Source organism: Papio anubis, chromosome 11 (assembly GCF_008728515.1).
Source record: "Papio anubis isolate 15944 chromosome 11, Panubis1.0, whole genome shotgun sequence".
Taxonomy (NCBI): domain Eukaryota; kingdom Metazoa; phylum Chordata; class Mammalia; order Primates; family Cercopithecidae; genus Papio; species Papio anubis.
In genome coordinates this window covers 14,884,739-14,956,827 of record NC_044986.1, presented here as the reverse complement: position 1 = coordinate 14,956,827, position 72,089 = coordinate 14,884,739, and the positions used below count along the sequence as shown (strand labels likewise).

The following is a 72,089-nucleotide window of genomic DNA, read 5'->3' as shown; positions in this document are numbered from 1 at the left end:
CCCTCACTTACAGAAAAATGACCCAAAAAAGTTACCCAAGATCAGACTAGTGAGCAGAACCAGTATAGAAACCTAGCTATCTGCGTATTCCATCCTCCGGGTGGCACAACACTGCCATCTCCTTTATCTTAAATGTGTGTGGGAGTGAGAAAGCTAACGTTATGTGTGGCTTTAAATTTTTGAGCCCCAGTCCATGGAACTAACCCATCTACTTTCCCTCAATCTCTTCCTAAACAGGTCCCCTGAGCCACTGGTGGCTGGGTGAGGCCTCCATAATCCTATACCTCACTGGCCTCTTAGTGATCTGGACTTGAACTTCCGTGCAGACGTGTGGTTTGCCCAGGCCTTCTTTTCTCTCATTACCCTAGGAAATCCACTGGTATTTAAAAAGATAGGCTGTGTGCATGGTGCAGGACAGGCTAGCAGTAACTCTCTTCATCCTGATTTCCCACCCTCTTGCTGGGTACCTCAGTGTCCTCTTGTTCTAAAAGTCATTAGGTATGTTTAAAATCCGAATGCAATGTATATCTGAACAAAGATGCTTATTCGCTCCTACCAGTTACTTTTCATTTTTATGTGTCAGAAAGCGTTTCTTGCATAAACAGGTGTTATTTCCATGTATTTAAGCTCAGGTTCTTTGGATATCATGATTTTAGCTACCTGCAAAGCTTACCAGGGTTAGAACTCCATTCTACCACCTCTGACAACCACTCTTTGCCGATAGAGAAACTTGCTTCAGGACAAGATCTAGCTTGGAGCAGGTGGTAGCAGAGGACAGAGATTACTCAAACTAGATCACTGTAAAGATCCCAGGCCCTACGTTTTACAATGTTCAGAGATTATTATGTCCACAGTGTTATTATTTTTGGCACTAGGAAACATGAGGACCAGTGATGAAATATTTGGGGAAGAGATTTCAGTCAACTGACACTATCTTCGGCATCCACCCAAGAGTGATCTAACCTTTGCAAAGCCTTCACTGATTTGGGAACCTCAAATGCTTTTTCATTGTTAGGTTGCACCGTTAATTCTCTGTTGCATTACCTTTCCTGTTTAAAAAAATAAATTAAAACAATCTAAAAAGCCAGATAATGTTTAATGGAAAAGGGCAGCGATGGGCTAATGGTTGCCTAGCAACCAGTAGACATTGTTTTGCTGCTTCACTCTAGAGAAGCCAAAATGGCGGCTGTAATCCTTCTCCGGCCCCCTGGACAGTGTACGTGTGAGTGACAGTTCCCTCTGGGCCCATATCATTTTCTTGTCTTGGGCAGCAGATCATTCCTTTTTCAGCTTCCAAATGGGGAAAACTCTCTGCCTGATTCTTGAGTATGCTAATGCCTACACTTTCATCTTCTCAGAAAATCTATGGCTGAACTTTTCAGGTTCTTCCTTTGGGCAGTAGTGCTTAAGTGTTTTCATACCATTCTCCATTTCCTGCTTTGAGCTGCCCTTCCTGTCAATCAATTACCAACTCTGCTTCTGTGTTTTTTTGAGGTCAAGCTAGGTACTTGATATGGTTTTGGAAAACCTCCTCCTTTCTGCTTCCAGAAGGGTTTTTTTGTTTGTATTTTTGTTTTTTGTTTTTTTTGAGACAGGGTCAGGCTGGACTGCAGCAGTGCAATCATGGCTCACTGCAGCCTCGACCTCTTGGGGTTAGGTAATCCTCCCACCTTAGCCTCCCGAGTAGCTGGGGACTACAGGGGTGTACCACCACATATGGCTAATTTTTTATTTTTTGTAGCAATGGAGTCCTGCTATGTTGCTTAGGCTAGTCTTGAACTCCTAGGCTCAAGCAACTCTCCCTCCTCGGCCTCCCAAAGTGCTAGGATTGATTACAGGAGTCGGTGACCACACTTGGCCCAAAAAGGTCTTGAGTGCTCATTCCCTAAGGCCAAGGGAAGGTTGACAATTATTGGACAACTGGGTTTTCTCACAACTAGAGAATGGAAGAGAAGAGAAATATGGTTACAAAAAGTACATGTGGAATCTTCAGAATTACAAGCATGATCGATAAGACCAAAAGAACCTATTTTTACTAACAATTTTTCCATTAGCTTGTTTTGAAAACCACAATTCTGCTATAAATAGGAATCTAAAATACTAGAATTGCTTTAATCCTTTGCTACCCCTAAATCACAAGTAGATTGGAAGTGGGTCTTGTGTGGCCTTGATTAGAGGAACAAAGTAGCAACTGTGTTTGAGGACGGTCCATGACAGCTTGCTGATTTTGGGGAGATGAGTGGGATGTGATTTCTTGGCCATCTCAATGGGCTGGACACCCTGGAATGGAAGTGTGTAAGCAGGGTCCTCTAGAGGGAGAAGTTCAGGTGGTCTCTGAACCATGGAAATTGGGTGCAAAATGCAGTGCTTATGTTCACATGTCCATCTTTCTAGAGAGAGGGTCTGTAGCCCCCAGCAGCTGAAAAACCAGTGGCAGAGAGGGAGGTGAGGAAATGAAGAGCTTTGGGAAAAACTTGGCTTTCAAAAAAATATACTGAGGATGATTTAATGCAGAAATATCTTGAAAGAAAAGATGAAAGGACTTATTACTTCTTTCATTCACTCAAGCCAATTAAATCAACAAATATTTACTGAACACCTACCATGTATGAGTCATTGAGAAATACCCTAGGAATACAGTCATGAAAATTGAATAGGCCATTAAATCATGGTGTTGTAGCCGTGAGCACTGATTAACGTTGGCTGAACACATATTGTGTGCTAGGACTATTATGCACATTAATAAAATCATCAAAAACAACCACATAAACTTCAAAGCATTATATATCATATTAAATCTCAAAGAATACATGCACTGAGAGCTGTCTGACTCCGAAGCCAGTCCTTTAGCCACCCACCTACAGGAGCTTAGCCCTGGGGAATTCTTTGGGCAGAATCCAGGGACATACTGAGTTGGGGTTTGGTGGTTCCAAGGAAAGCAGCTTCCACCTGAAAGGAAGTACAGTACTGGGGCCTTACTTCCCTAAAGACCCAGGGAGGGGAGAGAAAGTGCTCTCTGCTTGTATCCTAAGCACAAAAGCAATAGAGCAACACCAGTAATGGTAACTGAGTGCTTACTGCATGCCAGGTCTGTGCTAAGCTCTCTCCATGCACTATCTTAATGTTCACAACCTCACAAAGTAAGCATTATTAGCAATAGCACTTTACAAATAGAAATTTGAGGCACAGAGTTGCCATAGCTGGCGAGCATCCATAGCCTACATTCAAACCCAAGTTTTATTCCAAAGTCTGTGCTTTCCTGCTACTGTATGCCTTTTGTGTCATCTTTGCATATTTAACCCCCTTGACTCAAATGGGAACTCTTTGAAGGCTAGGGTCATGAGTTACATTTTTGTTTCTTCCAGAAAATTGGCACGTAATGTGGAATAATAATGACAGTAGTACTAACAAACACACACTTTCACAGAATTGTCAAGAACTATGAAGGGTCTGAGATTTCACCCTACTTGCAAGTTAGCAAGTCAGTTGGCCAGTTTTACAAATGCTGGTAGAAGACACTAGACTTTTGGTTGAGACATTTACTCACAACAGAAATAGCTATCAGCATTTCTGCATTGATTCCTAAAGCATGACAGTAAGAGGGCCAAAAGACACCTGTACACTGCAGGGCTTTCATTCAAGAACAGGAACTCTGAGTTAGGAAACCGAATCTTTTGTAATGGGAGTAAGCATGTCTGTTCTTTGCTCTTGAGTGAGACACTATCTCAATCTTCCAAGGATGTTATATACAAACATCCTTGCAAAGATAGTTTGGAACAAAAGCGTACTTAGTGCCTTGCTTCCAAGACACGTAGAAATATAAGAATCGTCCAGAGAATTGTCTCCCAACAAGTATATTGTTTGCTATGTGTGAGAATCTATTCTAAGCACTTTCATATTCATTAGTCCCTTTAATCCTCACATCTCTATCAGCTAGCTACTATTATTATCTCCATTTCTCAGAAGGAGAACCCAAGGTACAGAGAGATTAAGTAGCTTGCCGGAGGTTACACAGCCTTTAAGTAGCAGAGCTGGGATTCAAATCTGGCTTGCTTCATAGTCCAGGGGTGTAGCAGTTTCACTATTCTAACATTTGCTGGTGTCAGCAACACACCTGCCTCCGCCCTGTCTTTTTCTCCATAGTTTATCACCATATGGGAGTCCAGTGGTTCTCACACTTCAATGTCCCATCAGAAGACACAAGGTCTTGCTACCACAGTTAATTCACGTTTGGCCTGGTGCCCGAGCACTTGCATCTCTACATTCCTAGGTGATGTTGTGTGACATTGCAGAGTCTGCTTATTACGTCTTTCCCTCTAGAATACGAGCTCCATGAAGATCCAGCTGCTTTGTTCAGCGTGGCATCCTCAGTGCCTGCTGTAGTGCCAGACACATCACAAGCCTTCGATGCACATTTATTGAAAGAATGAGAAAAGGAAATGCAGGAAGAGGGATCCATTTCTTCCAGATTCTGTTATCTGACCTTAACCTTGGAAAATCCTCTAGTGCCATCCTGGCAGTTGAAGGCCCTTGAGCAGCCCTCACTGCCACAGGCTACAGAGGTAAAGGAAGCGGGACACCAAATCTTGAAAAAGGCAGTTTGCTCCTGACGGAGCTGCATGAGTTACAAGGTTTTTAACTGCAAGAATTGTTGGAGCCACTTCTGGTAATATATAATTTCATAAAAATGCTTTCCAAGGTGCACAGAAACATCTGAGGACTTTAATTAAGCCTCCACCATCGGGAATGGAACTTTTATGTACATGGACTTTGGATTTTCTTTTTCTCTTTTTGAGCACTGCTGGCAAGGAAGCAAGTACCAAGCGAGGATTCCAATTGAGTTCTTTGACACGGAACCTTTCCTTTCGTTTTTTGGAAAATGGAAGTAATGTACTAGTATAGGCATTGTTTGGGAATATGAGCATTTATGTTAATGGCATTAGACTCAGTGTTTATACCACATGGCACCTCCCTCCCTATGGTTTGTGATAAGACATGTGCAAGTTGCACTGGCTTGCTTTCCTCTTTCCCATCCCAGACTCCCCATGTTAGAAGCAAGCGTTGTTCCAAGACAATGAGTCTTCTTTGTATGCACTAATTACAGAGGAGCTTTTTAAAATGTGGAATCCCCGGCCCTGCCCCCAGAGAGGGACCCTGGAGTTTACATTTTTAACAAGTGATTCTGCTTGCAGGTGGGCATGGATCACACTTCAAGAACCACCGGAATGGGGTGGGGAAGAGGCAAAGGCCTGGCCTGGGTTCTAACATCAGCCCTTTTATGCTAGATGAATGGCTGTAGAGTTCGCTTAAACTTCCCAGCACCTTGATTTCCTCATCTATAAAACAAGTATAATGTGTCTTTGGCTTTCTTAGAGGAACAGTGCAAGAGCACTCTATGGAAAGAGTAATGAAAGAATTGTAGCTTTTCAATCTGCTAGACATTTATATGTATGTAGAACCAAGATGTCCCTCTAAGGCAAGGAGCATATATAACAATGAATCCTCAAAATGTTTTTTAAAAATTTACAGAACAATAACAGTAGTTATAAGGCTTATATTCTCAGTCATGACTATTTATTAGTTTAACTGGAAGGACCAGGTATGTATCCTCCACCCCTTCCATCCATCTCTCCTTTAATTCCATGTAAAATGCTGGCCTGCACTGCAGTGCAGGCACTGACTGACTGACAGACTGATAGAGGGTTTAAAAGCCAGCTCCAGCCGGGCGCGGTGGCTCACACCTGTAATCCCAGCACTTTGGGAGGCTGAGGTGGGCAGATCACAAGGTCAAGAGACCGAGACCATCCTGCCCAACATGGTGAAACCCTGTCTCTACTGAAAATACAAAAATTAGCTGGGCGTGGTGGCACACACCTGTAGTCCCAGCTATTTGGGAGGCTGAGGCAGGAGAATTGCTTGAACCTGGGAAGCAGGGGTTGCAGTGAGCTGATATCACGCCACTGCACTCCAGCCTGGCAACAGAGTGAGATTCCGTCTCAAAAAGAAAAAACCAACTCCTTTGCCACAAGCAGAGTTCACAGAGCCCTCTCCCCCCAGCACAAGGCCAAGGCTTTACCCCTTTCAGGTATTCCTGTTCCTCATCGGCTTTGCTCCCTCCCTTACAAATGTTTCCTGAAGTGCATACTTTTACAAATCACCTCCACATGAGATCTGAGGCACTGTTTCTAGGAATCCAACCTAAGATTGCAATTGCACCATCTATTGCAATTCTGGTCTGGATGTCTGATTTGGCCAAGATCACCGGTGCCACCTGACACAAACTCCAACAGCCACCTCTCCACCATTATCTTGCCTGACAGCTCAGCGGCATTTGTTCCTGTTGACATGCCACCTTTTAAGACCTCTTTCCTCAACCTGTCTCTGCAACCTTTCTCCCTTCTGACCTCCAGATTGCTACATACAAGTGTCCATTTGACATTTCCATGGCATTCCACAGGTACCATGACACAAGTATAAATATGACCTTACTAAATACTAAATGTCTAACTCAGTATTACTGAACTACTAATATAACATTACTCTCTAAAAGCCTGCTCTTTGACTTCCTTCTTCATCCCACATCACCATCCGTAGACACCCAACTCTTCCCTGCACAAGTCCAATCTCCCCAGCATCTCTCAAAGTTGCGTGTGAGTTGGTTCTGGCCAGCTCTTTTCAACGCCATCTCTTTCTGCTGCTCCACTTCCCTGCTCTCATTCTCTCCCCGGCCCCTGCTAAAGTCCTTGCTGTACTTCAAATGTGTTACGCCGTTCCTTCTACGTAGGACATACTCGCTTCTATTTGCCTACCTGGTAAAGTCCCAACAGCCCTTTATGATATACTCAGCACCACCTTTGCCTCACTGACTGAGCACGCAGTGCTCTTTCAGCAGGTATCACACTGTGACACCACACCCACTACATGGTAATGAGCGGCTACTTTGACTCAGCTGTCAACACACCCAAGTAATCACAAATAGTAGTTTGTGCTACTCAACATCAGCAAAATGTAAAGTTACTACTTCATCATATGTGATTGAGGCAATGTGGTAGATACTGCGAGCTATTTACTAAAATTTCTTTCCTCCTAGTCTACATTTTCCAGCCTCCCTTGTGGTTAGTGTAATGAAGGAAGGAAGTCTGAGCCAGTGTAAAGAGAGAACTAATGTGTTCCACTTCCAGGCCAACCCCGTAACTTCCCACCAGTGCTCTTCCATGCTCTTTTCCCTTCCAGCTGACTGGCATGGAGGGGACACCCAGGATTACTAGGAAAAGAAGGCAGTGAGTCGCTGTCAGCCTGGGTCTCTGAATGACAGCCCGGAGCAGAGCCCCTGTTGATAGCAAGCAACATCCTCCTTTGTCTCATATACAAGAAATAAACTTGCACTGTGCTTGAGTCATTATATTTTGGGGGGCATATTTGTAGTAGTAGCAAGCATTACCCTAACACGGGCAGGTACCGTGGCCCACCCAAGCTAAAATAAAGGACACATTAATGCAGTCTAAGAAAACTTTAAGCTTAAAATCACTGAGTAATGTGCAGAACAAATATTTGCACTAATTCCTGAGTCAAACCCCACCAATGCTCCTCATCTCCAGGGGAGACAGGGCATCAATCCCACCCACTCTGATGTCAGCATGTATGGATTAGTCACTAAGCTGGTGAGCCACTATAGCTGACTGCCTAGCTAGGAAATTCAGCAACCTGTAGAGTAAGTATATACTCAGGTAACTAAAATTTTTAAGTTTACATTACTTCTTATATGTAGATTAGGTCTTTGTATTCAGCAAAGAAAAACTCACGGATTTTCTAATAGTCCACCTGAAAATCGAGTTGTTCAAAACATGGCTTACATATATTTCCTATTAGATTGTGCTTATTCATCTTTTCACCTGCAAGCGTTAGTTTATCTGACATATAGTAGGCGTTCAGTAAACGTTCCTTGGGCATTATGTAGGGAGCAATTCAAAGAAACGCAAAGCTTCATTGTTTCACTATTCCTTGTGACATTCATAATTACTTCTGGTATCACCCATCTTACAAATGAAAACACTTTTTATTGTGGGCAGTCATAATTGTATGCTATCCATCAAACAATAAAACCTTTATAGCTGAGACACATTCGCCTGAAGATGAAGTGATATATTAACTTCTTGATCACATGCCAGAACTTACAGATGAATATGAAACAGACATCAATAATTACAGCTTGTACTGTAGCTGTTGGTTTCTAAGGCTTTAAGTTCAATGAACAAGTAAAAACTGGACAGACACACCCTTCAGAAATTAGAGGTGGAAAAAGATTACCTCATTTCATACCTGTCACATAGCAGGCCCCCTGCAGCTATTCAGCAAGAGGCAGCCCAGGGCCCAGGAGGGGGTGTGGGCTGGAGCTGCCAGGACGGTGCCAGTGGGCAGGCACGGGGGAAACCTGGCAAGGGAGCACTTAGGAGCTGAGGTTTCTCTTGGGCATTACTCTCCCTTCCCCTTTCATTCCCTTGTATTCTGTTTCCTTGAGAAACCTGGTCCGGATAAAAAAGCACATACTTAAATTCAATTTCTTAAAAATGTCATCTCACCTGGAAAACAAACTTTACTTGACTCTAAAAATGAGTTACTACTACTACTAATAAAAAGATAATTATTCATCAGCTAATTCTTGATTTTACATGCACATCTAAAAACATAGCATTCTGCATGGCATTTAATAAACTGTCTCCCAGAAGCCTATAGCTGTGTTCCAGGGATTGAGATCGTGAAAGCCAGTGTGGCAGGAAGCTACTCTGAAGCATCGCTGTATTTGAAGAAATTCCGGAAAGGGAACAGACACCTCCAGAATACTCACAGTGGAGTAGGAGGAGATACCAAAGACACAACACACCTCACTTTTACATTAGAGCAAAATGGTTCGATGCCTTTCCAAGTTTCCTCGTGGCAATCTCCACTGGCCACATGCTGTCATGTCCTTTACTGAAGGCAGGAATCCCTTTCCAGGAAGTCTGTGCTGATTACGGCAGTAACACCAGAAAATGTGTGTAGGTATTTTTTTCTTTTAAGGCAAGCAGTGTGGAGGGAGGATGAAATAATAAAGATTAAAGAATGCAGTTCTGCACATTTTATCAAAATCTATAGAGCACCCCAACCTCAAAAATGAAAAATGGACCTTATTGTCTCAGTATCCTACAAAGGCCAAGAATATATATTGATAAACTTATTCTAACACATATTCTACTTTCTAGCATAAAGTCACCCACTAATTTAAATTTGAAAACCTAGATACTCTGATTACGTCATAATAAAAATCACTTGAGATGCACTGCCGTGGGTTTACATAGCCTTCGACTTTTCAAAGTATTTTTCGACCCGTCACCATGCTAGAAGGCACTGATGTCACAAATACCAATCAACATTTGGTTCTGGAAAAAGATTTTCATGTACATATTTTGTCCAAATATTACTATTTGTTTCATGAAAGACAGAGCTAAGACTTTAGTAGACTGTAAATTTTAAGCCAATGAATAAACAGTTGGCAGGAAAAAATATTAAACTGACATGCAAAGCATTTGTTGCTCTGCCAGATACTAAAAATAAAAGCAACTTCTGCCAAAATGGAAAACTTGGATTCAGTTGGTTCTGGATTAGACTAGGTTTCACTAACTTCAAAATGAGATCTGACATAACATCGGCTTGCCTCCTCAAACTTTATCATCTCTTAAAAAATAATGTACAGTTCTCATTTTGCTTAAACAACAACCTCATACAATGTTTTATATTTAGCAAGATCACATTTCTTAAAAAGCAATGTCTTACCAAAAATTTGGACGTTTTATAAATTATAACTTCATTTTTTGAGAATTAAATTCAAACTTGTCTTATTAAAGTTATTAATAAGCTAATAGTTAAAAGATAATATTTTAGACAAAAGGTATAAAGAAAATCAGAAGATTTTAATGTGAGTTCTAAGTTGTGACTTAAAAGTTCAGATAACATTTTATTCCTATCCTTAGCCTGCTGCTCCCTTATCTGTCAGCCTAAAAAAATAAGTGTGTTTAAAATATGGAGTTTGAGATTTATGATCAGTTGCAGAAACCTGTTTACGTACTGATTTACAGGCTTGGCTGAGGTATTTAACTCTGTCATCAGAACTAATTATAGCAAACCTAAGATTATATATTCAATCTCTCCTTTTGGTGAAAGACATAGAATGTTCTGCTGAAAATCAGAAACATCCTGAGGGCTCCCAAACAAGAATGCACTGCCAACTTTACTGCCCAGAACCAGTGCTGTGAAGCTCCAAATTACTATTCTTTAGTAAGTTGTTTCAGCCTAAAGTACTTAAAGAGTAAATCATAGTTCCATTAATTCCATACCCAATGGCCTGAAACATATTCATCTCAGTGAACAATAACTGACGTTTACATTACTGATCTAACTCAGGCATTCTGGTAGTAGTAAATGCACATATTGAAGTTTTAGGAGCCAAAGTTATTACTGATCCAAAAAGAATCCTTATTTTGCTATGACTAGAATGGAATGGACAAATGACTACATCCTTTGAGCAGCATGTGTACTCAAGGAATAATGTTCCTATGAGCAAAATGCGTAATTGCTATTAGAAAGGATAAAACTGCTCTCAAATGACATGTCAGGAGGGCCAACCCAAGACAACCTCTCCCCAAAAATCTTCCCTCCAACCCCTTCTTCTGCTATACATAATATTTTAGAGCTTTCCACAACCCATGCCCCGAAAAGGGTGAGGACTTGGGAGACGTGGCTTCCTTTATTAAATGAGCCCCCACTACACTTAATTCTGCTGCAATGCCTGCCTTCCGCTTAGCTAAAATGTTCCCATCTACATGAGAACCCCAAGGGGGCGCTGAGGGGGCAACTGCAGTCATTGGAGCAGGCTGAAGAAGGGCTTCCTTGGCTAGACAGGATTCCAAGTCAGACCCTACAGGAGGCCACTCTGGCAAGGCCTCAATATGGGAAGTGCAACATGCCTGCAGGGGTCACTGGTCACTAAATGCTCTAAGGAGTAGAAACAGAAAAAAAAAAAAAATGAGACAGAAGTCAAAGGGCAATGCCCATATTGGGGCCCCAAGTGTGAGAATATCTATACCACTCACCTGCTCAAAAATAACATTTTTAGGATTTCAGACAAAACCACTGGACTGTATAGTGAATATTTCCCCCATAATGGATTTTTAGAGGAAAGGTTTCTATACTAAAAGTCTGTATTTACCTAATTTAGCAGTTTGAAATGAATATTGTAGGTAAGTTTTACATGATCGTATCTATAAAATGGAACAAGGGATACTAAATCATAAAATAAGACTTTCCTTAAATCATAAAATAAGACTTTCCAACATTTGGTCTGGATACTGAATTAGTATGACACATAATCTTCTAAAACTTTGCTTTCTCTATGCTGGCTTTTTTCAACTAAGTGAAAAAGCAAGATACGATTTTTGGATGCTTAAATAGTAGCTAGGTTCTCTTATTCCAGAACATAGAAAAAAAGCCATTAAATGTGCCACCATAAATAAAATTTTGTTACTATTTTAAGTCTAAAAATAACAATAATATAATTATAATCATGATTCATTTTATATGTTTCTGAATTTATATTATCAACCCAGAGAAGGTTTATATCAGACAGGTAGGAAACCTCTGACAATGACAAAAGAGGTGAACTGATGAAAACTATGCTGAGTGGTTCTTTACCTCTGCTGGGCACTGAGCAGGCAGGTGCCAACACACCTGGTCTTGTTCACCTGCTTGTTTTATGATTTCCCTGAGCCCCTTTTCTGTTAGAACCAGGAAATGTACCTCTAATGAAAATGATTTCCCATGTTATCAATCCTCTCTTTCGGCTCATTAATTCATTCAATCTTTTAAGGAAGAATGGGGAATGGGAGGAAAACCAAACAAATCAGTTCTTAGAAGGTTCAAAGTTATATTATCTTGAGTTATAATTGTCCGTTTAATACAATTACACCATTTTTCTCTTCTAAGAACCATCTCATAATTTGAAGAATGACATAGCTGAGAAAGATACTTAGTAAGACATTTTTAGGCATTGCTGAATTTGAATCATCTTCCAAATACTATATTCTGCCCCTTTCTTTATTGTAATAGTTTATCTGAAAGTACACAAAAATTAATAAATTGCTTTTACTATGCAATTCTGAAATATCAAGTCTGCCTCCAATAAAAAAAAAGTAACTACTTTTATAACATTAAGGCCAAGTCATTTGTAAAGATAATATCAACTGAGACTTTTTGGCACTTACGACTAATCCATTATAAACAACTGTCAATCTTAAAAACACAGTTCCAGTAAACATGTAGTTACACTGGGTACAGATAAGAAAATACAAGGCCTGCATGGTATCTCATGCCTGTAATTCCAGAACTTTGGGAGGCAGAGGCAGGTGAATCATATGAGGCCAGGAGTTCAAGACCAGCCTGACCAACACAGCAAAACTCCGTCTCTACTAAAAATACCAAAAAAAAAAAAAAATTAGTTGGGCGTGGTGGCGTTCGCCCGTAATCCCAGCTACTCAGGAGGCTGAGGCATAAGAATCACTTGAACCCAGGAGCAGTGGTTGCAGTGAGCCAAGATCGTGCTACTGCACTCTAGCCTGGGTGACAGAGCGAGTGAGGCTCTGTCTCAAAAAAAAAAAAAAAAAAATTAAGTACAAGACGCTCACTGGCCATGCTAAACCAAATGAATGAAAAGCGCCCAAAGTGATTTTATGCCGAGGGTCCATCCATACAAATAAATAAACAAAATCTTATCCTCTTCTTTCTATATTTTCTTACATTTCTTATACAAATAACAGAATGCTTCATTGTATTCACTTCAACAGGACAAAATCCTTAAAGAAAGACTGAAAAGAGCTGATAATCAAAATCTCAAAATTTATGTTTATTTTTGTTTTAGTGCTATCAATTTTCTGAGGTATTAACACAGGCAGGAAAACATTCTCAGTAAATTGAGCATCTGAGTCTACAAATGTCTTGAAGCACTCTGGCAAGTTACATGTATCCCATGTTGCTTTTGGTTTCCCATCTCTTCTTTGCTTCAAATCTAAAATGAAGAACATAAAAATCTCAATTTATTTCTTAAAATAAAAAAATACTTCGCTGAACACGTTTAGAGACCAAAGTAAAACAAACAAAAATTTTTCACATACTCCAATGATTACAAAATAAACATTAAACAGGATGAAGAAACACCTCCATATTTATAATCTGATAAGCATTCAACAAAGAAAAATAATGAGTAACAGTTACACATGAACTAGATCACAAAATATATTAGCAGAATTTCTACAATTTCTATGAAGTCAGAAGAATTACTACTAAAAATCTTAAGTAAACTCACCCCCATGCGAGTTTCTTCTTTTTTCGGGCAGCCTGTGAATTTTCAACCTCCTTTTTGGCTTTTACAAAGTTGTGGCAGGCAACTGCTTTGGCAATTTTTACACCAAGCTAAGAATTACAAAGGAGGAAAAAAAAAAGTGAAAATAAATATTCCAGCTAATACAGTAATCACATTTATATAAATAATTGAGAACTTATGGGTAAGAAAGCCATGTCTAGAAATTAGAAATTCTACGTTCAGTCCCTCTCAAAGTATAATGAATACAAAGATAGGACCCGTATCTCCTGTGACTCCCAATAGACCCTTTACCCTAGTTATACCAGTCTCCTGGATGGAAATCCTTCTCAAACTGAGGCCCCTCGAGGGTCCACAAAGGTAGTAATGAGGATCTTCAAGCTATTTCAGCATTGCAGTAGGCTGAACAGGAATTTACCCCTGATAAGGCTGCAGACACTGACAGAGACATCAAGTTTCTTTGCTCTGGGCTAGAATTACAGCAACTCAGTATGGTCACACCAGTTATCTCATGCTGATCAGAAGCTCTGATTGGCAGTCACAGATGTGATTAATAAAACATGGGAAAGCTAATTACTACTTCATAAATGCACTCTGTATGATGGGCAACAGCTTTTAATTCACTGAGAGAAAAAAGAATATCAGGGGTACTAAGGTGAAAAGGCTGGGCACCAGGACCACAGTATTAAAGTGTCCCCTGTGCAGGGCCCTCTATGTGTGCCCCCTTTACACCCATCTGCCAGTCCTACAAGGTCCATTCACAGTGAAATCCCCCATCCCAGAAGTCTTCTTTAACTCAACCTAAAACAGTCCTTGTTTCTCCAGCCCTTCAACTTTCAGTTACACACTCTGCTCTACACAGTGCTCTGGCTGCAGAGCTGTTCCCCAGCAAGTCTCTCCAGGATAAGCACTGTGATGATATCTTCTACTTTTAGTGTGCTCTTATTTTTAAAATGCCCACCAATGTGGACAGCTCAAGAGTACCCATTAAGAACCCAGGTTAAACAATAAAAATTAAGTACCTCTTTGGTGCTTCTTGCCTTTTCTATCCCTTGTACTCAACTGATGCACATTAGTAGACAGGCAGACTTGCAAAAAAGAAGAAATGACGTAGAAGCCACTCTAAAGTCAACAGGTTAAAGCCTAAGTTCTAGGGATCTGCTTGCCAATAGTAAGGCATGGCAGGAGGTTGAGCACATGTGTAAGCAAAGAAGCAAACTTAGGAGAGCAAGGTTTGGCATGCTTGACATGTCTTTCAGCTTCATCTTGGAGAACAGTTTCCTTTAGATGAAATCGACAAGTAGTAATCAAGCACTGTCTGTAGTTTATAAATGAGGGCAAAAACAGATTTGATTTTTCAGTACAGTTAAGAACATATATATAAAGAACTTAAACAAATGGAAGGAAGCTGACAATTGAACTACAGTGCCAAATTGGTCAACATCAACAGGAAAGGTGCCGAAGAAAGGATGATTCATTGTAAAGCAGACTGACCTCAGTGTCTTCCCAAAACTCAAATCCATATTTAGCAGTGCTACTGTTGTCTTCCTCTTTTTCAAAGGAATAACATTCATTCAACAAATTTTACGAAGGCATAAATGCATAATTTTGCCAGGCACTGTTCTAGGTGCTGGAGATACAGCATTGAGCAAAATGGGTTGTTTTCAAACTGTGGGGCTGGGGAGAAGGAGTTGGCAGTTACATTTGACCGCTTTAGTACTGGCTTTGTTCTTTTGGTTCTCTTTTCGTTTCCAGTTCTTTATTGTAGAAAAGTCCATGTAAGTCAACAAATAAAAAAAGGCTAAGAATCAAAAGCCTGTATCATCATCATCCCAGGAGAAAATGAAACTCTGGAAGGAGGCTGTGGCATAATTTATCATTAAGATGAAATTCCTATCCACTGAAAAACTATCCATTTGTCATACATGTAAAAAAAAAAAAAAATCAAGTTAATACCTGTCAACTAGTTAGGCTAGTCAACCTTGCAGTATCCAACAAATACCCAAATCTCACTAGCTAACTTTTATTTCTTGTCTCGCTTTAAGTCCCTGTGGATGGGCAGGACTCTCCTCTAACTTGTGATGCCAACATCTCAACATATGGCTTTCAGGATTATCATGGCGGAACAAGAGCTGGAGGGCCTCACAATGGCTCTTCGATGCTTTAGTTCAGTAGTGACACAAATCATTTCTGCTCAGAGCCCACTGGTCAGAACTACTCACATGGCTCCAACTAAATACAAGGGGGCTGGGAAATGTGGAGGTACAGCAGGCTCTGAAGGGAGCAGTAAATATACCTAATAAACTATCTTCTGCTGTAAATCATAGCTGGCTACTTGTGTTTAAGATGCATATAGGTCTCTCAACATTCAATGGACAATCAGTCTCTTTCCTGTTCCCCATCGCCAAAAGGTAAAACAGAAAAATCTATATTTTTTCCATTAACTCCATTCGTATCAAATGCAAATTCAGTTTTGCTAAAACCACCCACCAAAAATGGCCCACTCAGCTAGCTTCTCTTATATTTCAACTGAGACTATACTGTAAGAAACAAAAATTATCTGAGCCATATTTGCCATGTACCACATTAACAATGTGAGAAAATTATTTTTTAAAACTGTTGTCAATTAAGACATGGCTTACATTTTTCTCACTGGAATTTCCCAACATGGTTGTCCTGGTTAGGACAGCCAAACCAAGCCAAAGAGCAGATCCCTATGTCTGGGCGTGCAGTCATTTGACTTCAATAGACTCTTCCCCTCGACATGTCAGGTACTCTAAGACTGTAAAAGCTTTTAGTGCTCTAGCAAAGCTAAGGCCAAATCCAGCACAACCAGCATCACGGTAAATACTTACAGCATATGTTCCTTAATACAGTATATGCTTGTTAAAAATAATTCATTAGAATGTATTAAACAGCCATTCACATGAGAGGGCTCTATCATTTTGTAAACTTAATAAACGACTAGGTACATAGGCAACACTTTCAAACAGACCTGATCCTATAAAAGGTGTATTTTCTAACTGTATTTTACCTTGGCTTAGGTTAAACTATTCTTCAGCTGATAAAACACTAAACAAATCTGGTCTATGTATTCTCCACAGAAAGACATCTTATAGCTTATAATGATGATGAAAACTCATAGCCTTTTTGTGTCCTTCATATAATTAAAATGAATGTGTCTCACTTATTTCTCTGGAGAAAGAAAAAATATCTGAAAATATAAAAGGATAATAAGACCTTCTATGAAACAGGCAGTTGAGAAGAAATGGTTTCCCAGTCGAGATGACTAACCTGGGTTCCAGAATATAAAAGAATATCATGCTGTGTTGCAGTATTATAAACAAATAAAATAGGCTAAAAAGAATCCCTCTTTTGGTTCTATAAAAAGAAAAATGCATCTTCATGCTCAATGTAAACATCACAAAACCTTGGTCAATGGTTTTATATTTAAAAAATGGTTTTGGGTCATCAGATAACTATAGCAACACAATGTGGAAAGAAATTTCTTTAAATGAATAAAAATATATACAAAATTTCTTGTATGTGTAGCCAAAGTATCAGCATTTTCCATATAGAACATCCAATATTTTGCTGCATTTTAATTAAGGTGTCTAAACATTATCACAAAGAACTGCAAATTGGTCAGAGCATGCAGTAAGGAAAATTAAGCTCTAAAGGCTTTTTATCACCATATTTCAGGAACCAAGGGTGTAAAATGTTCTAATTTGGGATATATTAAAAGCCATAAAAGGTCTTTCAAAAAGATTAATGGTACTTTGCTTGGATTTAAGATAAGGGCTTTAGCTGGTTGGAAAAGCAGGGCCCTGGCTGGACCCTTGAGGCATTCATCTTTACAGCCACTTGGAAGATTTGTAAAAGCGTCTGCATAACCTCAAGCAAATGCACGGCGACATTTTTTTTAATTCCTTTCAATTTTACAGGTTTAGCGTGTGTAAATCATATTGGGTTGTAAAATAGATATAATGGCACATCCTTGTAACATAGTACAGATTTTTAAAAGACAAACTTCAAATTAAGTTAGTTTTTCTTGCAAAATCTTGTCATTATAAAGTTTGCTGATAATCATTTGAAGCATCTGATTCAAACCGCTTAATCTAGCATAACTGTAAATTTCTTATCTGTTTCAGAATATATTTTACTCATCTCAAAATTACTAGCTTGTAACAGATTTTTAAAGTTTTCCTCCCTTTTGAACACTTTCAAGGCACTTATTTAAAAATACCAATTATCATACTTTAACTTTTTATGGAATAATAGGTCTCTATGAAAAATATTTATGCCATTCGCTTTTGTTCTTTAATTAAATGAAAACAGATGTTTTCTGAAGTAAAGCGGAACCATTACTGGAGTACTTAAAGTGTTAAGGTCTTTAATTTTTATATCAGTTTGGTCGACAATTCTTGATTGTCTTTACTCAAGCTCAACATTAATGTCAAGCAAGTTACCTAGGAGACGAAAGAGATCAAAGAGACAAAAACCCCTCCAATGTCTGATTAATCAAGCCTGCAAACAGCTTATTTCTTTTAGCCTGCATGCAAGTATGAAAATGAGATTCTGGGAGCCGAACATTGTGCAGATTTGTTCATTCTTATCAGAACAAAGCCAGCGGCAGCTTATTTCATGGATCATTGGCACTGTCATCAGTGCTACACAGAACGGGTGACAGCTCCTCATTTTGAGGCTTGAACAAAATTAGCAAAAAGTCGGCACAAATTAGCCTCTCATCTTTTTAGTAATATGACATTATTCATTTACTTTTTATCCAATTTTTAATTTTTTCCTTGTCAGCTATCCCTTTCTAGTGTCTCTTGCATAGCATCATAAAATGCCTTCCAAAAAACAAGCAAAGAAATAGCCAAAGTTGAAATAACATACAAAGTTCAAGAAGCAAATAAGAAAAAGCACTTTCAATGACTGGTAATACTGTGTTTTTAAAAAATAACTTTCGAAACGCTGCACTAAGATTGATTTTTAAAAAACAGCTCAGAATGCCATGCAGTGAAGGAATTTTAAGAAACTGGTGGTATATTTCAACAAAGAATACAATGTGACCAATGTGTTTCACTCAAACCACAATTCAATATGGTATGTGCTCTAGTAAATTCAAGACATCTACATTTGAACTGGTACCTTTCCCTCCGTGGTCACACCTGAGATGCCAAAGCCCTGGTGAAGCAAATAAACTAGGCCATATCCAGTCACTTAACTCCTTCTTTAAATCAAATCATTTTCTGTTCTAAAAAATAACCTAATTTCACTGTCACCTTAAAATATGCATGGACAGGTTTGCATATGTTTGCATGTTTGTGTACTACATATATCTATATGTATGTACAATTGTATAAACAGCTATCATTTATTTTTATACCTACAACTCCTATCACTTTATTTCAAAGCATAACCCAACAAATCCTGTTTTTAAAACACATCAGATATATATACAAATATCTTTGATCATATATGTGTATATCCACATATCATTCATAGATGTGTGTATATGTGCATATGAGATTCATATACTCAACTCTGATTTCATAGTGAAATCATTTACATAACACCTGTTTTAATGATGACTATTAAGGCTTCAAATTATATGTGGATTACAGTATTCCAAAGGAGGGAGAAGAAGATGTTCTACTGTTGAAATTACTCCTGGATACAGACATTTATATTCAAGCAACTTATGCCATTCATAAGGGAAAAAAGCATTAAAAAATTAACCATAAGCTGTTAGATGCTTTACACAGCCCCCATAAGAAAGACAGTTTTTTTAAAGAACTGTAGTACTGTTTTCAGCAATTTCTTTATCTCTGTTCTTCTAAGTAAGAAAGCCTATTAACAAGCTTTGAACTTAAAATCACATTTACAATAATGTGCCATCAACAGTTTTATAAGCTAATTAGAAAAAGATTAATTAATGACTGGCTGCTAATAAAATGGCAATCATGAAGAAAGAAACCAAGGGTGCTAAGCTTCAACTACCACCAATTAAGAGCTAATTACAAACAAATTATATATGTGTTTTGCTGTGGGCTTTAATTTACTAAAATGGTTTTAATTAAAAGAGAAAACATGCTGATTAATTGAACTGCAGAAAAAATCTACAGTATAAACTGTGCTTTGTCTGTCTCTTTAATTAGACTTGTAACATCTGAAATCTTTTAAGGTTAGTTAAAAGCACAGATAAACATAATTAAAGGAGAGCATAAGGAACGCCATTCGAGGTGATCACCCAATCATACCCCAAAGGTTAAAAGAAAACATCCTCAATGTAATGAGATCTGAATGAGCACACCTAAAAACCTGAGAGAAAAAAACCGTCACTGAACACTAGCCTTATTTTTCTGATGTTAAAATGCTGCAATGTCACGGCTGTGCACAATTTTGTATGGGAACAAACATATCTTTAAACTAGATGTAAAGAAATTCATCCAGGCCCTCTCCTACTTGGGAAGACACAGCTTATTTTCCATAAACTTTGCTAATTGTTGATCTACATGTCATAGCTGAATTACTTGTAAGAACTAAGGAGAACAAGGCTTCAAATAATTAAAATAGCCCTTTAAACGCCCCCCTAGATAATGTGCGGAATACAAAATGATACACAGAGGAACTTTTAAATTAAAAAGCACTGAAAAATGACCAAAGTTAATGAATGAGAGCGAGTTCTAGATGATCCTCAACAGACACACATACCCTTCCCAAAGGCAGAGTTCCCACCTTCCCTAGGTGATGAATTAGCTGCTGACCAACACAAGCCTATTTGGTGAGAGGTTTTTTCCCTCCCCAGTCTCCTAGATTCTTTCTCATTGCTGATTAGTGAAATATACCAAAAAGAAAATGGTCTCCTAAACTCTACTGCTTTACTGGAAAGTGTAATAATAAACAAGCAAACAAAAGAAAAAGTAAGGGACAGAAGGCACAGTAGTAAAATTTGAAAGAGAGACATAAAATATATTTTGCCGGAGAGTGCAGATATTAGATGACTCTGTATGAAATAACCATTTAAACAAAAAACAACCATTTGCTTTTACAGTAAAACCTAGATTATATTCATCATACACATCCCTGACACTAGCAATGAAATAACTTCCTTTCCATAAAAATAAAATGTTGATTTGGAGATATTAAATTTAAACCCTTAAAATACATATAATACTTAATGCATTTTTACTATGTTTACTCAGTCTTCAGTGGCTAGAAATCACAATTAAGACAATAGAAAAGACCTGCAACCTTTCCGCAGGGTCACAGGTTCCAGTGGTCAATTGTTAGAACAGTTAATTGGAATATACACCGTTAAGCTTCGTATCTGAGCAAACCGTTTTACCTCAGAAATACGGTTGTCAAGACATTTCTACACAAAGTATTCACAAAAACAGAAAAAAGATCTGCTTCACTATAACATTGTCTTTCAATTCACTTTTTTTCAGTTATTTTTTTGATGCAAACATAGTGGCACTGACTAGAAGTAACTTTAAACTTAAGTTTGAGAACATCTCTAGTTCAAAATTTAAACAAATGTTTTAAACTCCAGATACAGTAACACTCTAGGTACTCTGATCAAAATTGTATTATTCGGGGAGAGGGTTTTTTTCCCCCAGGGGGAGGGGACTTCAAGCTCCTTTTCCACCAAGATAACAGCACTTGCATCTACATAAAACTAATAACTGAAACGAAAAGGAAGAATTGTAGTCGAACCCTCTCAAGGAAACCAAAAGCTAACAATAAACTGACTGGAAAAGTCCTCCTGAATATTAGAGCAAGTGCTACAGCATCCACAGCACTTTTGAGAAAGGATTACTTCTCAGATGTTAACATAAAATGAAAAATCTGTCTCCTCAAATGTACATATATAGTCCTCTTCTAGGAGAATGCCTTCAGGTGTTCTGCGCAATTGCTTTACAGAGTTTAGGCTACAAATTAACAGTCTGCCCAAATTTAGGAAGCATTTAATTCACTTAGTTATAAAATAAAACTTGAACAATTCAAACTTTATTTTGTTTTTAATGGCCATTCCTACCTTCTTGAAATATTGACAAACTATTACTACTTCAACATTATTAACTTTACCTGTATTTTGAAATCCAAAAATTTAAGCAGTCTACTTCATTTATAATAAAATTAAAATTCAATTCCTGGCACAATTCATTCTGCCAATACCACACTTACATCTATAAAGAGGGTACCATTAAAATGAGATATAGATATATTTATCATTTCTACCTGTGATACACCGTGGTTATATACTCAATAATATTAAGCTCAACAGCACTAAAGGCTAAAGTCATTGCCTTAGTTCCTCTTTTATAAGTTCAAAAAATGAGCTTTAAAATATGAAAAATTTTATCATATCATGACTCTAAATCAAAGGGTTTGGATTCAACAAAGATGGCAGTGCATTATAACCATAGGATCTCAGATGTAAATATTATATTAAATGCCTTGCAAATCATCAAAAACCAATATGATTACTCTTTGTAGCTTGTGCAAAACTATTATGTTACAACATAAAATTCTGGTGTTTTCAAGGAGTCAGGTTTACTCTGCCGTCAAAGACCATCCTGTTTCAGCTATTTACAAAAAAAGTATAATCTTTAAGGGCATAAAAAAGCTCAAATGAAATTCATAGGCAACCTCTTTTTCCCCATTCATTTCTGCCATCACACTATACAGGTATAACGGAAATCAACCTGAGCAATAGGTATGATGCTTTGGATGGCAAACACTCACTGTTCTGCAGCCAAACCAAGTTGGTTTTTATCTACAGCAGGCTAACATGAAGATGCCTAGAGAGAAATTCCCTTTTATGTGAGGTTCAATCTAAGTAATCAGTAGTAAGCAGCTACTTCTTTAACATTATTAACTTTACCTGTATTTTAAAATCCAAAATTTTAAGCACTCTACTTCATTTATAATAAAAAATTAATTTATTAAATAAAATAAACTTTATAAAATTAAATTAAAATAATTTATTTATTACAATTTTTAGTTAAATCTGTTTCCTTAGCTAAATCTAGGCTTTAGCACTTAAAGTATTTGTTTCTATTGTTTTCTATAAATTGGTATGATTTAGATTTTAATAAACATAATGTATAAGAAAAGAAAGTACCAAAGCGTGGCATTTTCAATTATCATTATCAATGAATGGAATGTACATCAAACCAAGTCTGAGTTTAACAAGCCACAAATATGCTCAAATACTTGAATGTGTATTTTATACACATACACACACACACATATTTCAAATTAAAACAGTTTCATCAGTATGACACAAACCCAACTATATGTTTCTACTTCATCTCTCCTCCAAGACTTTTAACAAAGTATTCAACAGGAGGGACAGTCTCAACCACATTACATGATAAAACCAAAGATGTTGGCAAAATCTAGGCTTCAAACATGTGAACGTGATTGAGTCATCCCCCCAAACCAGATTCTACACATCTTAATGTCATCATTAATTCAAGAGAACATGATTCTGGAAAACTATGTTCTTGCTGTATCACAATAGGAGCACACTAACAGTCTTATTTTGGAATACCGTTTGTGTGTGTGTGGTTTTTTTTTTCTTTTTAAGAACTATTTTCAAGGCCTATTCTCAGACATGGTTCCACTTTTGGCTTCATTTTTCTCAATACTGATGCTACCCCATTGGTTTCATAGGCTTATAAATGTTAAACATCAAAAATTAGTTTCACTTATTATGGTTGGAAAAGGCTTTAAGAACTCTGGGATCTGTGCCTCTGAGCAAAGGCTTTATCAGCAGGTCCCAGTCACTGCTGCTTGAAAAAAGAAAACGGTACTGATGAAAACCAATATACCTGATTTCCAAAAGGACACCTACCATGCACGTATACATTTAATTCATAAAGGGCTTCTGTCCCCAAACTCACACTTAGTTCTCAAAATCCCATCTCATATCCACAGTGATTGGTACCAAGGAGATAAATATGTAAAATTAAATCTCAAACCAAACTATTCATTCAAAAATTCCATCTTGATTATTCTTCACGGGTGCTTAATGAAAGTAACATCGGTATCTTTCCAATGCCTGTGTCTGAACTGCAAACATTTTCCAGATGTTTTTCCACTTATACAGGGCAAAGAACAGGGCCTAAATTATTTTTCTTTTAATCAGAATGCTATAATCTGATTAAAAGAATGCTATAATCCCACATCAAATAAATTTATTTGTATGAACATAAAAAGAACACTGCGGAAAACATTTACTATTCTTACATTTACAAGTGCTGAAAATCTCATGTATCTCTAAAGCAATCTCATTTGTCAAAAAGTATGACAGGAAATAGCCCTTAAAAAATGGAAAACATCTAGTCAGTATCATACAATTCCCATTTCTAAAACTGCAGTATGACAAAGCAAAAAAAAAAAAAAAAAGAATCCTAATATCCTCAAAGGAAACTCACATTTCTGAAACCTCTAAGGCACTAGTTCTGTATGCTTTGACAAACAGCTTCAAACTGCACATAGAAGGAAAGCTTGCAGTGAATGGTAACGCGGCAGACAAGGACAGAGTGCATATGCAACTGCTGGTGGGCAGAATGTCACATGGTGACCCTAAACCAACCCAGTGCATCATTTAGGAAAACTTTATCCAAATCCCAATTGTCCACATTTACTGAGAAATTTAACAAAGACACATAAAAGATTCTATAATCCAATAGCTCACTTAAGCCAAGTTTTAGATTTAGTTTGCCAGGTGACAATTAAAAGTACAATGAGGTCATATTTTAAAGATCAAAAGGAATTTGGCAGTCACCATAATAAAAACCTCACAAGCAAGAAAATCAGCAGTGGACACTAAAACAAACGGGGAAAACATGAGAAAGAGCACATTGACACAGTCTCAGATTATCTCCTAACTCCCCACAAGACACTTATTTATTCCAAAGGAAGAAACAATAACGTCACAGTGGAGAAATCTGGAGACACTACCTGAAGTAGTTAATCAAAGTAACACCATCAGGAAAGGGACAAAGAGACTGCATGAGTCTCTGGATCGCTGACACTGAGAAACACACATTACTCCTGGGATTTTCCTGCCAAAAATGCATAACCTAAAATTAATCATGAGGAAACAGTAGACAATCAAAATTGTAAGGGACATGCTACAATGTAACTGGCCTCTTCACATTAAGGTTCTGAGAAACAAAGACAGACTGAGGAAACATTCCAGATTAAAAAAACTAAAGAAACATGATGACAAAATGCAAAGTCATTGACCAGGAAAAAGAACTTTCTTTTGCTATAAATGGAATTAGTGGGACACCTGGCAAACTTAAATAAATTATGTCAAACTAGAAAACATGAAGGCAAATGTTGTAAAATGTATTTCCAGTATCTGAGGGAAAGGTAAATAGGAAATCTTTTTACAAATTTCTCAACTTTTTGAAAGTCTGAAATAATTGCAAAATATAAAGGGTGTTGTTTTTTTTTTTGTTTTAAGTAAAATGTGTTCAACTCAAAACTTCAGCATTACTAACTCTACTAAAAGGAGCATAGAACCTGCAGTAAAATAAATGCTTCTCTGTGAATTCCCCTTGTTTCAGATGGGGGTACTAATAAGCAGAAAAAGATAAAAAGATGGACAGTTGTGCATAGATCACACGGAGTCCACATTTTAACCCTAAAGACTAGGCTTTGCCTTACCTTTTCTTCCTTTAGCAAAGCAAACTCTGAGGAAACTGACTGACTTGGGGGATTCTGCTGGTCAGTCACTTGCTACTTGGAAGAAATCACACAATACGCAACTCTGGGATCTTCCAAAAGGAAGAATGGACAAGCAACGGCAATAGGACACCAGTTTGTTAAGTCCTGTGATCCTGAAGAGACCAGCGAAGAGAAAAAATCCATACCATTTCTAAGAACAATAGGGCAGCCATACTCTATGTCTCTTGTTAGTTTTTCTTTTTTTTTTTTTTTTTTTTGGAGATGGAGTCTCGCTCTGTCGCCCAGGCTGGAGTACAGTGGCTTATGCGCCTGTCTTACGCTTTACTCGGAACTATCTCACAGACTCCAGAGCAGGCAGCATCTGACAGCAACTGGTAACACATTTCCAGAATTGTTAAAGGGATTCAAGAGACACTTGTTCAACATACGGCAGGACATGGAATACTTCATCATCACTAGTAATGCATTTAAGTATCAGTTCTCTAGAAGGTTCTGTTTCTGATCCAAATGAGGTAGATATTCAGACCAGACTTCCATCAGCTTCTGCATCCCTAGGGACTGGTTACTGCTGCCTTGTGTGCTTTTCAGTCCCTGAAAGCTCCCTTAAATCTTCAGCCACTCCTCACTATACTCCCCCATCCTTAGAGCCAGAAAGGTATCTATGCATTGGAGTCTCTTCCAACCCCACAGGCACCGCCCCTCCCCACCATTTCCTGACATTTTCATGGTCAACTCTCCAAATTTGACCACTTCCAAGCTGGTCAAGAAACGAACCCACTATTTCTAAAAGCCTTTCTATGGAAATAAAAGTTTCAAGTGCCAAAAGAGTCTACTTACTAACAAACAAAACAGATTATGTTTGTTGAATATAATTTTAAAGATGATTTTCAGCACAGATCTCATCATAGGGAGAAGGACTCCTACTTTATTCATATTGAAGAAGCCACTATAATAACAACTAACACTGAAATCCTACTGAGTTTGTGGCACCATTCAACACACTTTCAAATTCACTTCATTAAAATGAGATACCTGTACCTTTCTATTCTAAAACAGATTAATAAAATGCTATTATACACAATGAAAGCTATATTCAATGAATCAAAATATGGCTACCTTAGAGATGAAATAGAGTAATAGTTAAACTGCACGCACAAGAACTTATAAGATGGGAAGGGGAGAATTGTATCTTATAAGAAAAAAAAAACAGTGAAAATACTTTGTGATCTAGCACTTTCACTTCTGGGTACATACCCAAAAGAACTGAAAGCAGGCATTCAAACAGATATTTGTACACCAATATTCATAGCAGCATTTTCATAATGGTCAAAAGGTAGAAGTAACCCAAGTGTCCACTGAAAGATGAATACATCAGCAAAATGCAATATAAACCCAGAATGTAAGAAGTACATACAACAGAGTATTATTCAGCCTTAAAAAGGAAAGGAATTCTGACACATGCTGCAACATGGAGTAAATCTGAGGATACTATGTTAAGTGAAATATGCCAGATGCAAATGGACAAATATTAAATAATTTCACTTATATGAGATACCCATAGCAGTCAAATTCATGGAGACAGAAGAGTGGCTGCCCAAGGCTGGGTGGAGGGGAGAATGGGTACAGAGTTTAATAGGTACAGAGTTTCAGTTCTGCAAGACAAAAAGCTTTGGAGGAAGATGATGATGGTTGGATAACAATGTGAATGTACTTAATGCTACCAAACCGCACAGTTAAAAATGATTAAGATGGTATATTTTATGTTACGCACATTTTACAAGTAAAAAATACCTTATATAAAATGTCAGCTTATTTTCTGAAAGGCCAAATAACTGCCATTTGTGTTATTTCTTGGCTATTTCCCTAAATTAAGTCCATGGCTTTATAATTTCCTTTACATTAGTCATTAATATATATTCTCTCTCTCACACACACAAACACATTCACACACATTATACACAGAAGTATTTAATGTGACAAATGATTTTAAAAGGTTTAAAGAAAAAAAGATAATTTCTGAATCCCCTTTCTGAACTTGTTTTTCCTTACACCAAAATAAAAAATTCACAAGATACTTAAAGCCTGCAGTCAAAAAGAAAAAGACAAAACAAAAAATGCAAAAATCACAACATCCATCCATCCACAGTAGATATTTTTACATCAGATCTAACGATGAAAGAGTGCAACAGTACTTCCATAGAAGAATTTGCTGAAATCACAAAGTTATCTCTGGTCTCAGTTTAGGATAAAAAGTCCGAATAGTGAGTGTGGCCAGTAATTTACCCAGATAACCCATGATGCTCTCTAGGTAACAAAACACTATGGAGTAGTTTAAGTCTGAGGTGAAGGAGGGAAGGATCAAGGCACTAAAAAAGACTATGGTGGAGATTTTTTCCTAGAAAGGAAAAAAAGGAATTACAAAACAACAAAAATAATAAAAACACATGCCAATATGAGCTCTTTAATCTATACTGACATTAATTCTCAACTGGGGGAATTTGCCCACACCCCACCTCCAGGAGTATAAGTCAGAATCTTCTTGTGGTCTTCTGTACTTGGAAAAAGAATATCCAATATATCTATTAGTTTTATACTATAGAAAAAAAGAAAAAAGACTCAAAATTCTTTAGGGCTGAGGGGGGATGTGTTGAGCAAACAGTAAGAAAGCACTTTACCAAGGGTTAAGAAAAGTTTGAGGGATGTGACCTTAGAATACACAGTTGCCCTCAGAGTTCAAATGAGTTAAAGATGCAAATGGAAAAGAAAGCTAGCATTTTAATCATACCTGAAACAAACTTCTCTGATCTAGGTAAAATCTAAGGTTCAGTATCAATCATGGATTATTTCTAGCAAGAGTTTTAGACCAGAATGATTTAAATGACAGAATGAGAGAGAAGAAAATGGACAAAAAGGAAAACCTTAGATGAAATATTTTAATACTGAACTTATTAATGATCATAAAAAGAATACACATTCATTTTAGAAAATTTGAAAACACAGAAAATGTGTAACCCATTTGACTCACCTCTCGAGTAGCTAGCTGGTTGCTAAGTTCCTCAGCCTTCTCAATATTCCACTCCTCCACAGCCTGGTCTATCCTCTTTTCAAGGCCTGACTAGAAAGAAAAGAAACCTAAAATTAAGAGCAGGAAGAAAAGCAAACATTTGCTAGCCAAGACCATGTCACAGGGTTATACTGGATGTGTTACACATGTAGACCATTTAATTCTCACAGTAACACCAGAAGGTAGCTGCTACCATTCCCATTGGTACTGGCTGAAACAGTAAATGGCTTACCTGAGGTCATATAACTTCTTGAACTAATAAAAATAAGATGCAGGCCGGGCGCGGTGGCTCACGCCTGTAGTCCCAGCACTCTGGGAGGCCAAGGCGGGCGGATCACGAGGTCAGGAGATCGAGACCATCCTGGCTAACACGGTGAAACCCCGTCTCTACTAAAAATGCAAAAAATTAGCCAGGCGAGGCGGCAGGCGCCTGTAGTCCCAGCTACTCGGGAGGCTGAGGCAGGAGAATGGCGTGAACCCGGGAGGCGGAGGTTGCAGTGAGCTGAGATCTGGCCACTGCACTCCAGCCTGGGCGACTAAGCGAGACTCTGTCTCAAAAAAAAATAAAATAAAATAAAATAAAATAAAATAAAATAAAATAAAATAAGATGCAAATCCAGACTTTTGTGAATCAAAGCCTATGCTTTCCCTTAATAACAACAATAATGTTGATGAAAACAATAGCTAAAAATTATGGAGTGTTTATTACGTGGCAGATTCTGGGCTTAGTACTGTAAGAAGGCTCATTTAATTCTTATAATAACACCATGAATAATAATACTATCCTGTTTTAAAGGTGAGGAAACAGAGCCTGAGACTCCTGAACTTGGCCAAAGCCACAGTCTGTACGCAGTAAAGCCATCACATGAATTCAGGTTTGCTCAGAGCCTGCATTCTCAACCACAAGTTTCTTCTGTCTCTTTTCTTACTGCCCATTCCTATAGCTCAAGACTTTCAATCAATAGCCTCCACAGTCTTTGACTATGACCGTTAGGCTGAATATTAAACAGCAGAGGAAAATTACACATAAGATTGATTTTATTTTCTTATGTATATGTTTCTATTTACTAAAGATACTTCAGGAAATTATAATTAATATTTTCATGGGATTACCAAACAGACTAGGGTAGAATGCATCACACATTTATAAAAAGATGCTTAGACTTAAATAACTGCAGTTCTAGCTTGTGAAAATAGCTACTACAGATAATAAAAAATTTAAAATATGGTCTAATATACGCTTCTTAGAAGCAAATTTTATCCCAACAATGTCTTATCTAGTCTCTTAACTTCCACATTCACTGTTAATACTCTACCTCTTACAGACTTTTCCTTATTTAATAACAGAAGTCCTAAGAATGTCTCTCCATCAGCATATTGCTTGATTATGCCAGTCAACTGAGAGAATTCTGTTCCTGTGTAGCCTTTGTTGAGATGAGATGTAAAAAATAACAACATAATTTGCCTAAACAGATTACAGAAACAAAAACCAGTAAGGTTGTCACTGATGTCTGTTGCTAAGAGAAGATGATTCCTTCTCACAGACCCCACCTAAGTATTTAACACCTGCAAGGGCAACAGACTTTTCTGCTTGCTTTGCTGTTTAGCTGGAGACCATTCAACAGTGCCTCATAGTCTGACCGGAGGCCATAAGGATCTAATGGTCACCTCCCATTCTTGTCCTATGATCATCTACCAGTCTCCAGAAACATCTCTTTCTTCCATTTCTACAGAACTCCTCTCCTAACGGTCCAAACACCACCCTGGGACCTCTAACTTCATGCACTTCAGAAATCTATACTCTAGGCCAGTGCCGCTTCAGTCATGGCCTGTGGGCCAGGTCTGGTCTGTACACAGTGCCTACCCATGAACCGTTTATTTTGGTCCATGTAAAGATGAGGAGCTTGTGCCAGAATACAAATCAGCTTCATGACTAAACACAGTTTTGTAGTGGCCGGGAGTGCTGATACACACCTTTAGTCCCAGAGCTACTAGGGATGCTGACAGAAGAGGATTGTTTGAGCCCAGGAGTTTGAGGCTGCAGTGGGCTACAATCACACCACTGCAGTTTAACCTGGGTGACAGAGCAAGACCCTGTCTCTTAAAAACAACAACAAAACAGTTTGTCTAGATGGCTTTTGCTGGGGGTGGTGGGGGACTAGAATTTCTCCATGAGGAAAGTAGTACACTGAGTTACATTCAGGCACACATTCCTTATCTCTTTGTATATCAGTGCACTTGGAGTAAGATTGCTATATGTCATGTTATAGACACTGCCCGAAAGTTCCACCTCCAAAACTTCATAATCTAGAATTCTACTCCCTGAATATAATTCTTCCACTCACCCTAAGTCTTTTTACCTAATGCATCTGCTTTGCCTTTACTGGAACCTCATTCCCTGGCACAGTCCTTCAGTCCCTTCTTAGATCCTCCTCTTCTTCCTCTCTAACTTGCAACCCACAATTACCATTATCAACTAAACTCTAAGCCAGTGGTTCTCAAAGTTTAAGTGCTGAACTAGCAGTATCAACATTACCTGGAAACTTCTTGGAAATGCAAATGCAAATTCTGTGAAAAACTCTGGACTAGGGGCCCAGCAATCCATATGATTCTGATGCATGCTAAAATATATGTCAACTGTGTCTTTTTTTTTGGGTGACAGAGTCTCATTCTGTCACTAGGCTGGAGCGCAGTGGCGCAATCTCAGCTCACTGCAACCTCCGCCTCCTGGGTTCAAGTGATTCCCCTACCTCAGCCTCCCAAGTAGTTGGGACTACAGGCGTATGCCAACACGCCCAGCTAATTTTTTGTATTTTAGTAGAGACGGGGTTTCACCATGCTAGCCAGGATGGTCTCAATCTCCTGACCTCATGATATGCCTGCCTCAGCCTCTCAAAGCGCTGGGATTACAGGCATGAGCCACCACAGTCGGCCATGTCCTCCTTCTCAAAACTACCCACTATCTCCTCTGGTTGTCCCTTAATCACAGTGTTCCTCAAGTTTCTGACTAGCATATTTTTCGTCTTACTTTTCACCCTCCCCAGTAATCTACTCTGTCCTGGAGCTTCAATTACTTTTTATGAGCTGGTTGCGCTCTCTAAATAATTAAAAACACCTGACTTCCCCCGTGCCAATATCTACATCTCCAGCTACTTGCTAATCATCTTCACACTGAAGGCCTGAAAAGGCAAGGTCTTCAATTTCATGATGTCTGTAACAAGCCCAATACTTGCTGTCCCACTTCTCCTCCTCCGTAGTCACCCTTGATAGAATCCTGAGTTATCTTCAATGCTTCCAACCCCTTGCTCCTATCTGAACTCTATTTTGGCAAAGGTCTCTCATTTCTTCATTCTGTGCTTCTTCAGGGGCATGCAATCCCTTATTTGGAATATTATAACAATCTCCAAACTAGTCTTCTCTTTCTGAAACAGATATCATTACCCAGCTTAAAGCATTACTTCATATTCCCTTTGAATAACACCCCACTCCCTTCACAAAGGGGTCCCCAAATGCTTTCTCAGCCCCATCTTCAGCAATGCTATGCTTTTTAATCTCTGGCCACATTTACCATTTTCTTAATGTTCCCTGTGCCTCTGATGTGCTTCTCTTGGAAAAATATTAATCATTCCTTTAGGCTCACGTTGAATGTTACCTTCCCTATCTATGTAGCGCTCCTCAGCCCTACATTCCTATGACCCCATCACCCTCCCCAAACCCCACACAAGGCTCTCCACACTGTACTGTTGCTGTACCTTGTGTCCTTTCAGCATTTAACTTGTCTGACACACTACAGCAAGTTGTGTATTCTCCCCTCTTGGGTCCTATACTCAGTGGGAGCTGGCTGCGTGTCACCGGCTTGGTGTGTCCCAGAATCCAGCCCAGTTCCTTCTACATAGAAGACATTAATTCAGTCTGTGCTACTGAGCTGATGTTCACACTGCAGTCATCCATATTTGCATTCATACTAAAAGGACCCCACTCAAACTGGGAACATTACAACCAACTACTCTGAGAAGCTTCCAAGAGAATTCACAACAGTAATATTGAAGTAATAATGCCCCTATGGTTAAAAAAAGGTACATGTACTGTACTCATTTATATATGCATCTATCCTGGTACTAGAATATATACATTCCTCAAGGGCACGGGGAGTATCTTCTCCATCCTGGGCTCACAGAGCTTAAAATAGTACCTGCACCTAGAACTTTACTATTTAATTTATATTGAAAATAGTTATTTTATTTAAAAAATGTAAATACAACAGTCTCACTTTCCTGTGCAGAATATTAGGCATCGCCTCAAATGTCACTGACACATATTTGTATGTGTCAAAATGTATTTGTACAAAACATTAATATCAAACTACAAGTTTCCTTGCACTACAAATTCTTGCATAGCCTGACCTCAACTCAGAACTTATCCAATCTCATGCAAGGAAGCAATCAACCTAGACCTGCTCTAACCTTTCATCTCAACAACCTGCTCAATAACAGCTTCCATTCTCAAGCCTTTCCATTCCCCCAGCCATTCAGAGCAGAATCTAAAGGTAATAGCATATTACAATGGAAAGAGCACAGGACTAGAAGACAGGAGATATGGTCAAAGCTCTGGGTAAATGACATACTTGACTCATAAGCCTCTGTTTCCTCAAAGGTAATGAAAAGACTGGCTTGAATGAGTAACCCTTCTATAAATAAAAATTCTAGATTTCCATCACATTTTCAACTTTGTTTTTAGCCCTTTTATCTCTCTTTCTGGCAATTTATTTAAATAAAATGTAATAGCTTCTTTTAGTTCTGAAAAACTCCTGGTTCCATGTACAAACTTTGTTTCCATAAGAACATATTAATATTCCAAATACACTCAAAACACTTAGTAAAACATTCCCATCTCCTTAAAGACTGTAAGTTCATAGCAGCTCACAAAGAGCACAGCTGGCAGGGTCAGACCTAGGTTCAGACTAGCTCCTATACTTATGAATTAAGCAACCCTGAGTGAGTTTCTAAACCTCTGTGGGTTGCAGTTATCTCACATGCAATAAAATGAGAATAAAACCACATTCTCTGCAAGATTATGATGAGTCAAAGAACATATATATAAAATACCTAGCCACATTTTTAGAATATAGCAGTCATTCAATAAATAATAAGCTGCTCCTATTATTAAACCTAAATATCAGGATACCATTATCGCAAAAGAGAAGGCTTATCTCTATAAGGCTACAGACTGTATCATACTTCAAGCTCAGACCCAAGTACAAGACTCAAGCATTCAACTTTGTCAGTAAATAGTCTCATGAACTAGAGTCTGAGTATTAAGGCTTTTTGAAAAGTTTTAAGCTAGACTCAAGAGTAGCCTTTATTTGACTTATCTAGGATGTCTTCCATTCTACAGGAGTGGCAGGAGGCACAGAGGAGCTATTGATAGCCTGCAGCGCCTTGGTGTGCTTCTAAGTTGCCTTTTGGTTAGAATCAAAACATAATTTACGATATATCTCAACACAAACCTAGGAATGGCAATTTGGCCACAGGTGAAAAATTCATCTAAACGAAGTATCTAACCCACAAGGCAACAATTGCCAATTAATAAAGTTTTACCATAAATGTCAAGAAGATAGGACTACAAATATCTAAGAAATGTGTGGGTACTTGGTTTAACGTTGTGGGCTAACATCTATATGTGCATATGTAGAATAACTTTTTATATATGGTTAAAGCTTTTAAAGTCAAACTATACCACAATATATTTATATGAAAATTCTGCTACTAAATATTTATTCGGTTAATATATTCAGTTTTTAAATCTTAACACAAATGAATTATCCATTGAAGTTTGCATTACTGAACCTAAATATCTAAGAAAAAATAAGGCAATCTCTTCATAAAGAAGGGCAGTGGGGGAGAGGGGAAGAGGTACTTTCATACGTAAATGTAAATCATGTATTTATTTATAATTTTGTTAACTTTACATATATATATATAATCATACCTACTTAAAATCACTTGAGTCAGCTGGGTGCGATGGCTCATGACTATAATCCCAGCACTTTGGGAGGCCAAGGCAGGAGGATCACGAGGTCACGAGGTCAAGACCAGCGTGGCCAATATGGCGAATCCCCATCTCTACTAAAAATACAAAAATTAGCTGGGTGTGGTGGCGTACACCTGTAGTCCCAGCTACAGGAGGCTGAGGTAGGAGAATCATTTAAACCCGCGAAGAGGAGGATGCAGTGAGCTGAGATCGCACCACTGCATTCCAGCCCAGGCAACAGAACAAGACTCTGTCTCAAAAAAAAAAAAAATCATATGAGTCAGGTAAATAAAAACCCCATTCAGAAAAAGCTACATTTGGGACCAAATGACTTGGGTTTAAAGTCTCATTTCACTTCTTACCTGGTTTGTTTTCTTAGGCAAATTATGCTGAGCTTCGGTTTCTTTATCCGTATGAGAATAACACTGGACCTATCAACCCACCCCACAGGAATCACATAGGAACCAAGAGGCAATGGTTTGTAACTGATACCAGGAGATCTTCATGGTATCACCTCAACACTCCCCATACCTCTCTCATCACACCCCTAAACCTCCCTCTCCTATACCTCCTCCCTCCATCCACCCAAGGAAGCCAGATTTTTAACTGATCTATGTATTGGAGAACCATGTTAAGAGTCTGTTTGGAAAAAGCACTCTGCTTAAAAAATAAAAAAAACAAGTTCGAAAAAGCTACACTATACAATAGCAGTTTCCTCTCATAAAAAACTTGAAAAATTCATCAAAGACATTGTATAATTACTCTAACATTTAATAAAGTACCTCTGGTTTTTCATGCCAAAAAGTATCCATTAGGTATACATAAAACTACTTCAATAATGACTGCTGACTAATCAAACTGATTCAACTAAAGAATACTTGAGACATTTATAGTGAAATTAATGAGTGAAATTTATTCTAAAGAAATTCCCACAGATTCAAAATAATTATGCTATGATTACAGAATTACTAGTAAGTCCCAGAACTGCTGCCAGAAACACAATTATAGCTGTATTTAATACAAAGAACACTTTAAAACAGCTTTGGATATTAGGGAGATTATGTTTAAAAAATACAAGCCTCTGCATTGTCTGAGAGGCAGGTGACAGCAGTGCTGTAAACAGACATTCTTGGTTGAGCAACAGTTTCAGCTTGGCAGTGTTCCAAAAAAGAAAAACGGGGAGAAAAAAAAGACTGCACGATAGACACAGATTAAGAAGTTTGTTTCGTTTTACCATTCTAGAGGGTTGAGTAAATACAAAATAAAAAGGTTCTCTCAGATATGGTAACAGATCAGCCCTCTGCTCCACAGAAATAAAATAGTGGATGCAAATTCATGCTAGTTTTGTTCTAACTGCATCACAGATTTTCATGATCATCTCTAGATTTCATGAGCAGTCGCTACTATGTGCTGGATTTACATTTATTTAATTTTTATCTCAGCATCTCCAATGTGGACATTCTTTAAAGTTTATTTACTCTGTTGTATTTGCAGTAGAAACTTTAGCAGAACAGCCAAAGGAGTGCCATTTAAACCAACGATCCCAAACCAAAGAATGAGTGGGAACCTGCTGGCATGCAATTATACTGAACCACCAAGAGAATATGAAAGAATCTGGCTTCACTAAGTCCTTCCTTTCCTCTTATGCTTGGGTTTATTTGTGGAATATTAAATGCGGGGAAAATCCTAGACAGATAGAAGCCTGGTTAGCTCAGGCTCCTCGTTTAGAAAACCACCATAACTTCCTTAGCTAGATGTAATTTATGTGGACGAGTATCTACTGTTAAGATGAATATCATCACAAGGATGAATATCTAAAGTTAAGAAAACCCAAACGTATAAAACAGATCAATGGGCAATTGCAAAAGGACTTATAGCAGTCTCCCTTACACAGAGACCTCATTTTCAAAATAGTGTTTGGGTTATAATTTCCTTCTAGAACACATTTAATGCATAATGTGAAATAGAACATTGGTTCCTAAAATTGAGTTGTTTAATTTTGTGCAAAGAATCCTAGTAACCTGTATTAAAGCAACTCCATACAAATTCCAAATCCTAGACAATGAATAAGAGTAAGCCTGGCATCTAGCCAGTATCAAGAAGGTACAATTTATATGTAGGATAATAAAATTTTAATAAAGATAGACTGTAAAAAAAAATCATGTCTAAGTTTCTACTTTTTAGAGTAGCTAGGAAGTTCATTTCATGGCTTTAACTTCACTAAGAAGCAATTTAGACATTCTAATGTCAATATAGTTATGAGAAAACCTAACAAACATGGTAAACAAGTGAAACTCAAAGACCATCTAATTCACAAGTAAAATTTAAAAAAATATTACCTAATAGAACCAATATTTGACCATTCCTTCCCTCAAAAGAACAATTCATCCAGCAGCTGGAACTCTATGGCAGGTCTGCCAGAGATAACACCCGGACCCGGGCTGCCAGCATGGTCCTCCTCCCTAATGCCTTAGAACACATTTGGTACAGTCAAGAGCATCTCCCGTCACACAGCCACTGTTGGGCCCACCAGCATCACAAGAGAATGGCAATTACACTTGCAAACAGTTATCACCCCTTCTGCATTGAGCCTAGGAAACTGAGACTGCTGTCATGAAACCTGGTTTTTAGTTTCAACTGTACCAGTGATTTTTCTTTGCAAGAAATTTAGCATTTCTGCACCTGCTTGAACATTTGTAAAAATGAGATTGCTCAGGAGCAATAATTAGTTGAGGCAGAAAGAGATTCTGGTTCCAATTCCCCAATGTTCCAGGGACTGTTTTTGGATGATAAGAAACTTTTGCAAAGTTGGAATCAAAAAATTCACAGCAAAATTCTGTTTTGACAGTTCCTTAATGTGTGCACCCTCAATGACACAGTACCATGCAATGATGGATTTAAAATCAGAGGTACTTTGGAAGAAATACAGATGGATCAGAAAGTGACAAAGGTCTCTAGGTACACACACTAGTCTACAGCAATGATCCATGAAAGAGGCATCTGTCTATTACACACAGGATACAATATACTTGGGCATCAACTAGCCCCCTGTGCCTCCAGCTCTAGCACTCAGCACTTGATTTTCATGCTCCAACATTTCTCTGTGTGAATAAGTGAGTTACTCATTCACACAAGCCTCTACTAAGTATTAGTATGTCTAGAGACTGACAACTACAAATGTGCATCTAAAGGTCAGGCTCTCCTCTGAGCCCCTACCTCACTATACTAACCATCTACTCTGCTCCTGCTTTCCAATAACACTCAAGTCCCAAGCTGAACTTTGGCTAAGTCCCACTCTCAATCCTTTCCCCTCCCCAAATTTCTCTTTGTAACATCACTATTCACACCACTGCTTAAGCTAAAGCTTTGAATGGTCCTCTTTCCTTCCACATGCCTCAAACCCTCCCTATCACCTCGCAAGCAATCCAGAGGCAAGTATCATCAATTTTACTTATACAATATGCCTCAAATCCATCCACTTTTTTCCTTCTTCAGCGGAACCATTCTGGCTCAATCCATCATCATTTTATGCCCAGAAGTCTCTTAACTGTTCTGTTCTCATCTGTTTTTGCTGCCTCACAATCAGTTCACCAGGTAACAGTCATACAAATCTTTTTAACATAGGTCATGTCATTCCCTTGACTTAAAAGCCTTTATGACTGTCAATTGCATTGTGAATAAAACCCATTTTTTTACTAAGCCCTTTGAGGTCTTTGGTCAGTGACTGCCTGCCTCTATAATCATATAGTGGGCTACCCTCCTCCTCACTGATCCTATTCCAGACAGGCTGGCCTTCCTACGATTACTGGAATGTCCCAGGACGACTCTTCTCTAGGATCTTTACCCATGCCTCTGTGCTAGCATTCTTTATATAAACAGTTTTTTCCATCCTTCAGGTCTCAGTGACATGGCACCTTCTATGAAAGGCTTTCCCTGATCATCCATGCTAAAGTACAGCCCCCATTTTAATGTTTTCACAACAGCCCGTTCTTTCTCTTAGCAGTTTTTTAATAATTTGTAACTATTTACTTATCCAGCACCTTTTCTGGTGCATAGTAGGCATCTTAACTTTTTAACTGAATGAATTAATGAGAACAAGTACTTTAGGCAAGGCTAATCACAAACGTATCCTCCTAGCTGGTATAAGATGCAATAACAAAGATATTACCTTCTCAACTTTTTTCCTTTTAACAGGTGGGTCAAATCTATCATTGACTCCAAAATACTGAGTAAGCTCCTTCCACTGGGTTTCATTTGAGGATGTTTCACTAAAAGAAGATAGTAAGTTTTGTTTTATACAATATATACTGTCTTTACTTTTACTGTTTTTAATTGGTTACTACAATTATACTACAATTACTAGTTCATATATGTTTGATTACGATCAGAAACAATTAGTTCAACAATTTCTACAATGGCCTAAAATATATAACTATTTTAAATTCCACCTACCTATGAGATTCTTTTTCATTCTTCAATTTATCTGAAAAGAATTCACAAAGTGTCAATACCTAACTTCACTAATTTCAAAACCATATTTTAAAAAAATGGTTAAATTCAGTCACAATTTAGCATTAGCACGACTAACAACCTGAATTAAAACAAAACACCTTTTCTGGAGCGTTTTCTTTTTTTCCCTCTGAATCTTGAGTTTGTGCTTTTCTGTTCAGTATGTTTTTTATGCAGTTCTTGAAATTTCTATGTAAAAGAAAAAAATATTGAGAAGCAAATACACTTTCCAGAAAAACATGCATTTAAAAAATAATGAAGTAATAAAACAATTATATTTCAGCATGTATAAAGATACCAATTTAATGATGGTAATCAGTTCTTGAGATGCTCTATTCTCTGAGACTCACAACCTGAGTTTTGATATTCACTTGTTTTGAAATAAGTCATTTCATAATTTGAGAGTGAAGCTCATGTAGATAACAAAAAAGATAAATAAAAGATAAAATAAAGACAGAAACTCCTCATGTACCACGCTAGGCAAACAGCTAATCCTGCATAGTGGTTTGGGTTTTTTTTTTTTTTTCCTTTGTCTTTCTATGAAAAACAAAACAAAATAAAAGCAAGTATCTAAGTGGCCAATGCCTCAGAGAATAGTAAAAGCATTCTGAGTCCATCTCCCTCCCTGTTAAGTCCCAAGAACACATGCACATTCTGACCAGGGCAGAGACACAATGAGGGGTGTGTACACGCACAGGCTGTAGCAAGAGCATTTCAGAGAAAACCTACATTCCACATATCTACGGGAATTCCAGAAGGACACTCTTCATAGGCATTTACATTTGACTCTGTTTCAGTTTGTGGTTCATCTGTTGAGAAATCTATGATTTCTGTTTTTCTGATGCTCTCATCCTCTTTATCTTCCTGTAAGTTAAGTCCAGAGTTCTCCAACGTAGCGTCATCTTCAGAGTTTGACTCAGCATCACTTTCATTTAGGCCAGGAGGTAGCAGCCCACTCCACATCTTTTCTTCTATGAGGAAAAGATTAATTTACACATGTAGAATAACCATAGAAATAATTTTAAGACCATTAGAAGACATTCCAGGTGCCTAATAATTGTAACAATGGTTTGGGAACAGTCCACCTAAACTTTTTTTTTCCCCCATCTAAAATGGTATAGAATGAACTCAAAATAATTAAAATCTTCACTTGTATAAGTAAAAAAAAAAAGTTTAGAAGTTTAAAAGCTGTTTAAACAAGTTTGTTACAACACACACCTACAGGCAAAGAAAACAGAGCCTTAATTCTCTAATATATGAGTAGCTTTGTCTAAAAAAACATGAAATTCAGTAATGCACTGCTCAAGAATGTTAAAAACCTAACAACATACTTTGCAAGCAATTTAGGATTAAAATACCATATTTGAAGCTATACCAATTAGAGAATAAAACTGCATGTTTCACCTATATTTAATGGACCAAGCTTCCAGAGGGCGTATTGTCTAAGGAGCAGGAAAGCAACTAAAGGAAAATTTTTAAGCTATGTAAGTAGCTGGAGGAAGGTATGGTAGTAAAATGGATATCCTACTTTTTAGTTTAATATTGTTTGCTAAAATAATATTAAATGAACTATAATCCTAACAATTTAACAAAAATGTACAGCTTTTTAAAGTAACAATACTATATTTGGGAAACTAATGGTAAAGTTCAAGATGATACTTAGCATTAGCTATACAGTCCATTGGTAGAGAGAACCATTAAGTTTAATAAAACGTCTTAAAATAGCAAATTTGTTATCATTTGCTAAAAGTATAATACTCAAGTACATATTCACTATTGATCTCCATGGCACAGTCTATTTTAGCACATATATTGAGTCAAAACCAGTTCCTTCAAAAGATGCTTAAAATAAAGAAGCCGGTTGTACTGCTCATGATTTACTATCAACCTGAAGGAATAAAATGGAAGGACGGAAATCTGTTTTGCAGTTTTCTGTCCCATATTGTGATTAACCTAGTTAAAAAACAAACAAACAAAAAAAACCACACCATTCTCTCTGAGACAAACACATCAGGGATTTTGCGATAACAGATTTAAGTTATCTTTTCAAGACTTCCTTCCAGGTCCGAAGAATCAGATCTTACTTTTTGTGGCTTTGGTCCAGTCTCATCAGTTGCTGGCTCTCTGAAATATCCTCACCAAATATTCTGCTGGCTTTTTATGAGGAAGGACTCTGGCATCTAACTGCTCCAACTAGAATCTTGACTCTGCCACTACTAGTAGTATGAGGAAATCATTTAACATCTCTGACCTTCGATTTCTTTATCTGTAATGCAGGGATAATTATACTGCTTATAGGGTTATTCTGAGGATTAAATGAGATAAGCCCCTCAACATAGTGTTTAGGAGGTCCTAGGGGCTCAATAAATGTTAAGTTCTCTTTGCTATTATTATTTCTATGGCCATGTATTACATTTTTATCATTTCTATTATGAGTGACTGGGTTCGTAAGATAGTTTTGAAGTTTCTGATAATTGTGGTGCACTCACTTAGCAATTGATGCCATCATTTCCTTCCTTGATAGTCACAATCTGAGGTGAAGTGTCTATAACAAATATTAATGTTTAGTTTTCTGAATGGAGCGATAAAATGAGGGCAAATTACCAGGAAAATAATGGTAACCTAAGCTCCAAGATTCCTCATTTGCACAGGTCCTTCCAAAGTACTGTACTTTCAGAATTTGCATTTCTTTTTTTAAAGGAAGAGACCCGAAGTTATATGAGCTCCAGGCCCCATAAAACCCAGATCTATCCCTAAACCTGTCTGTGGATTTTTAAAGTTGAGACAGAAGTACTCTTGAGATACTCTGAGAGCACAAAAGACATCATGTAAAATATGACAATATTGAAAAATAGGTATCATGCTATTAACGAAAAAGATTTCTCCTGTTCTGAGAGCAAGGGGAAGGAAGCAGTAATAAGTTCCAGTATGATTTGGCCACCGGCATATAATATACCTTTAGGCTCATTATCATTTAAGGACTTAAAACAGTAACAAATTCCAGGTTTGGATTTCTTCGCATCACTGGAATCTATGTTAGAAGTGTTTCCCTTCCTGTCCATAAAATATTTTACATGCCCATCTGTGTGCCAGACACTCTTCAAGACTCTGGGGACAGAAGTATATAAAACAGGCAAAAATCCCTAGCCTCATGAAATGACATCTACACACATGGCAAGTTTCTGTTCAATTTTTGAGCCAAGTATTCCTTGACCTGGACTTCAGATGTGACTGCTCATGAAATGCGTGTGCCTCTCCAGTGGGCAATGACACAGGTCTCCCACCAAACCACTGTTTTAGCATCTCTGCAGGGTGATAGTCTATGCTCTGGGCACCCAAACATACCTCCCTCTGGGGAACAGTCTCAGTTGCCCTGAAGAAGGCAAGATTTTTGCTGCTGTTGTTGCTAATCAGCCTTCAAGTAGGCATTTTTTATGGCTTTTTAAATTTTCTCAAAATTATATATTTTTAGCTCCCGCTGATGTGGCATCTGCCTGGTATGGTAATTTCTTGAGTGTACCCAAAGGAAAAAAAAATTAAAATAGCTTGAAAAAAGTGGAATCCACCTCTAAATCCAGGCAAAATCCAAATCAGGTAGGTTGTGAACTCCACTCTTGAAAACCTTTAAAATCATGTGCCATTTTCCCGTGACTCTCAAAAAACCAAACACAAGGGAGACTGAGCAGTCACTGATAAACATGGGTAACTGCTGCCACTCACTGTGCAGCCTGCAAAATGGAGTTGCCTGTGTAAGCAGCAGCCCAATTACAGATCAGCCAATATGGAGTGGCTGCTTAGTGACTTTTGCTTTGGACTCATGTTTGAAAATAGTCTTTCTATTCATAGCATATAGTTGTCATTCACAAAGTTTCCAACTGGCACCATGTTAGGCCTCCTGTTATTCCTCTTTTGGCTGCTGTGGAGGATGATTATCTGTGTCTCTTACTCATGTCTTTCAGAGTGTATTTCTTTATTTTAAAGCAGATAATCCCAAGTTACCCTTTAACTGTGAAAATTCACTCAGCCAGTCTCAAGAGACGTGGAATATCAGAGAAACAGAAACTTAAATCTTTTTACTATAGATTATAGCCAAGTCCATGTAGCAGCCAACGTATTAATTCATAAGCTTTCGTTTTTTTTTACCCTGAAACCCAAATAATTTTCAATTTAATCATTTTCGCCCCAAGGAAAATGTAAATGACTCAGAACTCTTTTTCTCTCTATGGTTTTGAATATCACCTTCTTCATTTTACACACCCTCCACCTCTAGAGTTAAGATTTATTCCATCCCACAATTATCCTCAAAGACCTTCTGTGTGTACTACGCAGAACACATCTTTAGTCCTGGGCTAACACAATTTGCCACGAACTGAAAATATTTATATACTGTCCTAGTCTGAATAACTAGGGTTTTTTTGTCTGTCTGTTTGCCCTTGAAAACCACCCATCGTCATTAGTTATCATATTTGGTCAGATAACAATGACTCAAAAACAGGGTACAGTTCAGTAGTTCCTAATCTAAGTATGAATATAGTAACAGGAGTCTCTAAGCTAATTTCAAAAAGCCCAAACTATTTTATTTTTCCCCTCAGTGAGACAGTACCATTCACCATTACAGGAAAAGACAAATTTAGCGAAGCACTATTCTTCACCACATGATAATCAGAGGTTCAATGGTAGTTATAGGCCTGATTTTATTCAGGAAAAAAATTCATAAATAAGGTTTAGTAGACACAGTCTTTCAAAATATAGCAGCCAGGGAGAAATCAAATTACAATAAAAACTGTTCTAGACTGTGCACTGATTCCAGGGGAAAAGAGTTTTTAAAGTTGGAAGATGGTTTCTAGTCCTGAGCAACATAATTAAAAGTCACTGCATTTGTCTGGGCCTCCATTCTTAAGCTATAAAATAAAGGTTTGATCAAATGATCTTTGAGATGTCTTACAGCTCTAAAGTGTCTCTTTAAGATTTTGATATTATAAGTGCCCCAAATGCCCAGAGTCATCTCACTCCTGGATGTATCACTCCATTCTCTCCAGGACTGCAATCCTGATTAGAGCCCAGTATCCCAGTAGATAAGGTTTCTCTCCTCTACCTAGCAACTCAGCCAAGAGAATGTTTTCGGAGAGATGCTGTACACTTCAGGACACTGAGAAGGGGAAGGAACCCTAGTTACAACAGGAAACACAAGAACCAGAAAGGGGAAACAAAGCAAGTCACTGCTACATATGGCATACAAACAGTGTGGCAGGCCTTGGTTTACCATTAATCTTCACAACAAACCTTCCACTAGGAATTACTATCTATATCTGCCCCTCCCCTGCCCGCTCCGCCCTCAATTTACAGATAGGATAACTGACTTGCCTAATGCATTCTGATCCACTTGTTTTACAAAAATAGCCCCATGGCTTTAGATTATGAACTTTTACAGGGCAGAGTTGTAAGCGGGGACAAGGATTTGAGACTGGGTCTGAGAACGATCTTAGCCTATAATTACAGACTTGTTAAATTTGGTTAAGAATTCTTTTTCTGTACTTTTTGAGTACAGAAAGCTATGTAAGATGCTATACTAAGTCACATACATCAAAGTCAAAGTCACAGTCAGAGGTTTGAGTAATAATGTCATATTTTCTGGACAACCAGGCAGCTGCTTATAACCAAAACTCAAAAGATATTATTTGAGCACCTCGATGGGTAAATGTTTTCTGTCTCTATTCCAGGATTTAAATTCCATTTTCATCGTATAAGGCTTATTTCCCATATTTTGTATTTGATTAGAAGTAATCCCAGAAGCCTGAACTTCATCTGATCTAAAATTAATTTCACTTATATACTAATTATAAGCCACCACATTTAACAATCTGAAGATTGTAATTTACATCATAATCAGTGTCGGTGACTTAAAAATGGTTACTATTTTCAAGCATGTTAACATCAACATTAACGTAAATATCCTATTTACTTTTATGAAATGAATGTGCTCCTTTTCTCAAAAAAGGTACAGAAAGGACAACTGAATTACAAGCCTGAGAGCGAATTTAAGTTGACAATCGGCCAATCCAGAAAACCTACTTATTTAGCAAGATTTTGCATGTATGCAACTGTTTTAATTAAAGACAGTGTTCGTTTACTTGGCCTGAAAAACATTTTCCCAGACCCAAGATCCTGCATGGAAAGACAATAAACCAAGTTAACAGTTCAAGGCTCATTTTAAGTCGATTCCGCTGTGAGAATACTTACAAGGTCCAAGATGGCAAGAGGATGGGTCTAGTAGGGTACACCTGTTCCTGCTTGGCTGCACAACCGGGAATTCTGCAGGCTTTCTGGCGGCAATGCCCCACTCCAATCCCAAAACAGGCAGAATCCCCTCTCGGGCACAGAACTAAGCGCTGCAGTTTCCGGCGAAGGATGCCTGCTGGCAGTCCCATTAACTGGAGCTGTTTTCCGGGATACAGCAACTGTAAACATGAGCCTGTTTCCCCTATCGAAAGCCTCCTCAATCCCCTCTCACTTTGACTGGAGTGGGACGGAGAAACCCTCCCTCATAACAGGCTGGGGAGGCCGCTGCGACTCCCCTTCCGAGGAAGGCTGAGGGTGGCCCCGCCGTCGCTTCCGCGGCCCCGGGCCGGGGGCTTTTCTAGCCTGCTCCGGGAGGCTCGGCCGAGGAGCTATGAGGCCGCTCATACCGCCTCCCTCGGCTGCCGGCAAGAGGCCTTCCCAACTCATCATGCCGGAGCCCGAGCCGGCGGGTAACCAACCCTCCATAAGCCGTACTCACCTGTCAGGAAAGGGTTGCCCGGCAGCCATCTTAAGACCCCGTCAACATCGCGCCTTCTCATTGGCTCCTGCGTCTCAGCCAATGGGCTGGGGCCGTTCTGGCCCTAGGGTCGCCTTGGCAACCGGCCTCGTGGGGCGTGCCTTTTTAGTCCGTGCGAAGGAGGTGGTTCCTTGCTTTTTTTTCTCTCTTTTCTCTTGCCGTTTTTTCTTTCTTCTGAACATTTTTAAAGACTTTGTCCTTTCTTCATTCTCTGCTGTCGGCCAATGCGTCTGGGCGAGGAAAGGGCTGACATAGATAGACCTTGAACTAAGAGTTGATGCCACCAGGAGGGAGAATGTTGCAGTGCTTTCTTCCTAGGCCCTTCTGCAAACGTCTTCATTCATTTCATCCATTCCCCTCCCTCTCTTCCTTTTTTTATTTTTGTTTTGTTTGTTTTTTTTCTTAATTCGCCTATTTATTGGGCGTCTACTTTGTACCAGGCATCATGCCAATCTCTGGTTAGCGGAAAACGGGCAGACTCCTGCTCTCATGGCGCTTACCATCTGGTGATGGCGCTGACTGGACCAAAAGTTTACCGAACTTCTTTTATCTTTTTTGTGGCAGGCGCTGTGTTATGCCCTGAAGGGAGTACTTGGAGAACATAGAAAATGAGGAAACAAGAAACAAAAAACAAAAACAAAAACGAGAAAACCACTGTGAAGAAGATAAAGTATCGTATGTGATAGGGATGGGAATAGTGCTATTTTAGAAATATTTGCATTTTCCGAAATCTGTTTTATAATAAGAATAACATTAAGTGTACCTATTTGCTAATTTTGTGATGATTATATAAGAAAAGCCTGGGCGACAGAACCAGACCCTGTTTCAAAAAAAAAAGAAAGAAAGAAAGAAAATAGAGTAGGCTTCTCTCATCTGTGGCTTCTCTTAGCCTGATTCCAGTTACCTGGAGTCAACCAAGGTCCAAACACATTAAGTAAAAAATTCCAGAAATAAGCAATTCAAATGTTTAATTGCAATCCCATTCTGGGTATCCTGATGAAATATCCTGCAGTGTGAATCATTGCTTTGTCTAGTATATATGCATGCTGTTATGCCACCAGGTTCTTAGTCACTTAGTAGCCATCTTGGTTATCAGATTGAAAAACTGTATATGGGGTTCGCCATTATTCCAGGATTCAGGCATCTACTGGGGGGTCTTGGAAGGTATTCTCTGTGGATAAGGGAGATTACTGTACACATAAAGACTTTAACATGTTACCTGGCCCACACTAATTTTCAATCTCAGCTGTTTTTTGCTGTTAACATAATAATGTCTTCCTTCAAAGAAAGCTAAATGTGTATAAAATTTTGCATTGCACTCAGTAATTTCGCATCAACGGATGGTTAAGCCTATTACTTAACTATCCACTACACCGCCTCACTGCCAACATCTTCTAGAAGATGCACCAAGTTTAGAGAGCAGTTTTATATAACCCCAGCATCATAGTAAAACCTGAATCAACAAGTTAGGATCACTGAAGTCCATCTTCCTGTTCACATTCTCTGATTCTAAAGTAGAAGCAAGGCTGAATGAGTTAAGGATCTCTATAAAACTCTTTTGGCGGAATCTCTTCAGCTTCTCAATAGGATTTTCCTTGAATCCAAATCTTTAAAAAGTTAAACAGTTAACAAAAAGGTGTGCCTAAGAGTGCTGTTGTAACTGCATCAGGCCTCTTAATTGCTCTTCATCTGCTCGGGCTGTCATAGCAAAATACTACAGACAAGGTAGCTGAGGCAACAGGAATTTATTTCTCACAATTCTAGATGCTAGGAAGTCCAAGATCAAGATGCCATCAAAGTAGGTTTTGTTGTGTTTGTTTTGTTTTGTTTTGTTTGAGGCCTCTTCTCTTGCCTGGTAGGCAGCCACCGTCACCCTGTTACGCTCCCATCACCTTTTCTTTGTGTGCACTGTTCGGAGAGCTCTCGAGTGTCTCTTCTCTGTACTTAAAAGGACACTAATCCTGTTGGATCAGGGTTCTACCCTTCTGACCTTATTTAACCTTAATTACTGCCTTAGAGGCCACATCTCCAAACACAGCCACACTGTGGGTTATGGCTTTAAGATAGGAATTGTAGGGGTGCACAAATATTCAGCTCACAACAGTTGCTGATGGTGGAAATATAACCAGAATGGGAAAAGAGATAGTAGAGGGGGAAGAACTGAGGCATGGGGTAGGAAGGAATTAATGTTTGTATATTTAAGAATGATCTGGGGCCGGGCACGGTGGCTCACACCTGTAATCCCAGCACTTTGGGAGGCCGAGGCAGGTGGATCACTTGAGGTCAGGAGTTCATGACCGGCCCGGCCAACATGCTAAAACCCCATCTCTACTAAAAATACAAAAATGAGCTGGGCATGGTGGCACGTGCCTGTAATCCCAGCTACTCGGGAGGCTGAGGCATGAGAATCACTTGAACCCGGGAGGCAGAGGTTGCAGTGAGCTGAGATTGCGCCACTACACTCCAGCCTGGGTGACAGGAGCGAAACTTCATCTCAAAAAAATACCAAAAACAAAAAGTAAAACTCAATTGTTTCTATATAGATCCCATCAAAGAATGCTCATTATTTAGTGCATATATTAGTAAATGCAAGGGAGAGAGGTGGCATATAATTATAACTACTACAAAGATTTACAAACACCAGGTTTCATTGCAAAAGTTTTTGGAAAATCCTATTTCAAAAATATCTAACATTTTAAAATTAAGTTTCTCAATGCTGATTTGAGAATTCTTAACTACCTAATTGTTTATCACATTACTGGATGCCTATAATAAATGTAAATAATAGTTCAGACTTTTCTTCTCGCTCTGGTTGTAAGAACTTCAGTTTCTGAATATTATTGTTTTGTCAGTTTTCTAGGGAAAATGTCAGTCCTTTGATTTATATTGATCAATAAATTTACCTTTCTTCCAGCAAATTCCTGCCCTGGAAGCCTGCCAAGCCATGAGTTTTGTGAATGAAATACTTGTGTTTGTGAGATTTCTATGAAATGTAGAATAGTTGGATACCTTTTACTAAATCACAGTGAAATATCTGATGCAGTTAGCGAATTGTGCTTGAATTGTGTTGCATCTGGCACTAATTTCAGGCATGTAGCTCTCATTTAAATTCTCAACCATATCTTTAAAAACACAAAGCAGTTTTTCTTTGCCAAGAAATATTATAGTTTATGAACAGCTTTTCCTTACATTTAACAATTTTTTAGTGTAGAGATTGTAAGTCACACCCATATTATAAAAGATTAAGTGTGGAGTTCTTTTTGGTGGCTGCTAAATCCCTGATTGATGAATAATTTCTCAAAATATAATGAAACCCCTTAAATATTTTTAAGTTGGAAAAGTGAATACAACTTTGTTGAACATATAATAAATGTGCTTCTTGCCGAAACTGAGAAAGAGAATATTAATTTCCTTCTATACAAACACCTCTTTTTGGGCATTGAGAGGAAAAAGTGATTTAGTGACTTAAGCAAAAGAATTGAAACCAGGGAGTTCTGAATTTCAGGATTCATGTTGATATCCTTCATGATTAAGGAATGACAATTTCTCTATCTAGATTTTTTTTTTTTTTTTTTTTTACAGAGTCTGGCTCTGTCACCCGGGCTGGAGTGCAGTGGCTGATCTTGGCTCACTGCAAGCTCCACCTCCCGGGTTCACGCCGTTCTCCTGCTTCAGACTCCCAAGTAGTTGGGACTACAGGCGCCCACCACCATGCCAGACTAAATTTTTTGGGGTTTTTTTTTGTAGACACGGGGGGTTTCACAGTGTTAGCCAGGATGTTCTCGATCTCCTAACCTTGCGATCCGCTCACCTCAGCTTCCCAAAGTGCTGGGATTACAGGTGTGAGCCACTGTGCCTGGCCTCTATCTGGATTTTTTTTTTTTTAGGTTTGCAAACTGAAGCATCTATAAACCATGTTAGTCTTCCAAGAATATGTCGAATAACTAACACTACGATATCAACAGGACTTGACGTTTGAGAAAACAAAATTTCTGTAATACAGAACATTGCCAAAGAAAAACACTTTTTATTTATTGGTCATGTCTAGTAATTCTAATTTTTCAGTTCCAACAGGTTGTACATAGGCAGAAAGCAGAACAGGAGAGGGAGGCTTATTGAGCATTTTTGTAGGCTAGGAAATTTGGATCTAATATCTTATGTAATCTTATAAGGTAGCTATTAGTGTATCCATTTTATAGCTAAGAAAATTTGAAACTTCAAGAGCTTAAGAAACTTGCCTAATGTCATGTGCTTAGTAACATGTAGAACCAGAGTGGGGAAGTTTCACTGGACTCAAAAGATCCTGCTGTCTCCACTGTCCACATACTGCCTCTTTTAAGAAGAGGTTCCTGATAAATGCCAGCACAATGCAACCAATAAAGTGTGGATATCATTACTGCCCAGTGGCACGTTATACCCACCGGGAACTCAAAAAGAGAGGCTTCGGGAGCAGAATGTCTTCTCTCTCTCCTTCCCCCTCAGGATCTAGTGAGTGATCAGATCCCATTCGAGGCATCCTCTTCAATTATTCCTGATTCGTTATATTGAAGTCTATGTTAATTTCCTTTTTCTTAATACTTTCACCTTCCAAAAACATCCCACTGTCTGATTAATGTCTCTGAATGAAGGAATACATGTAAAACTTTAACATAGAGCCTGGCATGTAGTCAGTGACTAATATTAGCTTCCTTCCTTCCTTCACGTGTAAAAACTAAGAAACCCATAAATGTTGATAGAGTATTAGATTATCTGTCAATATCTTCATGGTCCTTACTATGTGCCCAACGCTCAGCACTATGCTAAGGGTTGAAGATGCAAAAAAAGAACTGTGTAGAAACTGGCCTCAAGAAGTTTGTAGTCTGAGACATAATAATATTTAAACCATGAGTACTATAATTGTGAGGTTCGTGATGTAAATATGAACTATGGAAGTCCTAAGAATGGAAAAGTAAGCTAAGTGGAATTTGCTATATAGTATTTCCTTTGCCTGAAATACATTTCTCTTTTATATCTGCTAAATATCTTTTCATCCTTTCAAACCAGATCAAATATATACATTGGCTTTTTATCTATACCTTGTTGTCTTATTTTTAAATGGTCACTCTAGGGATTACAGTACTGATCCTTTTTACAGGCTTCTTAAAGTTAACATTTTAACAATTTGTGTGAAATGTAGAAATATTGGAACTGCGTGGGTCCTTTCAAAGCTCTTGGCCCACTCTTAATGTTGTCATATGCACTGCATCTACACACATTGTAAATCTCACATTACGATATTTTTATTTCCTTGAAACTATTATGTATTTTAAAGGAATACAGGGCCGGGCGCGGTGGCTCAAGCCTGTAATCCCAGCACTTTGGGAGGCCGAGACGGGTGGATCACGAGGTCAGGAGATCGAGACCATCCTGGCTAACACGGTGAAACCCCGTCTCTACTAAAAAATACAAAAAACTAGCCGGGCGAGGTGGCGGGCGCCTGTAGTCCCAGCTACTCGGGAGGCTGAGGCAGGAGAATGGCGGGAACCCGGGAGGCGGAGCTTGCAGTGAGCTGAGATCCGGCCACAGCACTCCAGCCTGGGCGACAGAGCGAGACTCCGTCTCAAAAAAAAAAAAAAAAAAAAAAAAAGGAATACAGAAGAAAAAATAGTCTTTTACACTTACATATTTACTATTTCCAAGGCTCTTCACTCCATCCTGTAAATCTGAATTTACATCTGCTTTCATTTAACTTCATTCTAAATAATTTCTTTTAGCATGGCTTGTAGTGTAAATTTGCCAGCAATGGATTTTCTTAGTATTCTTTTATCTGAAAATATCTTTATCTTTTTTAAAGTGAAGTGTATTGAGGAATAATTTTATAATTTACATACAATATAAATTCACGCCTTCTGTATACCCTATGATTTTTGACAAATGCATATAGTCATGTAAACACTACCATAATCAGTATACAGAATATATCCAAGTTGCCATCATGCCCATATATAGTCAACCACTTCTCCCTCCCCAGCCCCTATAAACTACTGAGGTATTCTCTGTCCTCATAGTTTTGCCATTTCTGGAATGGAGTCATATAAATGAAATCAAATAGTCTGTAGTCTTTGGAGTCTGGCCTAGTTCAAGGAGCTTAATGCATATGAGGATCATGCGTGTTGTTGCGTGTATCGGCAGATTGTTCCTTCTTATTGCTAAGTAGTATTCCATTGTGTAGCTGTACATAGTTCGTCTATTCACCAGATAAAGGATATTTAAATTGTTTTCAGTTTTTAGCAATTATTAATTATAAATAAAGATGCTAAAATGCTCACATAAAGGTTTTTGTATTAAAAAAGTTTTCGTTTCTCTTAGGTAAATACCTAGGCATGGGTTTGCTGGATTAAATGATAAGTTTTTATTCAACTACATAAGAAACTACCAAAGTGTTTTCAAAAGTGCCTGTACCATTATACATTTTCACCAGTAACGTATGAAAATTCCTGTTGCTCCTCATTCTTCGGTATGGACATAAAAAGTAAGTGTGTTCAAGTAAGTGTATAGTGGTATCTCATTGTGTATCAATTTTAATTTATCTAATAACTTATGATGTCTCTGGATTGTCTTTTGACTTTTTAACGGTGTGTTTCAAAGAGCAAAGTTTTCCATTTTGCTAAAGTTTAACATCAATTTTTTCTTTCATGGTTTATGCTTCAGATGTTATGTCTAGGAAATTCTAAGAAATCCTTGCCTTGTCCAAGGACACAAAGACTTTTTTTGCTTTTTATTATAACTTTTTTCTTTTTTTTTTTTTTTTTTTAGAGACAGGATCTTACTCTCACACAGGCTGAAGTGCAGTGACATAACCATAGCTCAAGGCAACCACAGCTCACTGCAACCTCAAACTCGTGGGCTCCAACCATCCTCCCACCTCAGCGCCCTGAGTCCCCATTAACCATGACTGGCTAATGGTCACAAAGATTATTTTCAATTTTATTATTTCTGTTTTATGCTACACATTTTTATAGTTTTAGATTACAGGTTTATGATCCATTTTGCATCACCTGTATATATGATACAAAGTATATGTCAAGGATTATTTTTTGGTACCTGGATGTCCAATTGTTCCAGCATGATTTATTGAAACTCCTTCTTCCAGTGCCTTTGCACCTATGCTGAAAATCAAACTGACCATATATATTCTAGACTCAATTCTGTTCCATTAGTCTATGCATATATTCTTTCTCCAATATACACTGTCTTAATGACAGTGGCTTTATGATGTGTTTTGAAATCAATTAATGTCAGTCTTCCAACCACATTCTTTTTTTAAAATTGTTTTTACTATACTGGTTTGTTTTCTTATTCATATAAATTTTAGAATTAGCTTGTCAGTTTCTACAAAAATATGCTGCTAATATTTTGATTGGGACTGCATTAAACCTATAGATCAATTTGGAGAGAACTGATGTCTTAACATTGAGTCTTCCATGAAAAGTTTATCTCTAGATTTATTTAGGTCTTCTTTAATTTCTCTCATGAATATTTTGGGGTTTCAAGCATATGATCATGCATATATTTTATATTTAAAACTGTTTCATGGCTTTTATGCTATAAATTGTTATAAACTGTGTTGGAACTGTTTTTAATTTCAATTTCCAACTTTTCATTGCTATTATATATAAATAATTTTTAGATTTTTATTATGCATTTTGTTGTTGTATGGATTGTTCTGCAGACGTGAGTTAGCTCAACTTGCTCGTGCTGTTCAAGTTTTGTACTTCCTTATTGATTTTCTGCCAACTTGTTTAATTGATTACTGAGACAGGAATGTTGAATTCTCAAACTGTTATTATGGATATGTCTATTTCTTCTCTCATTTATATCAGGTTTGCTTCTGGTATTCGAAGCTATGTTTTCAGGTGCCCATATGTATGGGGGTTTTATGACGTCTTTGTGAATTGACCCTTTTGTTGTTATGTGATAGTCATCTTTATCCTTGGTAATATTCCTTATTCTGAAGTCTATTTTGTTTGATATCCAGATAGCCATTCTAGGTTTTAAAAAATTTGTATTTGCATGGCATATCTTTATCCATTATTTTATTCTTAACATATATATGATTTACATTTAAAGTGTATGGTGGCTCATGCCTGTAATCCCAACACTTTGGGAGGCTGAGGCAGGTGTAGTGTTTGAGCTCAGCAGTTTGAGACCAGCTTGGGCAACATGGTGAGACCCCGCTTCTAAAAAAAAGCCAGACCCAGCTACTTGGAGGCTGAGATGGTACTATCACTTGACCCCAGGAGGTTGGGGCTGCAGTGAGCCAAGATCCATGCCTCTGCACTCAAGTCTGGGCAATAGAGCAAGACCCTGTTTCCAAAAAAAAAAAAAAAAAAGGGTATTTCTTATGGATAATACGTACTTGGGTCTTGCTTTTTTATCCTGTCAATCTCTTTAAATTGTCGTAGCTGGAGCATTTATATTTGATGTAATTATTGGTATAGTCATTTAAATCTACCACCTTTCTAGATATTTTGTATTTATTCTATTTCTTCTTTGTTCCTTCTTCCTGTGCTTTTCCCAGGTGAGTCAGTGCTCCCGTATCATTGCTCCTTGAAGGAGCTTGTCATTTCTTAGATTTATAGCTATTTGTTTGCCCTGTGAACTTAGTGTTCTGGGTTCAAGGAAAGTTATACTTTTGTCATTTATATGACACTTTCTTATTTTTACGATGGTATTAATGCTCTTTGTAGCTTTCTATGTCTTAGGTAGAAGTGGAACTCATCTTTATTCTTGAAGGTGCTTTTTCTAGATATGGAATTCTGGGTAGATAGTTTTTTCATTTATTATTTTGAAATTGTTGTTCCATTGTCTTTTAGCCTCTGTTATTTCTGATGCAATCTTTGAGGTCCTTCAAGTTATTATTCCCCTATATGGAATGTGTCATTTTTCTCTGACTGCTTGGAAGACTGTCTGTTTATCTTTGGTTTTCAACAGTTTGACTGTAGTGTTTCTAAATATGCTGTTTATGTTTTAAATATTTTGCTTGAAGTTCACTGAACTTCTTGAACTACAAAATTTATATATTTAGCTAAAATTGAGGAATTTTCAGCCATTATTTCTCCAAATAATGTCTCTAGTCTGTTTTCTCATTACTTTTCTCCAATATTGGATATTTTATATTTGTTTACAGGACTCTGAGGCTCTGATCATTTTTTAAAATAGGCCAGGCATGGTGGCTCATGCCTGTAATCTCAGCATTTTGAGAGGCCAAGGCAAGAGGATCACTTGAGCCCAGGAGGCCACAACCAGCCTAGGCAACATAGTGAGACCCCCATCTCTATTTAGAAAAAAACTATATATTAAAAAAAAGTTTTTCCTCTGTTCTTCAGAATATATTATTTTTAATGGTCTATCTTCAAGTTCTCTGATTCTTTCTTTTATCATATCCATTCTGTATCTAAGCCATCCAGTGAGTTTTTTATTTTACATTTTTATTTTTCTGTTTTAGAATTTCTATTATTTCCTTTTTATAGTTTATATCTCGCAACTAAGGTTTTCTATCTTTTCATTATTATAATATATTTTCATTTCAGTCCTGAAGCATAATTATTTTTTAAATTCTTATCTTTTGATTTCAACTTTGGTGTCATCTCAGAATTAGTCTCTATTGATTTTCTTTTTCCTTAAAGCTGCTTCATGTTTTTTTATCTTTATATGACAAGTAATTCTGAACTTTATGCTAGAAATTGTGATGGATATGTTGTAGAAACTCTGGATTTTATTATGCTTCTTCAAATGAATATACATTATATATAAATAAATATATAATGTATATAAAAATGTGTTTTTATTTTATATATATATATATTTTTTTTTTTTTTTAAGCAGACACCTAACTAGGTTAAGCCCAAACTGTAAGCTCTGTCTCCCTGGCAATAGGTGGCAGTTCAAAGCTAAGCTCAGTTATTTTAGCCTTAGCTGGGCTCCTTAAAGTCTGCCCCTCACTTGCATAATTCAACGGTCATCCAAAGATTAGTACATAGCTTATATGTAGAAATTAGGCTCACCCTTTCTGCCTCACTTCTTTTCAAGATTCCAGTTCAGTTTCTAGCAGCTGTTACTGACCCAAACTCTTTCCCCAAGTAAGATTTCTCTTCAGTTTCTAGCCTTCCTACCCAGCTTTGGCTATGACCTGGTCTCAGGATAAAAGCTTGAAAAAAAAAAAAAAAGGTAAACTAATCCCTTGCCTTCCACTTCTTCTGAGTATCTAACCTCTCCAGTGTTTGCCTGCTTTTCTTTCTTCTCCAGTGCCTTAGAACAGTTATTTTGCTTCTTTCTAAAGTCTACAGTTATTATGTATGGAAAGATTGGTTGGTAACACAGAAGCTTATTTGGGAAGTGTGTTTGTAATTCAAACAGTTACATACCTCCTTAAACATCCCTTGTGTTTTTCATGGAGTCTTTTCGTCATCGTTGTTGTTGTTGTTGTTAGAGTTTATTCATTTTAGTTTATATTATTTAAGATCAAGGACTGTTACATTTTATGTTCAGTACCACTTTGACAACTGTATTATCTATAGTGGTAGATGCTGGGAACTTGGTAAATATTTAAATGATGAATAACGAGTAAACTTGGCATACATTTTTCTTAGCTATACAGAATATATCCTTGTTGAGAAAATTTATTCTATGTAAGAAGACCTAATTAATAATTGCTGTTTTTCATTAAAAATTGCCATTAGAACAGAAAAAACACACTTAGATTTCTTTAAAAACAGAACCTCACTTCTCTAAAATAAAATTTTGATTCCATGTATTTAACATTGACTTAAAATCTATTGATGTCAAAGTACTTTAGAGAACACTATTTTTGTGTGAAAGGGGAGGATAATTAAATATGACAGATAATTCTAAGAACCCTTATCTGAAAACAAAATTTTTTTTAAAAGACAGAAAAGACATGCTCCCTGCCATCCAAGAATCTAAAATCTAGTTGGGGATACAGACAGAAGTAAATAACTTTAATATAAAGCAAAAAACTGTTAAGTGCTATACTGAGATTAGAACAAACTATTACGTGAGAAGACATGGACCCATAGAGGGGAACAACACACACTGGGGCCTATCGAAGGGTGGAGGGTGGGAGGAGGGAGAGGTTCAGGAAAAATAACTAATGAGTACTAGGCTCAATGCCTGGGTGAGGAAATAATGTGTACAACAAACCACCATGGCACAAGTTTATCTGTGTGACAAACCTGCACATGTACCCCTGAACTTAAAATAAATGTTAAAATAAAACTATCAAGATCACAGTAAATAGAAAACAATGTAATCAGTTCAGGATTCCAAAGAGTTTTTTGGTAAAGGTAGGATATATACCGGCCTTAGGAGGAAGTAAAGAGCTTAATAGGTATATATGATAGGAAAATTTATCTTAGAAAAATTTGGAAAATGTTCGGCCATGTTTAGGAAAGAGTAGCATGGTTTAATGATAAGACCTAGGACTTTGAAATCACAAAGATATGTATGACTGTGTTCAACAATCTAAACTTCCCCAAACCTCAGTTTCATCATCAGAAAAATGGGAAAGGTGAGTGGAGTTCAAATTGTGGAGACTCTCTCTGAAAAGGTAGGTTAATAGAGGCCTGTAGACTGTAGTTAGGGAAGCCTGCTAGTTGGCTGTAGCAATAATAAAGTAAAAAGTATTGGCAATAGGACTGAATCCAAAAACAAAAGATCGTATTTTCTGTTCCAAGCATAGACTGGAAAAAAATGAGAAAGAGGGAACAAATATAAAGGATTTGGCCATTGATTCTATGGAGAAAGGAAAGAAGGAAATTCAGGAAGTTTAATGGAAACAGCTAGAACCAATTTAATGAAACAGCTCTGAAACTATTGTAAAGTAGATTATATATTATTATTTTATATGGTATATACATAGGATTCTTTTTCTGATATAAAGAGAATTATTTAAAATATATTTTGAAATAATCGTAAACTATTTTAAGTGGTAATAAGACTTGAAAGATGCTGCAAAAAAATTATCAATGTTTACTAATTTTTTAAATTAAAACTTAAAGATCTTTCTCCATAATTTTGCTTGACAGAATTTTTAGATTTTATTTTTGTTTACTATTTTGTTCATTGAGGTCTTATTAACATATACTTCATGTTTTGCCATATATTACATCTCTTTTATAGCCACGATCCACTCATTAACACCTCCTTAGTACTTCATTAAAATGTTTTATCCATATATACTATTGGATTTTTAAATTTTTTTTTTGAATAGTGGGGAAATATTCACAGAAAGGAAATGATACCTATGGTTCATAAGCCTAGAAACTCTTACTAAATGCAAACAAGCTGACATTCATAGTTAAGTGACTACAAGAGGCAATAGCTTAAAAATCGTGCTGTTGAATTTCAATATATTTATGTCTTTTGTGTTTATTAGCATGAATAATAATTCACTAATGTGTGTCTGCTAGGTACAAAACGCCATGCTAAGCATAACATACACATTATCTCACTTAATTTTCATGACAGCCATACATGATACTCTGATTATCCCTAAATTAAACTAAGGGAAATTAAAGTTCAGAAAAGGTTATGTGCTCGTGATCATATAGCTAGCAAATGGCAGAGTTTAGATCTGAGCCTAGGATCACCTAACTCCCAAGCCCATATGCTTTCTCCTATACCACATTGCCTCCCCCAGGAAAGAAGAGAAGGGCGAGGATGGAAGAATCTCTAAAAACGAACTGAGTCTTTCCTAACTGCCAAACGATTCCAAGTGCTTTTACATACACTGACTAATTGAATTCTCACAACAGTCATAGTGGGGAGGTTTCTTGTTATCTCCATCTAGTATATGAGTAAACCAAAAAAGGTACCCAGATCTTCCACATGGCATTCAACAATTCTACAACCAAGATGTGCATAACAATTGAGAACTTGGAGCCAAACAACATCATTTGATAGCCACCGGGAACGTCTTCCTGGTCCCTAAATCTCTTCTCCACAGTTTTCCCCTATCGAAACAAAAATAATCCTGGGGGCGAGAACACAGTAAACTTCATTATCCAACTGCACTGCAGTGAAACTGAATGACCATCTGGGTTCGGGGAGGTCGTTTTAATGAGAGGAGAGCTAGCAGGCCAAAGGCACCCAAGAAGAAGGGGCCGGGGCACACTGGGAGGAGGAAGAAAGGAGTTAATGAGGATGGTTGAGAAGCAGAAAGCCACGCTCACCTACTTCATGTTTTTCTGGGCTTGGTCTTGCTGCAACCAAACTCACATTTGCAATTCAGAAATGGAGATAAGACAATTAGGCGAACACACTGTGTTCCAGAGAAGATGCTGAATTCAAGTATATTCGTTTTTATTATTCTTTATTTATGAAGAACATAAAGCACTCTGCGTGAGATTAGATGTTAAGAGCTATCCATCTGGCTCTGCCAAATATTAACTCAGGTTAATTGTAGGCTGCTCAATCTATCATCCATGTGACGGCTTCACATTTTCAAACAATGTACTAAATGTTCCTCTAAGTTGATGTTATTCCCATACTATATATCACATGGGATTTGCCATCTTAACTGCATGAGTGTGTAATGCTATAAGTGACCCTGTGGCAAAAAGAGAAGCAAAGAGTGGGAAGGACTCAAGTTGGGCCCTGATCATACTCCATCCAGGTGTGATAATGAACTAAGTTAATCTGTGAGTATTTTCTTAACCATAGACCGGAAAACTCTCATTCCCAAGAAGTTGTTTTGACTTTTAAGCAGGGAATCCTATAAAAGGTAGACTATTATAAACTCTCCTAAAGCAAATTATTTGCTTTATGTAAATAGCCTTCTCAAGGTAATAAATAATTAAGGAACCTCAAAATAAAATAATGTATGAAGCTCTGAATCCCTAACCAAAAAGATTTCCAAAGATTTACCTTCGGAAAGAATCCATCTTTAAGAAGAAATACTGAAAACATACCAACTGCCCTAAGTTCCAAAATCATAAGCAACAATTAAGAGCAATAATTAAAATGGAGAGTCCCATGTTCAGGAGTTGCAAAGACCTGGATACCAATTCTTTTCTCCCAGGCAAGTTACTTAATCTCCAAGACTTTAGATGTTCATCTGCAAAACAGGAATAACAGCACCTGCTCTGCCAGCTTGCACAGCAGTTGTGAGGATCAAATGCAGAGGCAGCAATAAGAGCGCAGCACCACCTGTACCACTGAGACAATCCAGGTATACAAGGTACAGTGAGGTCTGGCCCAGGGGCTGACCTCAGACTGTGCTTTACACTCTGTGTCTTACTGCATCATTTCTGGAAGATTATTTCAGAAGGTGGTAATTATAGAGAGTAAATCAGGGCTAAAGCAGGATGAGAACTTGCTTGGATATTCTGTTGAGGAAAGAGAGGTGGAAGGAGCAAAGGGCTCAGCACCCAAAACTCTGGGAATCACTCAACTTTAGGGAAAGAAAGCAAACAGCACTCTTAAAATGAGTTAAGTGGAAGACATAGGGGCAAAGGAGGTAGGCATCCTGTCCTGGAACCTCTGGTTGGAGTGGGTTGAAGAGGGACCTGATAAGACTAGTGATTTTGTTGTCATCTTAAGATGGTATCTAAGTAGAAGACTAGTCTGTAAAAATAGATACCAGAAACCACTTGTGCCTGTCACGGGGTGGTGGGACCATTGGTGGGAATGTATGATTTTTATTCTTTTTGTTTATCTGTATTTTCTACTATGAGAATTCCACAATGAGAATGTATTATTTCCATAATGAAAATGCTATTTCTGCAAAAAGTAAAAAAGTATAGATTTTAAATTATATATTATATGTTAAAAAAAACTGGATTTTTTTTTTTTTTTTTTTTTTTAGTTACTGGGCACTTTATTTTATAGGTAACTTCTATAAAGATAGAAACTGCTTCTGGCTCATCAGCCATCGTTGATGATAACCAGTCCTACAATTCTCATTAGGTGGTTCTGTTACCCCACTATTTCCTTGGGGTCTGTTGTGCTAAGGACAGGATTGGTTGGGTAAAGAGGTGTGGCACAAATAACCCTCAGGAATACAGGCCACAGAGCTAATGAAGGGCCCCAAGGAAAGAAAGACCTGCCCATCAGCGATGAATTCTCTCCCCTCATGCCACAGACCTGAGGGCACGTGACCCAGGAATGTGCATCCAAAGATAATACTACCTTCAGAGAACTCTACTTATAGGTAAGTAACTCTCCTTTATAGGAGGTATCTTTGTGTGGCAGACTGTTTATGCGAGCAATTTGAATTGAACTTTAAATGAAAAAGGCATATCTCTGTAAGTGGTAATAATTTTAGTCATCTCACTGTGGCTAGGGGTTGTGGAATTCATTAGCACAGATTAACATATAAAGTGGGTGAGATATCTAATAGCAAACGGAGAGGTTTAGGGGCCTTAATTCATCACTGAATGAACAGCGTGTACAGTATTAGGGACTATGAAATTTTTAATTTACACAAAGTGTCCAAGAATATAGGGAATAAATTTAAACCCAAAACAGATAATGGAGCTATGCCCTACCTGGCTGGCAAGTTGAATTGTTTTTACACTGAGTGAAGAAAGCTAATTATCCCAAGCACAAGGAGACTGCTAAAAATAATAAGATTATAAGGAATAATTTGCTGATATAATTACAACAAAATTGGGTACACACAATCGTCAGATACATGTATTGCTTGACCTGGGTGAGAAAGTGAAATAAATCCTTCTTCTATAGCCTTCGTAAATTTGTTTTTATCATCTCCAAGTGGTGTTTGCACAGGCAGCACAATTTGCATGTGTAATGTGGCTGTACAAATTGACAACAAGTAAATTATTCAAGGAAATAGGCTGGTCGCGGGTCTGAACTATCTCGCAAAGCCTATTCATTTTGAAGAATCACTGAGACGTGAAGCTCATACATCAACCGTTTTCTGACAATCCTCAGACTTATTGTCTCCTAAAATGTCATTATGGCTATTATTTATGAAGCTAATTCATTTATTAATATATATTTAACTCTGACTTGTCATGCACCTTAGCAGACATTCTGTGCACTGCATATTTTTGAATAGATGAAAGGCTTTTGCATGCTTTAATGATTACTGTAAGCTGCTATAGATTTATAGAATGCAGCTTTATTATCTACTTGCATTAATACCTTTTTATAAGTTTTTTTTCTTAAGGCCATCAAATATAAATGGCAAATGACATATTCAAAAGATTGTGTGGAATAAGATTTTCCGAGAGTTTGTTGAATTTTAGAACAAAGTGGGTTATCTGTCAGTTAAGGCCTAATTCACCTGAAAAGATGGGTATATACCAATTATGTTGAATTTTCCTGCAAAATATAGGCTTTGGTTTTTCAAGAAAAAGTAAAAGATTCGTGATTCACTGAGCTCTTTCCTTGTGAGAAGAAAGACCACTCTTATGTGCTGAAGTTGGACAACAGTTCCCGAGGAAGCTGAATTCTAGCTGTTTATTGTTATTGGGTCTTGTACTATGCCCTTTATGTTGTCATTAATCAATAAATACGTGTGGAACAAATGATTAGCTAGATGGATGATCTCCAGGTTTTCTGATAATGCCATGAGTAAAATCAGTAGAATCAAACATCTACCTAGAATACTATTTTATATAGTTTTGCTTTCTGCTTTAGCACTTCTAACCTCTCGAGAACATTCCGTAACTCCCACTATGATTTAAAAATAAGCCATATGTGTATGTAATCAAAATACACAGCACATGTTATTTTTACAGTCTGCATAATAATATATCAATACTAGACATGTATTGCTACTTCTTGTTGTCACTGGATATATTCTGCTCACTAAATGTGACCTTGACTACTGTGTGTGTGTGAGTGTGTGTGTGAATGTGAGTGTGTGAGTGTGTATGTGTCTGTGTGTGTGCTTATGTGTTGGGAGGCAGTGAGAAGAAACTGAAGAATAAAAAGGAAGGACAATACAGTTGCCTCAGCTGTTCTGCTGTGAGTATGTTTCGTGCTAACCATTCAAATATTCACCATATTTCTAACTTAACATTTCTGCATTTTTGTAGATGCAAATGTAAAGCTCTTAAAGTACCAACCAAGCAGAAGGACAGCACAGGCAAACCTAACACTCCTGCCATTAAACTATGGATCTGAAATTGTGATAAACCAGATGCTCCATTTTAAAGATAAAAATTGTACAAAGATGAAAAATGTCATATACCCGAATATTATGTTGAATATATTAGTTTTAATAAGTTCATGAAATCACCAAAACTTTGAGATAATTAACATGTGTTGCTAAAATGTTGCTTAATCTATGAAGATAGAAAGTAGAATTAGCTGGGTGTGGTGGTGTGCACCTGTAGTCCCAGCTACTAGTGAGGCTGAGGCAGGAGGATACCTTGAACCCAGGAGGCAGAGGTTGCAGTGAACTGAGATCACGTCACTGCACTCCAGCCTGGGCAACAGAGCAAGACCCTGTCTCAAAAAAAAATATGTAGGTTAGTCGTTGCTTAGGGCTGGTGGGAAGTAACTGCTAATGGGTGTGGGAGTTCTTTTGGGGGTGACAAAAATGTTTTAAAATTAGACAGTTGTGATGATTACACAACCCCGTGAATAGACTAAAAACCACTGAATTGTGCTGAATTATGCTCGTTAAATGTGTGAACTATAATGGTATGCCAATTATATCTCAATATGGCTGTTTAAAAAGTACTGCTTGATCTATGCCAAAATTAGTTTGCTATATATAACCAATGCCATATACTATGAATAGTAGCATAAGAAATAATTTAAGAAACTAGCTTATGAATGAAACCAAATTTAAGTATAAGATAAATGATCTATCCACAAAAGCATAGGAAGGAGGCCTGCTTTCCAGAAACTCAAACTTCAACAAGAATGGTATTCATGTTACATGATCTGATAAGAGAGACAAAATTCTTATGTCTCAAACACTGATATAAGCTACCAAATGTAGTCAGGCAAAATCTTAGGTAAATGTACAGGAAGATACAATTTTCCTTTAGCATTATTGAATAAGAACAACAAAGCATCAAGAATCTATTTTTAAAAGTAATTTTCTTACATTAAGTTGTCTCTCAAAATGTCATATTAGATATGGAAAGCAAACCACACACGTACATACGAAATGTCTTTCTAACTGCATCACCCTGGCAGGGAAGGCTGATGACATTTTTATTAGTAGTATTAATCACATGCTTAAAGGGAAAAATGTCTCACTTTTTCAAGGACCATAATATTTACCTATTTACACCTTTTAAAATTTCAATAAGTCCATCTTAGAACCCTTAACCCCCTTCAAAAAAATACGTAACCTTCAAAAAAACAAGTAAAATGAAAATTAATAAATGTTCCTTAGTGTGCTATGAACCATTAATTGTACAGACTGAACAGCTTTAGCCTAATAAGAAACATGCCTTCAGCAGAAATGTGAAAGTCACCTGATGCTTATGATTTAACGATAAAAATGTGTAGTCAATTTGCAACGAAGTTAAGACCTACAACCCTGGAATATTTTAACTACAAATTCTTGCAGATACCTGAGGAACTTTGAAAGGTGAACAACCTGAAGTAATGAAATGTTCTCAGCATGAATTAAGTAATTCATCTCTAAAGTGGTCTGAAGATAGAGGCAATAGAATTTCCAGTAATAACAGATGATCAGAGATGGATTTGGCCTGACACTCCAAGAAAGTACAGACGTTGCATTAATCTGGCAACAAAATAATTGTATCAGTAATTTTTTAGAGAAAAGATATTATAATATTAGAAGTAAAGACATGTTAATAGCGTCATTAATCATAAACCTCATATAAATTTTTAAAATCAGCTCTAGGTTTAGCAATAAAAGTCCTAAGTATAATTCATTTATTCAAATAAATAAATACTTACGTAATTCTTACTGTGAATGAAGGCTGGAGTAGACAATCTGGTGCTAAAGTGGGCAGATTCCAGGGGATATAAAGATGAATTAAATGCAGTCTTGTCTTTGAGGAACTTAAAATGAGAGGAGTGTGATGTTTTTGCCAAAATCTCACCATTCTTGTTTGAGTCATTTCCATTGAGCAGCGTTTTACTTTTATAATCAGAACGAAGAGTGTTGATTTTATTTTTTAAGAGATTTAAGTGCCATTGAGTGAGATACAAAGTTTTACAGGTGTTCGGAAGAGAGATCCCTGTCAAGGAAAATTTTCGAGGAAGAGTGAGTGTGTGAGCTGGGCATGGAAAGAAGACCATCTTAATGACAGACTGAATCAGGGAAGGCAATCCAGGTGGAAGGTATCGTATCAGCTAAAGCTGGAACGTGAAATTAATGGAAAGCAATGCAGTATGGCTGCAGGGTAGGGTACCTACAGAGCAGAAAAAGCTAGCATGTAGTATTGGGGCTCGATCATAGGAGGCCTACACTATCACACTCAAGAATGCAGATTTGGTTTGCCAGGCCATGTATGTAAGGTACTTAGCAAACAGTGCCATGTGCATCAAGATATACGAGCCATTATCATTAGTGTTCAATGTCTCATAAGAAGATGGAGCAGAGGAAAGGCTATAGATCTCCTGGGCAGCCAGTTCAGTGTCCTCCGTCTATCCCATAGGTAGGCTCCAGATGAGTGTGCCCCAGCAGGTAGGTCTGTACTGGGGTGTGACTCACTTTCAGATTGTCCCTGACTCACCGTCTCCCCCAGCACTCATATCCCTCAGCATCATGCAGTGACACTCTGAAAGTTCTTTCAGTGCAAAGACTATGTCCTCTTCTATATCTTTGTTCCCATGGCCTTAGCACATACGAGGTGTTCAAGAAATGCTCATTGAACCAACTGCACATTAGGTATGAATACTTCCAGACAAATAAATACATTGATACTGTGGCCAATGTGTCAGAACAGATGGCCTATTCATTTAGTAATTGAATTTGTCATCACTGGACATACTAATGATAGCTAGTTTCTGGATCTGCCAGGTTCCCAAATGAGGTATTGTCCAGAGAGGCCCTTGCTTGCAGTCCTCTGGATATAGACATCGTCTCAGTTCTCCTCCTTTACCCCTAAACTACCACACCTACCTCTATAGGGATATTGTGGGTGAAATAAGGGTTTTCACATGCCTTGCATTGTGCCTGATGGCCTGATGCATACTAAAATTCAGTAAGCATGCTTGTTCCCCTAAACAGAATATCTGACTTGTCCACCCATTGGCTACGGCATGGTAGACCACTTAGTGTACTGCTTTGGAGACAAAAGAAGAGAAGGCTCTTTTACAATTTTCATCTGAATGTCTCCTTTAGACAGATGGAGCCACCTTATGGACGTTGACATACTCTATCCTTTTCTACGATGGTACACAACTCCTTGTGGCTGAGCTCAGTTCTTGAAAATCCAGAATTATAAAGTTCAGAGCTACAGCATAGGTCAAGTTCCTCTTCCCACCAAGATCTAAGGGACTGAAGTTCACAGTGAAGAATTAAAGGAGGGATCGAGGCCCAGAGTGGTCCAGTGACTTGCCTCTGATGAGCACCGTTATGAAGTGGGAGAGAAGAAGAATGTTCAGTTTTAATCAGAGTCTTTGCCATCACGGAGACAGTGAAGCCGAGTGGTTAAGAGCAGGGGCAGCCAAACTGACACATATACAAAATCCCAGCCCCCCACCTATTTTTACAAATAAAGTTTTATCAGAACAGGGTCATGCCCGTTAATTTATGCATCATATTTGGCTGTGTTTTCACTACAGCAGCAGCAGCAGCAGAGATGAGTGGGTGCAACAGAGATCATAAGTCCAACAAGGCCTGAAATATTTGCTATCTGGCCTTTTGCAAAAAATGTGCACTGACCTTCTGTTAAGAATAATGGCTTTGTTAAGCAGAATTGAGTTTAAATCCTATTTCCAACTTGGGTGAGTTAACCTCTTTACACCTCAGTTTCTTCATCTGTAAAGTGGGAGTAATAAAAGCATCTACTTTGAGGGATTATCATGAGGATTAAATACCCCAAAGTACCTAGCACAATGCTTGGACCGTAGTAAACTTATTGAATGTGAGCAATGACAATGATGATGGTGTACATATATGTAAAATCATCATACTGAGGACACTATACCTCAAAAAGGCTTTAACACTGTGTTTTAAATGTACCTGGGATTTGTTTTAATCAAGGATGCTGAGATATGCAGACACAGAATAACTGTCATGAAGGAGGAAGTTATATTCACGGTTCCCTAGAAACAGGAGGCAGGGTACACCACACAGGCCGTGTGGAAGAAGCACCAAATCGGGCAGAAGGCAGAGGGAGTGAGAGGGAAACGTGGGCAGGAACCTTTATTGAAGTTTCTGCGAGAAAGACAAGCAGGGTAGGCAGTTAGGATGGGCTAGTTTGGACAATTTCCACAGGTTCTGAGGTACAGGAACCACCCCAAGTCTCCTGATACGTGGCCCTAGGGTAAGTGGGGCAGGGGGATAGTGTCCCTGAGAGGAGGAGCTTGATAAAGGAGGTGGTTGAGGGTAGGGGCTCTGGATTGGTTGGTTTGTATATGAAAGGTTCACTCCTGGGAGGTGTTTACTATCTCTAGGTATTGACTACCTCTGGAAGGGGCAGTCTCTCCATGATCAGCAAGACCCCAAAATGTCAAAGCATCAGAAAATAAGAAAATAATTAACACAAAATGGCTTGTTGAAGGCCTATAATAGATACACCCATACATACGTATACACATGTAATACATGAAAAAGATATTAATGCTAGTAAAATGTATTAATTGCTAGTAAATTAATGTATTAATGAATTTAATACATTAAATGTATTAATGCTAGTAAAATAAAATACATACACATACACACATACACATATATATTACATATAACATATATGAAAAATACAAGTATTAAGGCAAGTAGAATACATACATACATACACACACACACACACATATAATCTGTGCCCCCCCAAAAAATACTTTCTCAGTTTCTAGGAACAATAGTACCAGACTGATGAAACTACCTGATTGTATGATCCTTGCACTACAAGTAAACTAGAAGTCACATGGCGAGTAGAGAGTAGGTTGGATTTAGGAATACATGAACTGTGGTTTTTCCTTTGCCCTCTATTCCTTTAGGATTCCTCTTTAGCTCCTTCTATTTTTTTTCCCCCATCCAGTGGTGAAATTGAGTCACTGCAGCAGCTGAGGCAGAGAGCTTTTCCTTCAGGATTCATGGCCTATTTCTCAGTTCTGGGAAAACAACTCTAACGAGTCAACAAAGTGAAGAGAGATAAAAGTGTTGGGAAAGACTGATTTCAAACAATCAAAACTGCTTTGGGGATGAGGATGAAGTTGGGGACATTACTGCCTTGTATACCACATACTATAATATTTATTATGTCTATTGTTTATTGTGTGTGTCCTTCTTTAGAATTTTAACTCCCCAAGGGCAAAGATCCCTGAGTTTTTTGTTTATCAATGTATCCAAAAGGCCTAAAACAGTCTTGTACCTTATACACACTCTGCAAATATTTGCTGAATTGAATAAATGGCTGCTGATCTATAAACTATGCTGCTTTCAAATAAAACTAAGACAAGGACATTGATAGCGTATCCTCATCCCCTGTCTGGCCCCTTGGATTTGATTTGACCCTCTGTGCTTAGAATGATGAAGTCTGTTGGGGCTGTTTTCAGGAGAGGCTGCGAGACTCTGGGCACCAGAAGAGCTGCCCTGGGACACAGAGAGGAAAAAGTAATCAATAATGGAGGAAAAAAAAAAAAAAACCATGGGAAACAAACAAACTCAAACTAGAAATGAAATAAGCTATGGCTTCTGTAATCCTCCTACACATAACAACTATGGGTTTTGGACAAAATACAAAAAGCAGCTATCCAGAGGCACTGAAGAGCAGCCAAGCAGGCAGACAATGGAGGGGAATCTGCATTTGGAAGAAGGAGATGACAGTGGGAAAGTTCCCATTATCAGAGCTCTTTGCTGGAAAGCCAGTCCCAATCCATGCCAAGTAAAGGCTACTAAAACATGAATGGAAAATCTGTAGTCTTACTGGCATGAAGAGTCAGGAGACAGGGTTCATGGTGATTATAGTAACCAGAAAGTGAGGAGGGGGTAATCTCGGAAAAATGAGAGCCAAATAGGGGGAAGTAACATGTTCTATGTATAAACTCTGCACAAGTCATTGGCTGACTCCTGAACCATGTGTGCAAATAACCCAGCTAAGGCTAGAAGAACCAATCAGAGATTTCTGTTGCTGCACACTGGAGACAGTTTAGAGTTTGAAATAGTTAAATTAGCTGCCTGCTTAAAACAAATCAGCGCTCTTCAGAGGAATACAACAGAACCCAGAGGCTCTGCAACATATCATTCACAGTGTTCTGGATAATATCTAAAATGCTAGGCATATGAAGAAAAAAAGAAAACGTAAGCCAAAAACAATCAATGCAGACTGACACTCAGATAAATAATTAGCAGACAAAAATTTTAAATCAGCTATTATAACTGTGCTCCTCAATGTAAAGGAAAATAGGTTTGTAAAGAATTAACAAATACAAAATCTCAGAGAACTAGAAACTATTAAAATGATAAAATAAAAATTCTAAGACCAAAAACTGTAATACAATATTTGAAATAAATGTTGCCATATGGGCCTGACAGTAAATGGAAATGACTGAAGAAAAATTGAGAGAATTTAAAGACAGATCAATATAACTAATTCTATCTATATAAAGGAAAAAATACTGGGAAAAATGAGCAGAGCTTCAGGGACTTGTGGGACAGTACTGAAAGATCTAGCATACATATAATTAACTTTCAGAAAGAAAAGAGAGAATGGAATAAAAAAATTGAGGAAGATATAATATACATGATAAATGTATATTAGCAGAAGTGAGTCTTTTAAAATGTAATTTTAGATTTCAGATATATATGTGATAGAAATGAAAAATTCAAAAAAACATAATTGATATAGAAGATAATAACAAGGATATCCAAATTGTGTGAAAAATGTTCTGGAGATTGAACAAATAGCAAAAGTACAAAAAGATCAAATCACACCAGAGTAACACGTTTCAGAACTGCAAAAAAGTAATATCATAAACCAAGAAATATTCTTAGTCACTTATAACCGAGACATGAGAGTTTTCAACTTTTTTTTTTTTTTGAGATGGAGTCTCACTCTGTCACCCAGGCTGGAGTGTGGTGGTGTGATCTTGGCTCACTGCAAGCTCCGCCTCCTGGGTTTACACCACTCTCCTGCCTCAGCCTCCTGAGTAGCTGGGACTACAGGCGCCCGCCACAATGCCCGGCTAATTTTTTGTATTTTTAGTAGAGACGGGGTTTTACCGTGCTAGCCAGGATGGTCTCTATCTCCTGACCTCGTGATCCGCCCACCTCAGCCTCCCAAAGTGCTGGGATTACAGGCGTGAGCTACTGCGCCCGGTGAGAGTTTTCAACTTTTAAAGAGAAAAACTTTAGATTCCTTTTTAAGTTTTGTATTTGAATCATTTCAAGTTTATTTCATATATCATGAACAATCTGAAAATAGTATGTCAAACATTTGTGTAAGCTCCACCTGGTTTAAGAAATAAAACAAGCTGGGTGTGGTGGCACACACTTGTAATCCCAGCTACTTGGGAGGCTGAGGCATTAAGATGGCTTCAGCCAGGAGTTTGAGGCTACAATGAGCTATGATCAAGGCTGAGAATAGTCACTGAACTCCAACCTGGGCAACACAGTGAGACCATAGAAAGAAAGAAAATGAATGAAAGGAAGGAAAGAAGGAAGGAAGGAAGGAAGGAAGGAAGGAAGGGAGGGAGGGAGGGAGGGAGGGAGGGAGGAAGGAAGGAAAGGAGAGAAGGAAACATTACCAAATACCACTGGACACTTGGTCATTTACCCTTCTCTGATTCTACTTTTCTCTACACACCCCCACATTGTAACCACTATTTTGAGGTTTTGTTTTGTTTTGTTTTTTTGAGACGGAGTCTTGGTCTGTCGCCCAGGCTGGAGTGCAGTGGTGCGATCTTAGCTCATTGCAAGCTCCACCTCCGGGGTTCACACCATTCTCCCGCCTCAGCCTCCTGAGTAGCTGGGACTACAGGTGCCCGCCACCACGCCCGGCTAATTTTTAGTATTTTTAGTAGAGACGAGGTTTCACCGTGTTAGCCAGGATGGTCTCAATCTCCTAACTTCATGATCTTCCCACCTCTGCCTCCCAAAGTGCTGGGATTACAGGCTTGAGCCACCACACCTGGCCCACTATATTGAGTTTTATCATTATCTTAACTTTTTAATGTAAGTGCATTTATTGTTAAACAATATGTAGTTTAAGTTTTGATGCTTTGGAACTCGAAATAATACTCTATGTTTTCTTCTAAAACTTTTTGAGTTCAACATTATATTTTCTGATACTCATCTAGGCTGATGCACATAGCTCCTGTTCATTTATTTTATGAACAATATTTTATGAACATATTGCAATTTATTTTTTTAATTCTCCCTTCCACAAATATGTGGATTGTTAAATTTTTTGATATTACCAGAAATGCCGCTACCAACTTTCTCATACATGAATTCAGAAATGCATGTTTAAGGGTTTCTCTAAAATAGTGTCAAAGCATGGTCCTGTACCGGCAGCCTGATTATCACTTGTGATCTGCTTGGCAATACAAATACTTTAATTGGACTCTACCACAGACCTGCTGAATCAGGAACTCTGAGAGTAGGGGCAGCAATCTGTATTTTATAAGCCCCCTGGAAATTCTGATGCACTGCCAAGTTTGAGAGCTCACTACTCTAGAAGTGGAATTACCAGGTCACAGGAGGGTGCATGCATCTTGATTCTGTAATATTAATGGCTGTCCAAAGTGATTGTATCAACTTATACTCCCACCCATCATTATATGAGTGTCTACTGTTTCACATTCTTACCAGCACTTCATATTCTCAGAACTTTTATTTTTTGACCAATCCAGTTGGCACAGAATGGTATTTACAGTGTCTTATTTTGGTCTTCCTTGATTCCTTTTTTTTTTTTTTTTTTTTTTGAGATAGAGTCTCAGTCTGTCGCCCAGGCTGGAGTGCAGTGGCGCATTCTCGGCTCACTGCAAGCTCTGCCTCCAAGGTTCATGCTATTCTCCTGCCTCAGCCTCCCAAATAGCTGGGACTACAGGCGCCCGCCACCACGCCCAGCTAATTTTTCATATTTTTAGTAGAGACGGGGTTTCACTGTGTTAGCCAGGATGGTCTTGATCTCCTGACTTCGTGATCCACCCGCCTCGGCCTCCCAAAATTCTAGGATTACAGGCATGAGCCACCACGCCTGGCCCCTTGATTCTTATGAGATTGATCATCTTTCTGTTTGTTAGTCATCCATATTTTTTCTCTGACATGTCTGTTCCTGTCTTTTGTCCATTTTTCTATTGGATTGTCTTTTTTCTGACTGAGTTCTTTATTCATCCTTGTTAGATGTTTTGGGAATACCTTCTCCTAGTCTGTGTCTTTTATGTTTGTTTGTTTGTTTACTTTTAAATGATAT

General features: G+C 37.9%; 1 protein-coding gene and 1 long non-coding RNA gene across 14 annotated transcripts; one reads left to right on the top strand and one right to left on the bottom strand.

Moving 5' to 3' along the window:
* Positions 1-12,907: 12,907 nt before the first annotated feature.
* FAM204A (family with sequence similarity 204 member A) lies at positions 12,908-45,593 on the bottom strand. Of its 4 annotated transcripts, XM_017944369.3 has the most exons (10): positions 45,505-45,593; positions 44,967-45,163; positions 40,811-40,992; positions 39,456-39,697; positions 38,828-38,915; positions 38,670-38,700; positions 38,386-38,485; positions 28,149-28,238; positions 13,391-13,497; positions 12,908-13,093 (listed from the first exon to the last, which is right to left on the bottom strand). In XM_017944369.3, exons 4-10 carry the CDS (start codon positions 39,687-39,689, stop codon positions 13,042-13,044), a joined length of 702 nt encoding a protein of 233 aa, XP_017799858.1. In that variant the 5' UTR covers positions 39,690-39,697; positions 40,811-40,992; positions 44,967-45,163; positions 45,505-45,593; the 3' UTR covers positions 12,908-13,041. The 4 variants fall into 4 exon arrangements, 3 of the variants coding, with proteins under 3 accessions (XP_017799858.1, XP_009213734.1, XP_003904361.3); XM_009215470.3 differs by lacking the exon at positions 40,811-40,992; XM_003904312.4 differs by lacking the exons at positions 40,811-40,992; positions 44,967-45,163 and having other exon boundaries at positions 45,505-45,588.
* Position 45,594: 1 nt separating this feature from the next.
* Positions 45,595-68,154, top strand: LOC103887766. 10 transcript variants are annotated; one of them, XR_001891584.3, is made up of 9 exons: positions 45,595-45,666; positions 46,108-46,218; positions 51,892-52,054; positions 59,624-59,773; positions 60,686-60,754; positions 61,904-62,538; positions 64,724-64,845; positions 66,295-66,456; positions 67,713-68,154. It is a non-coding gene; the product is annotated as an uncharacterized LOC103887766 (long non-coding RNA). The 10 variants fall into 10 exon arrangements; XR_002524473.2 differs by having other exon boundaries at positions 60,433-60,754; XR_001891580.3 differs by lacking the exon at positions 59,624-59,773.
* The last annotated feature ends 3,935 nt before the right edge of the window (positions 68,155-72,089 follow it).

Excerpts from the sequence above, each read along its gene's own strand:
- FAM204A (XM_003904312.4), bottom strand. The coding sequence starts at position 45,565 with ATGAGAAGGCGCGATGTTGACGGGGTCTTAAGATGGCTGCCGGGCAAC. Across the intron at positions 38,701-38,827 it reads AAGAAAACGCTCCAGAAAAG|ATAAATTGAAGAATGAAAAA; the intron begins GTGTTTTGTTTT and ends AATTCTTTTCAG. Across the intron at positions 13,498-28,148 it reads ACCAGCTAGCTACTCGAGAG|CTTGGTGTAAAAATTGCCAA; the intron begins GTGAGTCAAATG and ends TGTAATTCTTAG.